General features: G+C 31.8%; 11 protein-coding genes and 3 pseudogenes across 11 annotated transcripts; 6 read left to right on the forward strand and 8 right to left on the reverse strand.

The window, feature by feature from the left end:
• Positions 1–1,694: 1,694 nt before the first annotated feature.
• Positions 1,695–2,821, reverse strand: LOC125846030 (UDP-glucosyltransferase 29-like; annotated as a pseudogene).
• Positions 2,822–7,931: 5,110 nt separating this feature from the next.
• LOC125846031 (UDP-glucosyltransferase 29-like) lies at positions 7,932–13,844 on the forward strand (annotated as a pseudogene).
• An 818-nt stretch (positions 13,845–14,662) lies between these two features.
• Positions 14,663–15,994, reverse strand: LOC125846032 (beta-D-glucosyl crocetin beta-1,6-glucosyltransferase-like). The gene has a single exon (XM_049525496.1). The coding sequence runs from the start codon at positions 15,992–15,994 to the stop codon at positions 14,663–14,665; it is 1,332 nt and encodes a 443-aa protein (XP_049381453.1).
• Positions 15,995–22,462: 6,468 nt separating this feature from the next.
• LOC125844337 (beta-D-glucosyl crocetin beta-1,6-glucosyltransferase-like) lies at positions 22,463–24,611 on the forward strand. Its single transcript, XM_049523650.1, has one exon. It carries the CDS (start codon positions 22,520–22,522, stop codon positions 23,852–23,854), a length of 1,335 nt encoding a protein of 444 aa, XP_049379607.1. The 5' UTR covers positions 22,463–22,519; the 3' UTR covers positions 23,855–24,611.
• Positions 24,175–24,915, reverse strand: LOC125846033 (PR5-like receptor kinase). The gene has a single exon (XM_049525497.1). It carries the CDS (start codon positions 24,913–24,915, stop codon positions 24,175–24,177), a length of 741 nt encoding a protein of 246 aa, XP_049381454.1.
• An 8,588-nt stretch (positions 24,916–33,503) lies between these two features.
• Positions 33,504–34,865, forward strand: LOC125846034 (beta-D-glucosyl crocetin beta-1,6-glucosyltransferase-like). Its single transcript, XM_049525499.1, has one exon. It carries the CDS (start codon positions 33,504–33,506, stop codon positions 34,863–34,865), a length of 1,362 nt encoding a protein of 453 aa, XP_049381456.1.
• A 1,703-nt stretch (positions 34,866–36,568) lies between these two features.
• LOC125844356 (beta-D-glucosyl crocetin beta-1,6-glucosyltransferase-like) lies at positions 36,569–37,900 on the forward strand. Its single transcript, XM_049523662.1, has one exon. It carries the CDS (start codon positions 36,569–36,571, stop codon positions 37,877–37,879), a length of 1,311 nt encoding a protein of 436 aa, XP_049379619.1. The 3' UTR covers positions 37,880–37,900.
• Positions 37,901–40,139: 2,239 nt separating this feature from the next.
• LOC125844350 (beta-D-glucosyl crocetin beta-1,6-glucosyltransferase-like) lies at positions 40,140–41,605 on the forward strand. The gene has a single exon (XM_049523658.1). The coding sequence runs from the start codon at positions 40,140–40,142 to the stop codon at positions 41,466–41,468; it is 1,329 nt and encodes a 442-aa protein (XP_049379615.1). The 3' UTR covers positions 41,469–41,605.
• Positions 41,606–44,363: 2,758 nt separating this feature from the next.
• LOC125846035 (beta-D-glucosyl crocetin beta-1,6-glucosyltransferase-like) lies at positions 44,364–45,709 on the reverse strand. Its single transcript, XM_049525500.1, has 2 exons — positions 45,412–45,709; positions 44,364–45,265 (listed from the first exon to the last, which is right to left on the reverse strand). Exons 1-2 carry the CDS (start codon positions 45,707–45,709, stop codon positions 44,364–44,366), a joined length of 1,200 nt encoding a protein of 399 aa, XP_049381457.1.
• Positions 45,710–51,449: 5,740 nt separating this feature from the next.
• Positions 51,450–52,912, reverse strand: LOC125844342 (UDP-glucosyltransferase 29-like). Its single transcript, XM_049523655.1, has one exon. It carries the CDS (start codon positions 52,872–52,874, stop codon positions 51,543–51,545), a length of 1,332 nt encoding a protein of 443 aa, XP_049379612.1. The 5' UTR covers positions 52,875–52,912; the 3' UTR covers positions 51,450–51,542.
• A 911-nt stretch (positions 52,913–53,823) lies between these two features.
• LOC125844358 (UDP-glucosyltransferase 29-like) lies at positions 53,824–55,122 on the reverse strand (annotated as a pseudogene).
• A 5,102-nt stretch (positions 55,123–60,224) lies between these two features.
• On the forward strand, positions 60,225–61,550 carry LOC125844353 (UDP-glucosyltransferase 29-like). The gene has a single exon (XM_049523660.1). It carries the CDS (start codon positions 60,225–60,227, stop codon positions 61,548–61,550), a length of 1,326 nt encoding a protein of 441 aa, XP_049379617.1.
• An 810-nt stretch (positions 61,551–62,360) lies between these two features.
• Positions 62,361–64,053, reverse strand: LOC125844360 (beta-D-glucosyl crocetin beta-1,6-glucosyltransferase-like). The gene is made up of 2 exons (XM_049523665.1): positions 63,076–64,053; positions 62,361–62,693 (listed from the first exon to the last, which is right to left on the reverse strand). The coding sequence occupies exons 1-2, from the start codon at positions 64,051–64,053 to the stop codon at positions 62,361–62,363; spliced, it is 1,311 nt and encodes a 436-aa protein (XP_049379622.1).
• Positions 64,054–69,359: 5,306 nt separating this feature from the next.
• Positions 69,360–70,715, reverse strand: LOC125844335 (beta-D-glucosyl crocetin beta-1,6-glucosyltransferase-like). Its single transcript, XM_049523649.1, has one exon. It carries the CDS (start codon positions 70,713–70,715, stop codon positions 69,360–69,362), a length of 1,356 nt encoding a protein of 451 aa, XP_049379606.1.
• Positions 70,716–72,089: the final 1,374 nt, after the last annotated feature.

Below are 72,089 nucleotides of genomic sequence, written 5' to 3' on the forward strand. Positions count from 1 at the left end.
AGAGAGTGATGAAATCACAACTGCTATATCTAAAGGTAGCTAATAAATAGTAAATGAGACAACAATAAAAAGAACACCAGGAATTAATGAGGTTCGGCAAATATTTGTTTTCTTTTGCCTACTCCTCGGACACAACCAACCAATATTTATTTCACTCCAAAAGAGTATAAGTGAAATACTACAAGAGAGAAAGAAGATCAAATGCCTTTGAAGATGAGAAGGCAAGTGAGAGGTGTTTTACAAATGAATTAGGAACTACCTATTTATAGGAGTGAATTCTTCCTATTGATGTCATCCATGACATCACAATATTTGTCAAAATGTCAAGATTTACCTTGTGAAACCATTTTATGGTTCACCTAAATTTCACCTACAAAAGATGTTATCTTGACTTTTGTACCAATGAAGAATTATCTTCCTAACTACCAAATCTTCACATTAATTCATCTTTGAATCTTGTCAAATTTAACAAACTGCACTGCAGGAATGTTCATAGAGGAAGCCGAACAGTAACCCATGGCTGATTCTAGTCATGAATGACCAAATTCAGATGCAGAGTTTGTAATATTTTGGAAAAATTCGGAGAGGCGAGTTCAAAAGCTTTTTTGAGGGTGTTCATGAGATGAGGTGGGAGGCCATTTGTGGTGTGGTAATGAGGAGGAAGATCTGGTAAAGACGGAAGATGAAGCTCGATTAGTTCTATCGACTGAGAATACTTCTCACTGACTCTTTTCTTGATGGAGTTCAGGTTTACCGGAGTAGAACACAGGCAAATGTGGAAGCTCTTACTTGCAAGCTTTTTCGCTAACTCTAGAAATGGATTTATGTGACCATGAGCTAGCCAAGGTAACATAAGTACACTAATGGTGTGCTTCTTTGCCTCCATAGGGATGAATCTAGTCTAGTATAGAAAATATGAATTCGACAGAATTCAGTAACTTTGGTTCAAACTTAGTATATCGAGAAATCTACAGAATTTGTACCTTATATTGTTGTATTGAGGTTGCTGCCCTATCTTATATAGAAGTTTCCTAGTGATTTGATAACAAAGAAAAAAGGCGTTTAGATTTGTACCGGCAGCCTTATATTGACTGTTGAATATTGTGTTGGACTGATTGATATGGACAGTCACTTCAACTCAAGAGTTTAAGTTATATGCACTATCACGGTAAATGATCTTTATACCATTAGATTGTATTTATCTGTTGTAGTAGATAATTTGTCTTATTTTCGATGTTACATTGCCTATTTTGTTTTGTTCCACTCAAAATATTGATTACTTTTTTTTTCTTTCAGATTTTGGAATTTCCAGTAACCTCAACTTTCTTTCCTCTTCGCGCCAAAGAGCATTTTGACTCAAAAGTTTGGCAACAATGGAAATCAAGATACTGAAAATCATTGTTAGATAAAAAATCGACAGGAAAGAGCACACAAAGAGGGGGAAATAGAGAGCAAGACGCGGAGCTTTACATTTGCAGGTTCTTCTTTATCCATTTTCGACTTTTTAGAATCAAAGACTTGTCATTTAGAATCAAGTGGATATATTCTTATGCTGAGAAAGACATATACAAGCAAAAAAAAATTACTACGTGTTATAGAAAAAGGTTATAGAGGAAAAGACAGTAAGATGAGACGATTAAAAATAACTAGGACGGATTGTTTAGCTCATATGGTCACAACTCACAAGTCGTCAATCAAATGGAAAATTTTCTGTCATTTCATTCGAAGAGAAACACAGTCATCCTCTTGTTCCTCCGGCTCTAGCTCAATCACATGTTACCATCACAAAAAAATATTAAACTCTCTCAAGCATATGAAATTAACTTACTAGATAGATATAACTTAAATCTTAATTATTTGTTGCTACAAAGAGACACCAGCTCTTCCACCACTCCATCTATCTCTTCATCCCCTTTCGCGTTCATCTTCTCACTTAGTTCCTTAGCTTTGTTCCTCACATCCTCCCCACTTTCCTCAACTAACACCTTCCTTATCGTGTTTGCAATCTCTTCACTCTGTAGTTTACCATCCTCGTCCCTTGCTGCTTCCACTCCCATCCTAATATACTCCACAAGCCTAGCATTCATTGGTTGATCAATGTGCATTGGCATGGCAATTATAGGCACACCAAACTTCATACTTTCCATGAATGAACTCCATCCACAGTGACTAACGAATCCACCTATTGATGGACGTTGAAGAATTGTTGCTTGAGGAGCCCATCCTTCGATAACCATTCCTCTTTCTCCTACCCTTTCAAGATACCCTTCTGGTAATGCATCTCGAATGCTTATTCTTTCACCTTGTGGAAACCTGATAACCCAAATGAAGTTCACTTTGCTACGTTCTAGCCCTCGAGCTACTGCAAATATGTCTTCCTTGGATAGAAAATACTCGCTCCCAAATGAAACAAACACAGTTGAACATTTCTCTTTCTTGTCAAGCCATTGAATGATCTCCTCATCATGATCATCTCGCGCAATGGATTCTTGAACTAGTGAACCAACGGGGACTATTTTCTTGGAAACCAAATTTGAAAGATAATCTATATATTTCCCTTCAAAATATCTACAAGTTTTCACCAGAATAATGTCACGCGATAGCCTAATAGCCTCATCAAATGAGTACTTATTACCCGGTGCTTTTTTAACGGCTTCCTTCAATGAAAGCATTTCGTACTCATGAAAGTAAATTTCAGGAAACGGGAACTTATCCTCCGTATCATCAGACATATGGATGGCTAAAGAAACAACAGCCGCGCCAAAAGTGAGTTTCGCACAGCAGGAATGTTAACGGAGAGTATGAAATTTGGTGTGCCCATAATTGCAATGCCAATGTACCATGACCAACCAATCAATGCTAGGATTGTGGAACATATTGGTATGGGAGTTGAAACATTGAGGGATGAAAATGGGAAGTTACAAAGTGAAGAAATCGCAAAAGTGATAAGGGAGGTGGTAATTGAAGAAAGTAGTGAGGGTGTGAGGAAGAAAGCTAGAGAATTGAGTGAGAAAATGAATATGAAAGGGGATGAAGATATAGATGGAGTGGTGGTTGAGTTGGTTGCACTTTGCAACAAGCCAACAACAAATGATTACCAACAAGATTTAATCTGTCCCATTTATTGTTTATTTTTTTGGGGGGATTTTTATTGTTTGTTTGATGTTTGTATTGAAAATATTTATTGAATTGTTTTCGCAATTTGTATGGTCTTTTAAGAAAAATGGTTGTGTGATTGATATTTGTAGTGAAAATATTCATTGATATATATTCGCACTCTATAAGGTCTTTTAAGAAAAAATATATTTGACTCATCCTTTAGATAGTTAATTTTTTTTTTTAACCTCATTAGCAAATATCTCTTTGATCGTTATTTTTTCATAGATATCTAATTTAGCTTGTATCGTTTATTCTTTTTGTCTTTTAGCGTGAGTAGATAATTAACCTTATTAGCTCAAAGATCTATATATACCTAAAAGTCGATCATGTGCTCCATGATGTATCTTTTCCACTATCTGCAAATTCAGTGACAAATGTGGATGGGAAATGGTTCAGGCGAGTGGTTTTGTGCCGATGAGAAATGGTTCTGTCAAGTGTTTGAATATTGTGAATTGTTGAACTTGATACTTGTGATTGAGATACTTGATACTTGTGATTGACATACTCGATATTTGTGATTGATCGACTTGATACTTGTTGATTGTTGAATTGTGACTATTGGAATGTGATTGTTAAATCTTATGAGTTGTGTATTGTAAATTGTTAGGGTGAGATTCTTTCTATGTAGGTTGTAGTTGAGGCGGTTTAGTTGGAACGAAAAGAGCACTCGTATTCTAGCTTAGTTTTACCTTCTTTTAGTGGGTTACCTTGTTGAGTACCTTTTTGTTTGGTAATCACTATTTGCTGCTACACTTGTGTAGGTTTTGAGCCCGGACCTGTGTGATCATTCTCTTCATCTTTTCCGAGGCTTTCTAGAGATACATTAAGAGATATCTGCTTATCATACACCGCTCTTGTTCCTTACATTATGTTTTTTTTTCTATTCTAGAACCATAGACATTGAGACTTGTATTTATCTTTCAATTCTATTTTTATACATTAGATGTTTGTAGACGTGACAACCAGATTTTGGGGTATTTATGAAATTGGCTAAGTTTCCGCACTTATATTATTATTATTATTAGTTTGTTTCCACATTTGTTTCGTATTGTTCGATTTGAGACTGACTTGTCGTGGTGTAATAAGACAAGTGTCATCACGTTTATTTTTGAGTTGTGCTACAAAGCTCCCATAAAATGAAAACAAAAAGTTACATTTTGTCAAACTAAGAAACGTGAAATAATTTATAAATCAAATCTCTTTTAAAATAAAATTCCTTTTAAAAGAGAAAGTTGTCATGATCCTTTTTGTATATTTCTCATATATAGATATATGTATACATACATATTTCCTGAGTAATTATGTCACGACCCAATCCACCGGCCGTGTGGGCATCCACTCTAACACCTAAGTAGGAGAACCCTCATATCCCAATAGTTAAAACATGCGGAAATTTGGAAGAAAACAAAAATAAACATAACACTACAATTTTATAAAAATAATGCTTGTAGGCACACTTTTAGTCAACTTGAAAAGTAATTTAACAACTCCGATGGATTTAGTCTAAACAGGTACAAGAGCTACTAAAAGTCATAACTGGACAATAAAATAAAAGACACATCTCCCACCATGCGGAAGGAAGAACAGAAGCTGCTGGAGATTTTCTTCGTCTTCACCTAATGAAACGTCACCAATCCTGCATCCAGACTATGTCAAAAGACATAGCAAGAGTAGTATCAGTACAAACACACATACTGGTAGGCATCTTCGGTCAACCCGACACCCACCACATAACATAAGAAACCAACTAGTAAGATCATGAAATAACCACTCGCTTCTCCACCTTTACCCTCTCTTGGAAACACCTCTAATATACACTAGCACCTTGATTACTAACCCCCTTTTGACTCAACCCACTTACCAAATTCCTGATCATAGCTTAACCATTCTAAAAACACGTAGAAAATACCCAAGTACAACCACCGCTAATGCAACTACCCGCTCACGTCATACCCTTGCTTCCTCGCCGCATTACCCAACCATAGTCACATAATACATTAATTCAACTTTCTTCACACTAACCCAAACTCTTGTTCCCCAAGGTGAAATCCATCCAACAATTTCCTTCACATACACTATCTCTACCCTCGCCATTACAACCCACGAACAACCAACTATAAATTGTCATAGCACGGGTCCACCAAGTACAACATAAACAAACCAATACAACACTTTACTCACAAACATATATCAAGCATCTACAATATTGTCAACAAGTACACGGTCAACGAATAACTCACACTTATATCACATCATTGGTCCTCTCGTGGAACCCAAACCCAAATAGTTAGCATGTCGGAACGTGGCAATCTGATCCCATAATTATGCCGAAACATGGCAACTGATCCCATATTTATGCCGGAATGTGTCAATTCGATCCAAGTTAGTTATGCCGGAATGTGGCAATCGATCTCATATTTATGTCGGAACGTGGCAATTTGATCCAAGTTAGTTATGCCGAACGTGACAACCGATCTCATTCACACACCACAATCACAATCACAAGTATATCATCAATATCATACATTTAAGTCATGATTTCAAGGAAATCATCATTCATTATCTCAATTACAACAAATATGATCAACATTACAACATTCATATACATACAAGTATCATAATGAAGCAAGAACAAGCATACATCACACCATCATAGAATCACAACCATCACCTACAAATTACTCCTCAGTCCCCATCATATATATAATAATTGACCATACTCAGCCCTAGTTCATTAGTAGGATTTCCTATTAGAGTTTAATCACAATTCATCATAATTCCTCAATTTCATCACTTCAATTATCGGAAGTAGCATACATACATAAATCTAGTTCCACTCTTGATTTCATGTCCTTATTCTTGACCCCATTCTATCCATGATAGCAATTCTAGGTTTTTCTAACAACTCATCAATTTCTCCTCACAAGGCATAAACCCACATACTTTGGATTCTAAGGATTATTCATGTAATTTATTCGGTGCCATGAAGGTCTACACACAACCCTACCATTGATTTACATATATTACGTAGTAAGCACAGATTTAAAACTACTCAATTGTGAAAAAACCTAGCCTACCTGGGCGCCAAGCAGTTGTACAGAGTTTGACTTTGATTCGAGTTTTCCGGGTTCGTGACAGCGAATTTGTCCAATAATCTACAAGATTTCACCATCCTCAAGCTAGAATTCTCCTTCTCCTTCCTTCCCAAGCTTAGAGCAACTTTTCTGAGGTTTCTAGGGTGTTTTACGACTTATTTAGGTATTTTACGAAGATGGAGAAACTAGGATTTCTCGTAATTTACATTTTTTCTCGCCTCACCCGCTCTAGCGGCAACTTACCTGATGTGGCGCCGCCGCCCCAGCAGCATCTGTCCCGCTAGACAGTGGCCCAGACTTTTTCACAGATTTTTGCCCTTCCTAAATAACGACGATTCGGATCGTTACAAATCAATAACGATTTACAACATACTCGAATAAAAAGAGAAGTCATGAAATAAAAATAATATACACCACGTTATATGCTCACAACTAAGAATAAGCAATAATATACTTAAATTGTAAGTTGACTTATCGTGTGTGTGTGTGTGCTTTTTTAATTCAGTTTTAATAAAGGATATCATATGTTTATATTTGTTGAATTTTGATTTGAATATTTGCATACTATCCTAAGGATTGACGACTTCTCTTACGAGAATGACATGGAAAATACTTTATATAAGTGGTTTTTTTTCATTCTCTAATTTAATTGCTTTATAAGAAATTTTTTAAGAGCATTTATGTATTATATGGAAAATACTATAATATTACTAAATCCAAAAAAATATTATAATTAGAAATTGGCATCGACTAAGTCGTACCTTGTATCGAAGTCATCGTTAAAAGTGTGTTAGGGTTGGGAATCGAGTTCGAGAGTCAGATATCAAGTCACTTCAAGAAAAACTATTGGCACAATTATATATTTCCTAAGTAATCAATTATAATTTACAACTCAGTTGTATAAAGGACGAGTCATAAAATAAAAATAATATACACCATATTAATCATGCTCACAACTTAGAATGAGCAATAATATGTAATTTGCCCTGTATTTAAATGTTATTTTTTAAATTGATAAAAGGGAACCGGTCACATGGGCGCACATAAAATATTTGATAACTAAATGACACAATATTATTTCAACAACGTTCGTATATTATTTTTACAAATAAGTATATTATTGTGCCACTTGGGAGAATTATAAATATTTTGTTCCAATCAAATATGAAAAAATTAAAAAATTAAATATTTTACTCTAAGACCAAATATATACCGGACATGTTTAAAATTATAATATTCAAATGGTATTCAATCTTTTTAGTATGTTAATTGTTACACATGTATATATTTATTTTAAGCATAAGTTTAAAATTTCTCTTTATATTTTCAAATTTCTTGTAAAATCAAACCAAAACATGAAAATGAAAAATTTAAAATAAAAAGAACTTTGCAATCTGTCAAACTAAGATACGTATATTAGTTTAGAAACTAAATCTTTTAAAATAAAAGCCATTCCACGAGAGAATAATGCTTGCACCATTGCACGATCCTTTTTGTGTTTCTTATATACATATTTCTTGAATAATCAATTACGACACCATGTTATAATATACACCATGTTAGTCATGCTCACAATTAAAAATAAGCAATAATATACTATAAATAGATTATCATCATATAGATATTTTCACTCACCCATAAAACCATATATATCATAGAAACATAAATTGATAATATATGGAGGAGAAGAAAAACACCATTAATGTAGTTATGTTACCATGGTCACATAAGTCCATTTTTAGAACTAGCCAAAAAACTCACAAATAAAAATTTCCATATTTACTTATGTTCCACTCCAATAAACCTAAGTTCCATCAAGAAAAATGTCACAAAAGAATCTATTTATATATAATAGTCTATCTATATATAATAGGAGAAGAAAAAATGACAAATGTCAGCGCCACAAATTTTCAGAATTTTAAATAATAAATAATTAAATATTATAAATTCAAAATTTCAAATAAAAATAGACATGCCAATACACAAATACTGAAAACTGTCAACATTTTTTAAAACACATTTTATATTTTTTAAATCCAATCTATAAATAGTAAAATAATAATTTATTTTTCAAAAAAATTTGAAAATTTACTTTCATGATAAATATTTAAGATAATGCTAAAAAAGTTTATATTTTAAATAAATAAATTATTTTAAAAAATTATTTTAAATTTTAAATTTTAAATCAATTCTAAAAATTAGGGAATAATTGTATTTATTATTAAAATTTAAAAAGGTTAAAAAAATTTGGAGTCTGATTATTTTATTTTTTTTTAAATCTAGGATTTACAAAGTTTTCACTATCTATTTATTTTGTTTTAAGAACACAAAACATTTTTAATATTTTATATATAATAAGATGAATAATTCAGTTATATATAAAATCCTCGATGAGAAAACTAATATATAAAGTCCTAAATTAAATATAACTGGTCACTTTAAAATTTCATTAACTTTAAACTTCTCTCTTGCAATTGTTGAAAGGAATTTACTCTCCATTAGACAAAGAACTCCTAAACTTCATTTTGTCAAGATAAGTTGTCATATATCTTTAGATTATTTTTTGTTCATCAAAACTGGATAGTAACTAGCCTTATTTGTTTATGGTTTTACTTTTGTAAAATGAATTGTATATAAGTACGTGCATATTACAGCGGACTGATGATAATAAGTGCTCAGACAATTGTGAAGAAACGAAGAAAGACATACGCGAGTAAAAAATAAAGAATTACGTGTGAAGAATGTCATAATGAAAACCTTGATGAATATTGTTGTGCATTGCGAGAACGAGATGGTCTACGACACTCAGATACGTTTTTTCTTTTCTTATTTCCTCTAAACACAATAAATAATAATTTTCTATTTCTTTGTATCTATATTTCTACGATTAATATTTCTTTTGTTTTTTTGCATGTGTTTTTTTAAAAATAATTGCTTACAGAGAATTTTATTGCTTAATTTATTTTTTTTGAAATAAACCTATATTCTATAAAGTGCACAGAGAGTTTTTATTGCTTTAAAGAGGAATTAAAAGGGATCTATAATCTAAATTATTATAAAGATAAGAAAAAATATGTTAGTAATCCTCATAAAATAGATTTTTTTAAAAAAAAAAAAACAAGTGTTTGCCTTTTTTTTTTTTTTGTTCTTTTTTTTTTAATGTTCCTAAAATATAGGAACTATAAATTTATGTTTAGAGTTACATAGATTTAAAACACAAATAAATTTAGCTTGTTATTTTTTAATAATATTTTAACAAAATATCTGGCAGGGAAAACATATTTTGAATTTTTTTTTAATTTTGAATAAAACATATACAAAAAATATATCAACATGCCATATAATCTCATGATATCAAATATTTTATATGAATGTTAGAATTAATAAATTATCAACATAATTACTTTTATTCAAACGACATAAAAAGAATAAAATACAAACACATAAAAACATTTGAAAAGAATTTCATATTTGATCAAGAAAAAATAATTCTAAAATTAATAGTATCCTAGAAAATAGACACATGCCAATGCACAACTAATGAAAACTATCAACACTTTTTAAAACATATTTTATATTTTTGAAATTCAATTTATAGATTAGTAAAAAAAAATTAGTTTTAAAAAATAGTTAAAAATTTACTTTCATGATAAACATTTAAGATAATGCTAAAAAAATTGATTTTTTAAATAAATAAAATTATTTTTAAAAATAATTTTAAATCAATTCTAAAAATTAGGGAATAAATTTATTTATTACTAAAATTAAAAAGCTTAAAAAATATTGGAGTTCGATTTTTATTTTTTTTAAAAGCTATGATTTACAAAGTTTTCACTATCTATTTATTTTGTTTTAGAACACTATACATTTTTAATGCGAAATATATTAACTATCTTTCCAAAACTTCTAAATTCAACATTTTAAAAATAATAATTCACTATTCACTATTATTTTAAATAAATAGATTACTGCATTTATATATAAAATGTTTAATATTTTATATATTAAACTAATAAAATTCATATGTATTTTTCACCAAAGAAATATATTAGTAATTAATATAATCTAAGCGGTAGTCTCTATGTTTATAGATATCTATCTAATTTTTAAATTTTAAAAATGCCAAAAGACAAAATTTCAAAGTTGCAAACACTAAAAAAAAGTATGGATATAAAATTTGCAAACAGTAAAAAAAAAACAATAAATTTTACGGTTGCAAAATTACTATTTCAAAACCAAATTATTAATCTTTATTTTAAAAAGAATATTTATCCAATTAAATAGGGAGTTTTAAAACTTCTTTGCCACGTTGCTAAAAATTAGAATTGGATAACTATTAACCAATACATTTTGAATTTTAAATTTTAGGCCGTCAACTAAATAAATAAGTTAAAGATGTATTGATTATTTAAAAATTATATAAAGTCCTAAATTAAATATAATTAGTCACTTTAAAATTTCATTATTTAAACTTCTCCCTTGCAATTGTTGAAAGGAATTTACTCTCCATTAGGCAAAGAACTCCTAAACTTCATTTTGTCAAAGGTAAGTTGCAGGGCCGGCTCTTGCCTATAAAATTTTAGGCATTGGCCTTTTGGGGGCCTCAAATTTTTATAAATAAAAAATTATGTATCTTAACCCCATTCAAATAGAAGAAATTAAGGAAACATTGTTTTGGATTCTTACATTTTCTTCGTTAACACTCGCATTATTTATCCTTTGTAACTCTTTTTGCACTTTATTTCTTCAAATCTTTGATAGTTAGAGTAATACACTCTCAAAAATATGAATCAATAGTCGCAAAGTGTTGAACAAAGTGCATTACAAATTCTTTTTTTTAATTTATTTGTTAATTTTCATATTAAAGTAGGTATACCAAGTTATCAACTTTTTGAATCAAATTCTATGATTCTAACTCTTATCTTTAAAGTTTATCAACTTATTACTTAAAAAATTGTGTTAATAATTCATATAATAATTGTCTCAATAAAAGGATGTTTTTCAATGTTGAATTGATAAAATCTTACTTAAACTAATAATTAAAAAAAAAAAGTGTTTGAAAAATCATTTATATAAAAGATATTAAGTAGTAATTTACGTCTAGAAATTTAGAAAAATAAATAGATATAGATAAAATTTATATAGATTTTAGGCCTCTAATAAAAATTTCGCTTTAGGCCACAAATTATGTTGAGCCGCCCCTGGTAAGTTGTCATGTATTTTTAGATTATTTTTTTGTTCTTCAAATCTGAATAGTAACTAGCCTTATTTGTTTGTGGTTTTACTTTTGTAAAATGAATTGTATATAGGTAACTGCATATTACAGCGGAATGATGATAATAAGTGCTTTGACAGTTGTGAAGAAACGAAGAAAGACATACGCGACTGAAAAATAAAAAATTACGTGGGAAGAATGTCACAATTGAAACCTTGATGAATATTGTTGTGCATTGCGAGAACGATATGGTCTACGACACTCAGATATTTTTTCTTTTTTCATTTCCTCTAAACACAATAAAAAATATTTTTTTGTTTCTTTGTATCTATATTTCTAAGATTAATAATTCTTTTATTTTTTTGCATGTGTATTTTTTAAATAATTGCTTACAGAGAATTTTTATTGCTTAAATATTTTTTTAAATAAACCTATAATCTATAAAGTGCATAGAGAGTTTTTATTGCTTTATAAAAAAATTAGAAGGGATCTATAATGTAATTAGAAAGATAAGAAAAAACATGTTAGTAAATCTCATCAAATAGATTTTTTTTTAAAAAAAAATAATTTTTTGCCTTTTTTATTTTTATTTTTGTTAATGTTGCTATAGGAACTACAAATTTATGTTTAGAGTTACATAGATTTAAAACACAAATAAATTTAGCTTATTTTTTTGTAAAAATAATTTAATGAAATATCTGACAGATAATTGTATGTATAAATGATGACCCTATAATATAGGGTTGTATAGCGAGAGAAACAAGGAATATTGGAATATTGCTATTTTTGTTTTTTCTAATTATATTATAATTTTACATAAATTTAATTGGAAAAAATATTTTGATTTTTTTTTTGGATTTTAAATAAAACATATACAAAAAATATATCAACATGCCATTTAATCTCATGATATCAAATATTTTATATGAAATGTTAGAATTATTAAATTATTAACATAATTTTTTACTCAAACGACATAAAAAGAATAAAGTACAAACACATAAAAATATTTAAAAAGTATTTCATATTTGATAAGAAACAATAATTATAAAATTAATAGTATCCTTAGAAAAATTTCAACATAATATATTATAAATGAATTATGTATTAATAATATTAATTTAATGTGCTCAAATAAATCAGTTAATGATTTGTATATTATTATTATTACCATTATAAAGAAATATATTATTATGTGCATAATAAATTTTATTAGTTATTTTAATTATGAAATTAATACATTTTAAATCATCTGCGCAACACGTGAGCACGTATACTAGTATTCTCAATCAATAGAATTTGTTGAACTTAATCTTCCTCCTCATTACCACACCACCAATAGCCTCCCACACCATCTCACAAGCACTCTAATCGAAGCATTTCAAAACGCCACTCCAGAATTTTCAAAAATATTACAAACTCTTAATCTAGACTTAGTCATTTATGACTTAAATATGACGTGGGCTGCTGAGTTCGCGTCCTCTATAAACATTCCTGCCGTGCAATTCCTCACTTTTAGCATTGCTATGATTGTTTTATTCTTCCACTAAGCCCGGAGTTGAATTTCCATTTCCTGAAATTTACATGAGATGCTTCAAATGCAAAAGCTTGCAATGGAAAACTCAAAAGTTAATATGAAAGACGCATTCATGGAGGCCATTAGGCAATCGCGTGACATTATACTAGTGAAGGATTTTGAAGTGAAATATATGGATTATCTCTCTGAATTAATTTCCAAGAAAATCGTCCCGATAGGTTTTCTAGTTCCTGATTCCATTGAACAAAATGATGAGCATGATGTGGGCATCATGCAATGGCATGACAAGAAAGAAAAAGGTTCAAGTGTGTTTGTGTCATTTGGGAGTGAGTGGTTTCTATCAAAGGAAGAAATCCATGAAGTAGCACAAGGGCTAGAGCTTAGTAAAGTGAACTTCATTTGGGTTATTAGGTGTCCACAAGATGAAAAAATAAGTATTCAAGATGTATTACCACAAGGATTTTTTGAAAGGGTAGGGGAAAGAGGAATGGTTTTGGAAAAATGGGATCCACAAGCCACAATTCTACAACACACGAGTATCGGTGGATTTGTGAGTCATTGTGGATGGGGTTCATTAACGGAGAGTATGAAATTTGGTGTGCCCATCATTGCAATGCCAATGTACCATGACCAACCAATCAATTGTGGAACATATTGGCATGGGAGTTGAAGCATTGAAGGATGAAAATGGGAAGTGGTAATTGAAGAAAGTGGTGAAAGTATGAGGAAGAAAACTAAAAAATTGAGTGAGAAGATGAAGATGAAAGGGGATGAAGAGATAGATGGAGTGGTGGAGGAGTTGGTTGCACTTTGCAACAACAACATGAATTCATTTTGATTTATTTTAATTCATGTACCTTTTTTTTTTATTTGTTGGTCATATGCTTGTGATATTGTCTACTTTATTGTTTTTCTTTGGGTTTTCATTGTGTGTTTGATATTTGTATTGAAAATATTTGATTTGTATTTTCATTATGTGTTTGATATTTATATTGAAAATATCCATTGATTTGTATTTGCGCTCTATAAGGTCTTTTAAGAAAAGAAGTGTTTGAGTCATCATGGTTATTGTGTGTGTGCGCGCGTGCATGTGTTATTAAAGAAAGATTGTTACTAAATATCGAAAGATATTTCTTAGTTTGTCTGGACAAGAAATTTAAGAAAGTAATTTATTTTTTTTTGGATTTGTGGTTTTATATTAAAGATGTGTATAATGTATCAAAATATCATATAATTTTATAGTTTTAAACATGTCACGTAGAATATTTACAACTTCAATCTAATATAATATACGTATACGTTTATTGTCTATTTTAATTTGTTCTTAGGTAAACAATTATTTATGTTAATTTCTCAATGCAGAGTTGGCTAAATATTTTTTCTCAATCGATAACAAGTACGTGTAAGTAAACTCAATGTCGATACCAACAAGAGTTGTGGTGGAGTGGTAAGTACTCCTCCATCCTTAACCAAGAGGTCTCGGGTTCGAATACCCTTGGGTATGGAGTCGCCTTTGTTAGGAATCCAAATTTAATCGGGATCCGATGATCTGACACTGGATGGAAAACCGAAAAAAAAACTCAATGTCGATGTGTGTTTGAATACATAATAAGTGATAAAAATAAACAATTCTACCACATCAATCACATCTTATTACTACATCTTACAAAGTTGAATTAGCTCTTTAGCAGCTCCATCTATCTCTTCATTTCCTATAGATTTCAAATTTTTGCTGACATCTCTAACTTTTGCCCTCAAATTCCCCCTTGTTACGACACCTTTAAGAGTTTCCGCGATTTCTTCTCTATAAATTTTCCCATCATCATCTCTAACAATCTCCACCGCGACTCCCAATTCTACCATCAACTTAGCATTCATAGGTTGATCAAGATGTATAGGCATTGCTATTATAGGAACCCCAAAATCTAAACATTCAATTACATTATGCCAACCACAAGGACTTATAAATCCACCAATACTTGAATGATTCAAAATTCTTGATTGTAACACACATTTGTCCAAAACTCTTCCCCTTTCTCCAATTCTTTCAAGAAAACCTTTTGGCAATACATCTTCAACATTTCGCTTTTCCCTTTCTGGAAATCTTACAACCCATATGAAATTAACATTACTTAACTCCAACCCAAAAGCTAATTCCTCCATTTCTTCTTTTGACAAGAAATACTCATTCCCAAATGACACAAAAATAGTTGAATTCTCATCTCTTGTTCCTAGCCAATCAATAACCTCCACGTTATCCACGTCATTAGTTACGCGATTTTTTATTGGTAGACCAACAGGAATAACTTTCCAATTACTCAATTTAGTGAAATAATCAATATATTTACCCTCTATAGTTCTAGAGGTACTCATCAACATAATTTGTATATTTCCTTCAGCAAAAGGATCATCAACATCATCATGTTCTTCCTCTCTAGAAAATTTCGCAATCAATTCATTCAGTTTCATCAGCTCATTTTTTCCAGGATAAATATCCTGAAAAGGGAATTCAACCTCGGGTTTTCTTATCGAATTATAAAAGTATGAAAACACCGCTGCACCCATAACTACGAATTTCATTGCTGGAATCCCCTGTTCATTCGCTACGCCTTCAGCCCATTGCAATAATAAGTCGTAAATAACCAAATCAGGTTTCAGATTTTTCAAGATTTTCGCGAAGTTGGATTTGGACAATTTGAGTGTTTTTAGAACAATGTGATCCATATCGACTGGGATTTCATTCGTCGTAAGTTTAGGTAATTTTGGTAAACAAAGCTCAACCATCTTAATTGAAGCAGAGTATTTTTCAGGGATTTGTTTATTTATAGTTTCTCGACTTATAATTGTAGAACAAACGTGGACAGAGAATCCTCTGTCCGCGAGTTTCTTAGCTAAGTCGAGGAATGGAGAGATGTGTCCATAAGCTAACCACGGAAACATAAGTACCCTCAAAGCATTACGATGCTTTGGTGGTACTTGTGTAGCCATGGAAACTTTTTCCTAAAACAAAAATTCATGTTTTTTTTTTTTTGAGAGTGAAAGAAGGAAGAAAAATGAGAGGCTTTATTAGAAATAATTAAGAGAAAACAATATTAAGGACAAAAATAAGTTTCCTGAGATTTCAATGTATATATGTTGCTGATTTTTACAATAAGAGAAACAAGAAATGCTTTGTAAAACACATCAATATTATTAATGGAACTACATATTGTAAAACACAAAGTTTCACAACTAGTCCTTTCGGGATTACTCAGTTGGTTTAGAGGGTGGTCATTTACAAATTACACCACATAGATGACCAGAGATTATCCTGCTCAATGTCTTTTGTGTCGAGCCTATTGCATAGGACTTGTCTACGGCGGTTTACAATGCTATGTAGTACATAGACGGTCGTGGGCATAAAGTGTTTAGATCTTATTTTAGATACACTTATATATCTATAGAATAATTTAGTACATTTAAAAAATATTGATTTTCATTTTTCCAAGAACAAATCAAGGAGAAAATCAACAGCAATACCTAATTTCACTTTGAAAGTAGGATTTTAATACAGAAATAATATTCTCAGAACAGTAATTAATACAGAAAAAATATTTTCAGTGTCCAAAATTAAATTAAAAAAACATAAATTTAATTTAGAGCGAAAAAAATTAAAATTCATCGAAATCCGATCCGAAGGTGGGTCCCTATTAAGGGTGTGCCCTTCCCTGCCCTACCCCAACTGCCATCCCTACAGTAAAAATATATATATAGCAAACGAGGTATAAATGTTATTGTTGATCTATAACTTCAATTATTTCAAATTTAAATCAGTATGAATCTGGTTTATAATTATGTATATGATACATAACTTATATATCTGATACATAACTTATGTATCGTTTGTTATGTATCGGGCGAAAAAGCAATGTATACGTGAATTTTAAAAAAATCCAAAATTATTATAACTTAAAAAATTTTGAGATAAAATTAATTAGCGTCTAAACTGTTGCAAATTTTATCCTTTTATACTTGTTAAAATGTTACACTAACAATCACTCTCACAAACATGTGGATATTATCAAATCTGGCCTTACACCAACCTTTTTTCTTTTTTTGGAGTTATTCAGCCAAACCAAGAGGTTAGGAACTTATTAATATCACCATAATTATTAATTAATATTAGTATCAGAATTATGGCAAAAGAAGGACCACACTTGCTTGGCAATTAAAATTTTGCCAAAATAGTGCAAGGGCTATTACATCTCTTGTTAATAGTTGCTACAACCTAAACATCTTAACTTTGCATTTCTGATACAATTTGGCAAGAAATTTTAAAAATCTATAATATTTTTTTATTTTAAAATATATTGATTTTTTTTTCTATCTTTTAATTAAAAGATATTAAAGTTAAAAGGGTATTCAAAAAGGTAAAATAACATAGGTAAAATACCATTCTGATCAAATTCTGACCAAATTTTCTGGCCAAAAGGATTTTTCCTAATTATATTTACTTTCTTCAAGAAAGAGCAAGAAAAACACAAATAAAAGTTGAAAAAGTATTGTATTATAAATAGGGCATATCACAGTATTGTTGAGATATTCGGGTCATGAATTTCAGAAACTGAATACAAAAATACAGCGTAAAACGATCTAGTTTTCAATTTTTTTTATATTAAAGGTAGAATCATAAGATTCGAAATAATATATAAGATAATAAATTTTCAATTATATCTTTTACTATCTACCAAACTAGACCAAAAAAAATAATTTACATACTCGAAGTTTTTATTTCTAGAAAGATCCCTAATCCCCATGCTAAGGAGTGGACCTCGCCAAATGATCTCATTGATCACGCATCCCATTTTTTAATCTTCTGAAAATAAAAGTCATTCCCCAGAGATAAGGTTGACACAACCTTTTTGTCTTTTTCTTAATAATAAAGTATTTTATGACTAATTTAATATGTGTGCGTAATCAATTACGACACGTTAATACTTAATATATTCGTTATACATATATATAAAAAGTAAATTTTAGGAATAACAAACGTAAAAATTATATTAGCACTTTATAGCTACAATTTTGATATTTCCACTTATATTTGTTATGGAGCATCTAATTTGTATAGATCGCAGACATCTAATTTGTATAAAATCGCGGCGATTTGTATAAATCAGGCATCTATGTCTATGAAAATTGTGTTTTTATATGAATATGCTCTTTGTGATAGGTTAGAGTGGCGAGCGAGATTAGGAGAGAGAGAGATGAGAGAGGCGAGTGAGAGAGAAAAGAGAGTGGAGAGAGGTGAATTGTATATGTATATCGATTAGATAATTGTATATATATATAACTACTATGTATATGTATCAATGATTGTGTTTGTATATCTGCATAATATTTGAATTTGTATACAACAAAATCGAGTTAATATACAATTGAACCGAGTTAAAACATTTGTATTTATTTATCAAACCTCTCTCGTTTTATAAAACACAAATTGTACGTTGTATTTGTATAATTTGTGTTTGCATAAAGCAAGAGAAAGAGAGAGAAAGATAAAAGAGAACTGAGCAGAGGAATATTTGTATTAGTATAATTATAAGTGTATAGGACGGAGAAATTTGTATTTGTGTATACAGTCTCTCTTGCTTTATACAATTGTGTTTGTATAAAAGTGAGGGAGGCAAGGGAGAAAATTGAGAGTGGCTAACGAGATTCAGGGGAGAGGGGCGAGAATGACAAGTGTTTGCTACGAATTATAATTAAATAAAACTATAGTCATATCATTTATTTTGAATTAATAATTTGCTATAATGCACAATTTTCCCTATAATTAAAGCCATGAAATAATATACAACACGTACTCAACTAGCTCACAACCAAGTTGAGCACCTAATAATCTATTTACAATGTACTCTTTACGTACTTTATTCGTATCAGTTTATGTGATATAATTGTATTGACACAATTTATAAAAAAAAAAAAACTAAAAATATACATACAAGATTTTTTTTTACAAATTTACCTAAAAATAGTTCTTTTTAGAGATAATGATCAAAAACACACTTGAACTATCATTTTTTCACAAGTTTTACACCCCTAATATCAACTATTTTCTTTTTCCTGAATATAAACTATCATTATCCATGTACTAAAAAGATACACATCAAATATCCGTTGTTCCTTTTTGCTATTTTAAGGATAATGATTAATCCAAATAGTAAACATGAATAACTTATAGTTAAGGTGCGTTTTAATACATTGATGATAATAGTTAAATAAAAAGAAACATTTGATAACTAAGGTATGATATTGACTTGAAAAACCTCTAATTCAAATATTTTTCGACCATTAACTATTCTTTTAATCTACTTAATTATAGTCTTATAGATTGTCACGACCCAAAAATGGACATGATGACACTCGTCTTAATCCACCAAGACAAATCAGCCTAAAACTCAATCATTACAATAAAATGCGGAAATTTTTATTATAAACTCAAAAATACCCCCAAAATCTGGTTGTCACGTGTACAAGCCTTTAAAGTATTACAATTGAATCAAAAGAAAAATACAAGTCTCATATGACATTGTTTCTAGAGTAGAACAAGATCACAAACAGGAGTAAGAAGGTCTGCTGAGTTGACAAGCAGCTACCTCACAAATCTCCAAGAAGCCTCGGAAAAGAAGAGAATATATCATAAATGTCCGGGCTAGTAACCTACAAAAAATTGTAGAAACAAGGGGTGTGTACCAAACCACACAGTACTCAGCAAGTAAACCTCTAAACACAAGCTAAGGGGATAGAATACGGGTACTCCTTACACCCCAATCGAACCTCCACAACTACAACATGCATAAAACCAGCCCAACCTAACAGCTCATAATTCACATAGCACACAACTCAACAACAACACTCTAACAATTACATATCCTCACCAACAAACTCAATATTCATCAATCGAAATTCCACAGAAAGGCACTCACAAGATCATCAAAACACAATATCAAGTTCACCAATGATAAATATGTGCAATGCAATGTCAAGTATAATGATGCATGTCTGATCTAGTGATACACACCCGCTGTCTCTCAGTTCGGGACCCATGGGGGACATATCTGTCCATGCATCCATCGCGGCGCGTGATACGTCCCTCGATATATAGTATCCATTGCGGCGCGCGATACGTTCCTCGAAATATAGAATCCATCGCGGTGCGCGATACGTCCCTCGAAATGGTACATCCTCTTATCACATAACACTTATCACAACCATGTCTCAGAACCAATGCAAATGACATATTCACACAAATAATGAGGAGATGACCATTTTCATAACAATACACAATTTACAACAATACAACCGTGATACAACATCAACAATGATTCAACATGTCTTTCAACCCAGTCTCAAACATCATACATCAACAATTAAACACATTGCCTTTTATATATTACCCCTTTTTCATCATTAGAAAATAATGAATATGTGCAAGTCAACCCATCACCAAGTCTCATTACCCCCAAACACATATCACAAGGAAATACATGAATTCCATACACTTAACAAGGGTTTAGAAATCCACTTGCCTCAAGTAATCGAACAATCACTCCGGGACTTCAGTCTTTCCCTTTCGCTGAGCTTCCAAATCAATGCAAATCTAATCAAGTACATAATCACAATAAGATTTTGAAACTAGCAACACCCATTTTACTATAGGTTTAGCCTAGACCCAAAATCTCACTCAATTTATAATCAAGTTCCTAAATCTTGATTCCAACCAATAGGTCAAATCTCATATTTCCTAAATTTCAAGTCTAAGGTTAAGTCATAATTTCTCCAAACACTACAACCCTGAGAGTTTTCATATAATATAATATACCCAATATTCAATTTCACATCTTAATATATCAAAACTTGAATCATAATGTGATAACTAGATATTAACTAATGTCAAATATTAGTGATGTGCCTCAAAACAATTTGCAGATTAACATATTTCTAATGTTCAACTATAAACATTAATTCACTAAACTATTAGCTCCACAATCACGTCCAATGATTAGGCATTATAAATCAACCATATTCCTACCCCAACTTCAATACATACGCCACTGACTTTGTTTCAACTTTTCCTATTCAATTTTCTTACTTTCTTTCACAACCAACATTGCAATAATAATCATTAAAATACGACATAAGCCAATAAAAATTTCAAACCTATATTCGTTCATTAATTGGTATCAATATGTAATAACTTGCCACTCACATTTTGTCCCCTTAAGACCCAATTCTAATAGCATACACAATTAAGTGTTCACTATTTTTCCTTTCACCATTAAGAAGATTGTCACACTGACGCCACATGCATGTGATTATTAGTGGGAAATATTAGTTAACTAATGGGACAATTTAGTGTAAACTCTTTCACTAGAAATTATGTATAAAACAACAATCATAAAAGCTCAGCTAAAATACTTACGTGAAGGAAGAGCACTCGCTGCTCATTGATGTCGCTTAGGGTTTCTCCCTATTCTTTTTTTTTTCTTTTCTAAAATAATTAAATAGGTTAAATCTCACTAATTTTATTTATATACACGGGTCAAGTGATAAAGGGTACCAAGTAAATTATGGACTTGACCCATTAACTCCCAACTAAATAAATTAATTATTTAACAAATATCCATCAACTAAATAACCGTAGTTAAACAAATAGTTCAAAATTCCCAACCAACTTCATAAACTGATCAAAAGTAGTGACTCAGGGCAACTATCGAGATGGATAAAACGATAATTTTATAAAAATTTCTAAAAATGACTTTCCGGATCATTACATAGATACTATCTCTACGCACTAGTAAAGGTTTTTATTACCTATAAAGTCACATTCTTTAAATGTGCCTAAATTTTCTACTTCAATATTCTAAATAAAACAATCACACAAGTCGTCACTTTGCATTAAATTTGGCAAGAAGTCTACATTCAAATTTTTTTCTATTAAAGACGGCTACCAATTACTCCCTCTGTCCCATTTTATATGTCATCCCTTTCTATAAATTGTTGGTCCATAATATTTGTCATTTCATAAAATCAATGCATAAATTACCATATTATTCCTTTCTTACCCTTGTGAGTTATTAGCCTTGAAAATATATACATTTGACCAACTTAGAAAAACCAAGTAAATGATTCATGTTCATTGGTTAAATTAATTAATCAAAATAAATTAATTCATATTCATTGATTTAAAACTTGAGTTCCAAAAATATTAAATAAGGGTAGAAGGGTAAAGTTACATCGTTTCTTAATGCAAATACAAAGTAAAAATGTGACATAAAATGAAACAAAGAGAGTACTTACTTTACTTCTGGTAAATATTTCATATTTAAACTTTATTGGTACACATAGTCAACTTTTATCATAAAGTTTATCACACTTTTTCGTTTAATAAATAAAGGTAGCCAATGTCACCAACTCCACAAATAGCTCCTCTCTCATACTTCTTTCCTCTGTAGAATAACAAAGCATACCATGGCTACTTTAAGGGTATTGATGTTCCCATTTTTGGCTTATGGACACATATCTCCATTTCTAAACGTAGCTAAGAAACTCGCGGACAGAGGATTCTTGATTTACTTCATTTCAACTCCGATAAATCTCAAATCCACCATCAAGAAAATCCCTGAAAAGTACGCTGATTCGATTCAGCTTATCGAACTTCACTTACCAGAATTACCCGAACTTCCTCCTCATTACCATACTACCAATGGTCTCCCTCCCAATCTCAATCACATCCTTCAAAAAGCCCTGAAAATGTCCAAACCAAACTTTTCAAAAATCTTGGAAAATCTGAAACCTGATTTGGTGATTTATGACGTATTGCAGCAATGGGCTGAACGTGTCGCAAATGAACAGAACATTCCAGCAGTTAAGCTTATAACTTCGGGTGCATCTGTGTTTTCATATTTTTTCAACATACTGAGGAAACCAGAGGTTGAATTCCCTTTCCCTGCTATTTATCTCAGGAAAATTGAGCAAGTAAGATTGAGTGAAATGGTCGCGAAATCTAATAAATCGAAAGAACCTGATGATGGGGATCTTCTAGTTGATGGAAATATGCAAATCATGTTGATGAGTACTTCTACAACTATAGAAGCCAAATATATTGATTATTGCCTTGAATTGAGCAATTGGAAAGTTGTTCCAGTTGGTCCACCAGTCCAAGATCCAATCACTAATGACGCGGACGATATGGAGCTCATCGATTGGCTAGGAACAAAAGATGAGAATTCAACTGTTTTTGTCTCCTTTGGGAGTGAGTATTTCTTGTCAAAAGAAGATATGGAAGAAGTAGCTTTCGGGTTGGAGTTAAGTAATGTTAATTTCATATGGGTTGCAAGATTTCCGAAAGGGGAAGACCAAATTCTTGAAGATGCATTACCAAAAGGTTTTCTTGAAAGAATTGGAGAAAGGGGAAGAGTTTTGGACAAATTTGCACCACAACCAAGAATTCTAAATCATCCGAGTACGGGAGGATTTATAAGTCATTGTGGTTGGAATTCAGCAATGGAAAGTATAGATTTTGGGGTTCCTATAATCGCCATGCCTATGCATCTTGATCAACCAATGGTTGCTAGGTTGATCGTAGAATTGGGAGTTGCGGTGGAGATTGTTAGAGATGATGATGGCAAAATTCACAGAGGAGAAATCGCGGAAACTCTTAAAGATGTCATAACAGGGAAAACAGGGGAAAATTTGAGGGCTAAAGTGAGAGATATAAGCAAGAATTTAAAATCTATAAGAGATGAAGAGATGGATGCTGCTGCTCAAGAGCTAATTCAACTTTGTAGGAATAGTAATAAGTGAATCTTATGATTCAATTAACAAAATAATATTGTATGTAAGGTGTTTTTGTTTGTCTTCAAAATATATTGAGGTTGAAATAATGAGAAAAACATAGAATAGCATGTAGGATTCAATTTCCACGTAGGATGTCACGTATGATGCGTATGTCTATTTGTTCAACTTTATACATGTTTAAGTTTCTACGCAGAGGCCAAATTAAAGGGCAATTTTAAGTATTATATCTATAATATAACTAGTACAACAATAACAACACGATTCTTTGTCCCAAACATTGTTGGGTTGGCTATGTTTATTTCACATAATCATTACATCAACTTTAATCAATTAGCATAAATGTCTGCCTCAACGGGATTATCTAACAAAGCTATTGAATCAGATGAAAATGTGGTAGAACTTCCCATGATCTGATGAACAATTGGTTGAGATTGAAGAGGCTGAGGAGGTACTTCTAGCACTTCAACTTCGCCTTCAAGCATTTCAACTACTTTACTCATTGAAGGGCGTTGTATCGGATTTGTTTGTATACACCATAATGCAATCAAACACAGCTTCCTAGCAATCTTCTTTTCTTCATCGTTCGCTCCTTCATCCACCACAATCTCTTTCCCCTTGTTGAACTTATCATAAATATAATAAGGAAAGTATTGGCTGGAATTCTCTTCATTTGCAACTTCATTTCTCTTCAAGTCCAACATTTCCATTAGCAGCATTCCGAAGCTGTAAACATCAGCTTTGTATGAGATTGCTCCAATGCTTCTGCTGATCAACTCTAGAGCAACATATCCAATCGTTCCACGAGCAGCTGTGAGAGTCACAATGCTCTTATCTGTTGGATATAATTTTGCAAGCCCAAAGTCAGAAATCTTTGGAATGAAATTCTCATCCAAAAGAATGTTGTGTGGTTTGATGTCAAAATGCAAAATTCGTACATCACAGCCTTGATGCAAATACCCGATTCCTCGAGCCACTCCTAGAATAATGTTATACTTCCTCTGCCAACTTAACAGAGGACTTCCTTCTTGACTGGTACTGATGTACTTATCAAGTGATCCATTGGGCATGAAGTCGTAAACAAGAGCATGCTTTGTACACCAGAAATGCAATTACTAACGGAAGGCCGATCACAAATTTTGCACGTTTTAGAAGTCATAACGAACCACAGAGATCAATGCATGGAATGTTAATCTGTGTCCACAGAGATCAATGCATGGAATAAATACGAAATGTCCTTATAATGTCATAATATTGATGAAAAAAAATGTAAATACACATTAATTATTAGTAAATATTATCATATTCTATTAAACACTATTCTTATATATTTATGGACAAAAATATAAATACATAATAATAAGAATAATAATAATATTCTAAAATGGAAAACCCCGTAATATTACTTTAAGTTTTCGGAAGTTAAAACACAACTTGTGACATGAATTAATATAAATACAATGAATATTTGTATTATTAAATGATAGAAGAAAATCAAAAGTTTCTCAATATTTAAATCAATCTCTTCAGGTACTCCTAACGCGCAAAACTATAAAAAAAGTTCAATGAATTATATTCATAAATTATCTTAAATGCTAAGTAATAGCTACAATAAACATTGTTGCAAAATTTTTGATTTCCTTACATCATAATTAGCATAAATTAATGTTGAATTTTCTACTTGATAAATTAAATTTATCTTATATAAATGGACATGTAGCGTATAACTAATTCTCACTATTTGGATGAAACAATATAATATATCGTAGGTATAAACTTACCTGGTATGTAACAAAAATTCAGCCTGTCATGTTTAAATATGAGTCATTTAGTTATTATTTCTAAAATAAATTATTGTGTTTTTCACATGAATGAAAGAATAAGATAATATTGTTTGGAATGCTACGAATATTGTTGTCATATATAGTTTCTCAAGATTTTGGTATCTCAGTAGTACTCAATAGTGTAGCAATATTTATCGTCTTCTTATTTAGCTATCTCTAGGAGGTAAGCATAGAAAATTTGGTTCAATTAATTTCTTAAATTGTATTTGTGTTATATATAACTTCTCTTGATATTTTTTTCTACTCATCGTTACATTTTAAAGTACAGTTGTATAGGAATCTAGCAGATATCACTATGTACATATTTCAAAATGATCATGAATGTCGAAGCTTTATGACTTTGTTTTCTTTGATAATATCTCTAATTTGTTGATAATGATCATTTCTTAGAAATGATCTTGCCTCTAGAATTTGCCTTTTGACTTCTCTATGTTGGATACCTTTAAAAGAGGGATTAATTCAATAATATTTAATTTACGATATGCAAATAAGTCATAAAGGAACGAGAAGAATCATCTATTGATTTTGGATCTCTAATAGATAACTATAAGTCCTATTAGACTAAGAACATTCTATCTTCACAAATTTTAACCTCGTCTTCTATCCAATCCAAGATCAAAGGCATGCGACAACTATCACCTCCTTTATAATTGTTCAATAATTTAGTGATATGCCATTATTTTATTTTATTCCAACTACATAATAATTAAGTCTTCACAATTTATGGATAATAAGATTGTCAAAAAATTGACTTATAATTTAATTGTTCTTGAGAAGGATTAGTATTGATTACATGTGCAACACACGTATCCAGAACTAGTAGAAAAAAAATAAGGAACAAAATATAAAATTAATGCACAATCTTATGAGCTCCTTTTTATATCCACTTCCACAAGACGATCATCCTTCTATCTTATTATTTTTAGTCAAACTAAAACATGAATATAATAATCATATAATGTGTATTTTTCGATGAGCTTTCGATGACATACCAAAATAGTATAATGGACAACTATTGTTGGATGGAGGAAGTAAAATTTTAAGAAACTACTCCCTCTGTCCAACAATAGTTGTTCACTATACTATTTTAGGATATCCAACAGTACTTGTCACGACCCAGACCGTCGTGATTGGCACCCACACTAACACTTCGGTGGGAGAACCACTACTACAACCCAACCCAAGCAAATAATCTAAAATCTAAGGCAATTAAGTTACGGAAGTAAGTTAATTAACTAACAAATGCGAAAATTTAATACCTAGAACCTGAAAGTCAATGTACCAAAACATCTAAACAAATGATCTAAGTCTAAACAAGAAGGGATACGTCCCCAAACTAATGAACTAATCAACTAACTAGAACTAATATCTAAGTTCGGAAATGATGGACATAGACGAAAGAGAATCCCATGGCAGCTGTTGACACCCAATTTTGACTCTCCACAATATAAATTAATCATTTCGAGCTTCTCCAATTTCAAACGATTTAAAATTATTAGTTTTATAAAATTTCTAAAAAATAAAATAATAATGAAAATAAATAAATAATAATAATAATATAGTTTGCAAGATATTTAAATAGTTTGTCACTTTTCATAAATCTTAGATGATATATATGTTTTACATAATTATGTATATAATTGGTATATTTTAGGATTATTCGAAAATCGTCTCAAAAAAGATTTTATATTTTAAATATTAGGGATGGTTATAATTTTGAATTAATGAGTTTTATAAATATTTTCAAGCTATGTTTAAAGTAATTTTATCATTTTTTTTAATAAATATGTATATTTTTGCAATCACGTTATTTTATAAATATTTGAAAATCATCGCAAAAGATTTTACATTTTAGTTAAATATTTTATTAATTTACTTTAAGTTATAGTTATAATTTTGAGTTAATTAATTTTGTAATTGAATTAACTAGTTTATAATTAAGTTAATTATTTTTTTTATTTCGTTAAATTTAAGAAGCTCATTAATTAATTTTGTTTAAATTAGTCTTGATTGAGAGTTGGCCGAATTTAACTAAATTCCATTTGGTCACAATTTAAATTCATTTGGTCATTTATTTAACTATCATTTTTGCCAACACCTCAAACCCATCTAAGACTCAAAATTGGGCCTATTTATCAGCCCAATTCCAATTCAATACCCATTTTCCTCATACATTACAGCAGCCCATCTCATTTTTTATTTTTCAAATTCCATTCTTCCAATCCAATTCAAACTAATTCCAGACGACCCAACCCTTTTCCCCTCTAACCCGACCCAATCCAATTCAAAGAAAACCCAGTAAATGTTAACCTTCAGAAAGCAGCGTGCAAAACCAGACGACCCCATCCCTGTTACTCTTCTTCTTCGCAGAACCCGACGCCAGACGAAATCCTAACGGAAATTGCGCTGCAAACCCAAAAAACTCGTCCAACAACCCTGCAAAACCCATACCCTAGTAACCCCAACGTCAAACCTTCATGTCCCCTTTTGCCCTTTTTCGCGGAATTCAGCTTTTTCCCCATCCCCTTCCACTGATTATCTGGAAAAGGGGCAGAGGAGTCCGAAATTCAAAATAAAATAAAATGTGTTGCCCGTTTCCTCCCCCAATTTCTAGTCCTAAATCTTCTTCTATATATTGATCTCATTTAGTCATTGTTGAGGGATATACAACTTAGGGCAGGGTACCACCGAAGCACACAAATCTTTCATTAAGAAATAGGAGTCTTTGGATAGTATAAAGAATTTTCCAGAGGGATACGTCCTCTTCTTTTTTGTTGTTTTCGAGCCATTGGTTCATTGGAGTTCGCCAGAGCTCGTCTCATTTGTGGTCGTAGATAGCTCGCTTCTACTCGTTCGTCTCAGAACGTTGCACTCCAAAAGATTGATGTCTTATGTCCCTTGGTAACAATCCATGATTTATATCTTTAAATGTCAAAATAGCTACCCCTCGGCTGTAAGCGATCTGCTTGTTCCCTCATTTGGTTTCAATTTTATTTCTCGTCATGGTTTAAATGTCCGAAAATGGTTTAAATGTTCGATTTTCGGACGGTTGTTTCTCATGTCACTTCTCTATCGTATATGATATTAGCATTTCCCGACTTACCCATTTAGACTTGTTGTTATTCTTTAAGTTAAATGCTCCATTAAAAAAAAATGGCTTGCTTCCCTGTTTAATGTCCATCCCTATTTCAAAATATAGTCATCGCTTGGTAATCTCTTCTTGATGCCTGTGTTTTTTTTTCTTTTTTTTTTAAAGTTTGGCATGGACTGTTGACATAGTTATTTTTGCTCCTAATGCCCTTGGGTCCTAGCTGTGTACATATATGCTTACTCATTTAGCGACAGTGTTAGCATATTAAGGGATTTGGATATGCATTTAATATATAATTTGTTGTGGACATATTATGGTGTTTATGCATTTAGTTTCAACTAAATTTGTCCCAACTTTCTTAGCCTTAATCGTTGGTGTCATTTGTTAGCATGCACTAGTTTATCAAATAGGTTGGATAGTATATGTATTATTGTGGAAATTAAGTGCTAACAGTAGTTTAAGTAACCATTTGTTTTATCATTAGCATGGCTTGGGTCTTTGGAATTTGTGCTCCTTGCCTAGATCTATATTGTTTAATTCAATCGAGCCAATTGCCATATATTAGTCATAAGAGTTGTTGTGATTTGTCTTAGGTATAATTGTTGCTCTATTATTATTGGATGCTAACTCTTATCATCATTTTTTTGTTGCATGTGAATCCCTTCCGAGTCCATGGTGGACTTCTCTTCCTAGCATCCTCGAGTTGAGCCATAAAGGCTCAATTTTTATTTTTATTTTTTTTCATCATTCGAGTCAGCCAGGCACATAAAACAGAAGCACAGGGCTGGAAAACAGAAAACACAGATATTTAGAGCCGAAAAATGGGTCGTATACTTGTTGTATACACAAGTATACACTGATATACATGCCCAAAATGCGAAAATACAGGGCTGAGGAGAAATATAGGTGTTCGGAAGCAAGAGATACATGAAAGGAGCCTATGCACACGCTGATATACACTGATATACATCAGCTGTATACCAAAAACGGGAATTGGGTTAAGCCCAAAAATTCCGACAAATTTGGCCCAAAAGGAGGCCCAAATTCAATTTCTCTCTTACTCGTTAATTATTTAATTGTGATTATTTATTGTTTGTTATTTAACTCTAACTTTATAATTTTTAATTAACTTAATTAGATTCCCAAAAGATAAGTTATTTCGTTTGTGTTGGTTAACTTTTAATAATTTTTATATTTATTTTATCTATTTTAAATATGTTGGCCAAATTATACAGTTTAAGTGAAATCTTTTATTCTAAAAAATAAAAAATAAAAAATAAAATAACAACATATTCTTTAATGTCTCCCACTCAATCACTTTTTACTTGTTTAAAATTGGTTTAAAGGGTCAAAGTATTTATTCCTCAAGTAAGCTAAAAATAAATAAATAAAAATAAAAAAATAAAAATAAAAAATATATATATATATATATATTCTTTGTTTGGTCATTTTCTCAAAAAAGGATTAGTCAAAACTTTGCTTTCATTCTTCAATTAATGATTTTCATGCTTAATTTTATTGGCTTAAATTATTTATTTCGAAAATGAGTCAAATAAATTATAATTAATCTAGTTTTATTAAAATTCTAATCACTTGTATTTCGAGTCAAATGTATCATTTTGGATCCTTTCCTCTAAAAATAAAACGAAATAAAATGCATCATTTATTTAATTATTTTCTTAATCAAATATATTATAAGTTATTATTATTTTTATGTTAAATCATTTTTTAAAAAAATAAAATAAGTCAAATATATTTTAGTCAAGTCACAGGTCAACCGCACATTAGCGGACACTTCGAATGCTTAAACCCTTCTCGAAGTGTAAATTGAACCCCGAACCCCCTTTGGTATTTTCAAATGATTTTTTCTATTTAAATCTTTGAAAATTATAAGTTTTCTTAATTTCTTTAAAAATTAAGTGGCGACTCTTTTCTAAGTATTTTTTCTCAAATTATATTATACTTAGAACATTTCAAAAAAAAGTGATTTTTCTAGAAATAGTTAAATTACGACACAACAGCAGCCCGGAAGAATTGGCTCACCCTTGAATTCGAAGCGATGATCACTGATCTTCTATGTGAGGTCTGTCAATAGTCGCGTGAAGATGCCCTGTACTCAACAAAAATAAGAGCAAGTGCAGAATCAGTACACAATCAAAGTGTACTGATAGGATCACGCGGCTATCCTACTAGTGCAGCATAAACAAATCAAACAACATTATAATCACATGCATATATATCAACATATACAACATTATCAACATTTATGAACAACTTCACATTTTATAGCACATCATTGGTCCTCTCACGGAACCCAAACTCAAACAGTTAGCATGCCGGAACGTGGCACTCCGATCCCATTCACACACCACATTCACAAACACAAGTACATCATCAAGATCATACATTTAAGTCATGATTTCATGACAATGATATTTCATCTATCTCATTTACAACAAGTGTGATCAACATTGCAACATTCATACATATACAAGTAGCATAATGAAGCAAGAACAAACATACATCACACAATCATAGAATCACAATCATCACCTACCTCAAAACAAGCTTGAAACCTTAAGAAACTTGATCCTTCCCTTTTCGGATTCGTTCCGCTTGTTCTTGGTCTACAAATAATCACAATAACACGGGAATCAACCATCAATCGCTAATTACCCGAAACTATAACAATTCTATGAACCCTAGATCAAACCCATGATCCCAACTAACCAATTTAGAGTTGTTTTAGCCATAGAATTTATAACAAAACCCTTCCCCGTCATTATTCACCCATTCTATTAGGTTCTACGGATCGAAAAATGGATAAAATGGATTCGGGGAGTGAAAAGCTTACATTTAGCCTCAAGAATGGTGGAAAACGAGTAGTAGTTGCCTAGGAGTTGTTCCTTAGCTCAAAAAGTCGAACAGTGCAAAATGAGGTCATTTAGGGGTTTATTAATGACATTAGGTCGCGTCTGGCTCGCCACAGCCCTCACCCTGTTGTAGCGTCGGCGCAAGAGCGATCCAAATCCCCGCTAGAGCGGCATTCTTGAACCAATGAACTATTCCTCTTTCCCCTACGATTTTAAGTCTCGTCGTACCCGCCACAGCGCCCCATACTGTAGCGGCATTTTCAAAACAGAGAGCTATTTTAAAGTATTACAAACCCCCATTCCACAACACACTTCTAACCCACGACGCTTAAAAAATACCCTTCACGCTAAGATCGATTCCCGGAGATCTACTCACCCAAATTCAATTCCGTAAAGTCGTACGGTTTCCTTAACAAGTTATCTAACTACTCATGCAATCAAACTAAAAAATAACTCACTCGATTGTTACCAGATTTCCCCACACCTCAAGGACTCCGATTTCGTCCAAATCTGGACAAGGTTGGGAAAATACAAATACTAAGAAAAAGTTTTTCCGGCCCCAAATGTTTCCCCGTTGGCATTTCTATAACGACGGAACCCGGTCGTTACAGTACTTGTCCACTTTATGAAATCAATGGATAATTTTACACTTAATTCATAATTTACTTTTTTTCATTAATTATACTCATTTTCCTATTTCACTTTTCAAGACATTATATTTATTATATTCAAAGGATAATATATTCCCTCCGTCTCATTTTATATGTCACCTTTTTACTTTGCACTTGCATTAAGAAATGATGTAACTTTACCCTTCTACCCTTATTTAATATTTTATTAAGTCAACTTTATTAATAAATGACAAGATTAATTAACTATTCTATCAAGGGTATAATAGGCAAAATATGGTAATTTATGCATAAATTTTATGAAATGACAAGTATTGTGGTCCAGCTATTTATAGAAAGGAATGATATATAAAATGAGACGGAGAGAGTAGTAAAATTATTCTTTTACTTATAGTTTTTGTTGGACGGTGGGAGTAATGTGATCATTTATAGAAAGTCATAGGTTTTCGTATTTTTCACCTACATTGTGTCATCACTTTTTGGGGAATTGAGTAATGTGTATTTTTCGATGAGCTTTTAATGTAAAAGTTGTAACGTATTTGTGTAGATGATTCCCTTTTGTCCTCATCTCTCTTATGTTTTTAATACTAAAGGAAAAAATTTCAAATGGAAATTTTTTTTTGGTCAAAATGATATTTTATCTATGTTATTTTACTATTTTAAATATTTTTATCCTTCTAACTTTAATATTTTTTAATTAAGAAATGAAAAAAAGATCAGTTTGTTTTAAAATAAAAAAAAATAGTATAGTTTTTTTAAATTTTCTGGCCATTTAGCACTTCCTTTTTTAAAAGCATTATCAAACTTTAAGAGAAAAAGTTCATTTGTGCCATTGATTAAAAGTTTGATTCATTTATGTCATTTTCATTTGAGATAAAACTCATCTATGTCATTATTTGTTAATTGAAAATAAATCTGATGTTGCAAATTTATTCCGCATGCATGGTTTGTTATGATTTGTTTACGTCATTAATTAAATCATTTTAAAAAAGGAAATGACTCAAATATGTCATCGAACTTTGAGAAAAAGGCTCACCTATGTAATTTTAGTTACAAATAATGACATGTATGAGCCTTTTCTCAAACAGAAATGACATAGATGAGCATTTTCTCAAAGTTCGATACATATTTGAGTCTTTTCTCTTTAATAAATAAGCATGCCAACTCCATAGAGAAACCATCTCTCATTTCTCACCCTTCTTTCATTTCAAGATTTTGATCATGGCTAAACAAGTTACAGAGCCTCTTAGTACTTTGAGGGTACTGATGTTCCCATTTTTGGCTTATGGACACATATCTCCATTTCTAAACGTAGCCAAGAAACTTGCGGATAGGGAATTCTTGATTTACCTCTGTTCTACGCCCATCAATCTCAAATATGCCAGCAAGAAAATCCCTGAAAAGTATGCTGATTCGATTCAGCTTGTCGAACTTCAGTTACCAGAATTACCCGAACTTCCTTCTCATTACCATACGACCAATGATCTCCCACCCCATCTCCATAACACCCTTCAAAAAGCCCTGAAAATGTCCAAACCAAACTTCTCAAAAATCATGCAAAATTTGAAACCTGATTTGGTAATTTATGACATATTGCAGCAATGGGCTGAATGTGTCGCGAATGAACAGAACATTCCAGCAGTTAAGCTCCTAACTTCGGGTGCAACTGTGTTTTCGTATTTTACCATATCACTGAATAAACCAGGGGATGTATTCCCATTCCCTGAAATTTATCTCAGGAAAAGTGAACAAGTAAAAATGAATGAAATGCTAAAATTTGCTAAAGAGATAGAACCTGATGATGGGGATCGTCAAGCTGATGGAAATAGGCAAATCATGTTGATGAGTACCTCTAGAATTATAGAGGCCAAATACATAGATTATTGCACTGAATTCCTCAATTTGAAGGTTATTCCAGTTGGTCCACCAGTCCAAGATTCGATCACTAATGACGCGGACGACATGGAGCTCATAGATTGGCTAGGAACAAAAGATGAGAATTCAACTGTTTTTGTCTCCTTTGGGAGTGAGTATTTCTTGTCAAAAGAAGATATGGAAGAAGTAGCTTTCGGGTTGGAGTTAAGTAATGTTAATTTCATATGGGTTGTAAGATTTCCGAAAGGGGAAGAGCGAAATCTTGACGATGCGTTGCCAAAAGGTTTTCTTGAAAGAATTGGAGAAAGAGGAAGAGTTTTGGACAAATTTGCACCACAACCAAGAATTCTAAATCATCCGAGTACTGGAGGATTTATAAGTCATGGTGGTTGGAATTCAGTAATGGAAAGTATAGATTTTGGGGTTCCTATAATTGCCATGCCTATGCATCTTGAACAACCAATGAATGCGAGGTTGATTGCAGAATTAGGAGTCGCAGTGGAGATTGTAAGAGATGATGATGGCAAAATTCACAGAGGAAAAATCGCGGAAATTCTTAAAGGTGTCATAACAGGGGAAACAAGGGAAAAATTGAGGACTAAAGTGAGAGATATCAGCAAGAATTTGAAATCTGTAAGAGGTGAAGAGATGGATGCTGCTGTTCAGGAGCTAATTCAACTTTGTAGGAATAGTAATAAGTGCAAATAATGTGGTATGTTGTAATTCAATTAACAAAATAATATTGTATGTGAGGTGCTTTTGTTTGTCTTCAAAATATATTGAGAAAAATAATAAGATTCTCAAATATGACTTTCTTTAGCTTTGTGAACTATTAGTTGTCTCTCTTCCTATTCGAATTATCAGTATCTATGTATTAAAACGCATTTCAAGTTGATTAAGTCAACTCTCAGTTGTTCTTAATCATCTACTCAACTAGATGTGTTTTAACATATATATGGTGATAATTCAGATAGAAAAATAGAACAGTCGACAATAGTTCAGATAGAAAAATAGAACAGTCGACAATAGTTCAGATAGGATAAGAGAACATGTAATAGTTAGAATGTGAAACTGCGAAGTTCAGTTATATGTTTGACCATTATTTCTTTAGCTTTCGATATAAATTCTCAAGTCCATATCATTTTTCTCTTATAGTGATTAAAATGTAACTCATGTGTCTCATTTTATATGAGTTAGATTGATTTGACTCAAAGTTGAAGAAAGAAAGGAAGATTTTTTAAAATTTATGGTCTAAAATGAGTAATAGATATTTGTGTGACAGTGAATCATTCATTAAGGGTAAAATGTGTATTTTAAAGTTTAATTGTTACTTAATATGAAAATGACATTCTTTTTTGGACTGATTAAAAAGAAAGTAAGTCGTATAAAATTGGAACAAGGAGAGTAGTATTTTCTCTCTCTTCTTACTACCAACTAAAGTTTCTCCTTAAAATTAGAAAATAAAATATGGATGATAATTATTTTCTACTTCCATAGGTTTTGCTTTATTTTTTTGTTGCATCATTGTCTTTTTCTTTCATATTTATTTTAGTCAATTTCATAGAGTCTGACCTTTTCTTCCCCTCTAATACCAAAGTTATAGAATACACTAATTTGCTTTTACAGAATTCATTTTGGTACTTATATGATTTATTTATTAATGACATTTTGGTAAAATATTAAATTTCGTTGATTAAATTTGATAATGAATATTAATTTTGTCTCAATCAAATGTATACAAATTTATTAATGAATACGGACCTATAGATAACAGTGTGAAATTATAAAATTGGTAATGCAAGCAAATGTATATCTATTAGATGAATACATACCAATGAATATGAACCTCAATTTATAAAAATGTATACATATTTGTTAGGTGAATACGAACTAATGGATATCAATTTTGACCTAAAGAAAGCCAAACAAATTTATTAGATGAATATTGGCCAATGAATACCAGTGAATATGTCCAATACAAATCTATTTGACAAATACAAATTAGTATTTGAATACTAATACAAACAGATGTATACAAATTTGTTACGTGGATATTTATTGAGTTTTTCATCATAGCTTCTAGCAAATGCCAAATAGATGGGGAAAATAATCTGTATATAGTGTCAAAATAGTCTTAATTAAATATCTTTCTCTACTTTTAAGGAGAGATATAATTCTTTATTAAATATTTTTTACTATTTTTAAATGTGAGTAATAAGAATTTCCACACTTTGACTCTTAAATGTCAATTCTTTTGACTTTCATTTGCCAAATAATTATTTGGCAAAAACATATTAATTTTCAATCTAATTATGTCAATTCTATCTCTTATAAATAAGGCATCCAATGCCACCTAAGGGCCCATCTCTCATTTAGAATCACAAATTTAGTGTCTTTTCAATACTTTGATCATGGCTACTTTGAAGGTACTCATGTTTCCATGGTTAGCTTATGGACACATTTCTCCATTTCTAAACGTAGCCAAGAAACTCGCGGACAGGGGATTCTTGATTTACCTCTGTTCTACACCGATAAATCTCAAATCCACCATCAACAAAATCCCTGAAAAGTATGCTGATTCGATTCAGCTTATCGAACTTCACTTACCAGAATTACCCGAACTTCCTCCTCATTACCATACGACTAATGGTCTCCCGCCCCATCTTAATCACACCCTTCATAACGCCTTGGAAATGTCCAAACCAAACTTCTCGAAAATCTTGCAAAATCTGAAACCTGATTTGGTGATTTATGACATGTTGCAGCAATGGGCTGAACACGTCGCGAATGAACAGAACATTCCAGCTGTCAAGCTCATAACTTTTGGTGCAGCTGTGTTTTCGTATCTTTTTTACTTAGTAAAGAAACCAGAGGCTGTATTCCCATTCCCTGCTATTAATCTCAGCAAAATTGAACAAGAAAAAATGTATGCTAAAGATATCGAGGATCGTTTAGTGGATGGAAATATTCAAATCATGCTGATAAGTACCTCTAGAACTATAAAGGCAAAATACATAGATCATTGCACTGAATTGATCAATTGGAAGGTTGTTCCAGTTGGTCCACCAGTCCAAGATCCAATCACTAACAACGCGGACGACAAGGAGCTCATGGAATGGCTAGGAACAAAAGATGAGAATTCAACTGTTTTTGTCTCCTTTGGGAGTGAGTATTTCTTGTCAAAAGAAGATATGGAAGAAGTAGCGTTCGGGTTGGAGTTAAGTAATGTTAATTTCATATGGGTTGCAAGATTTCCGAAAGGGGAAGACCAAAATCTTGAAGATGCATTGCCAAAAGGTTTTCTTGAAAGAATTGGAGAAAGGGGAAAAGTTTTGGACAAATTTGCACCACAGCCAAGAATTCTAAATCATCCGAGTACCGGAGGATTTATTAGTCATTGTGGTTGGAATTCAGTAATGGAAACTGTAGATTTTGGGGTTCCTATAATAGCTATGCCTATGCAGTATGATCAACCATCAAATGCTAGGTTGATAGTAGAATTGGGAGTCGCCGTAGAGATTGTTAGAGATGATAATGGGAAAATTCACAGAGGAGAAATCGCGAAAACTCTTAAAGATGTCATAACAGGGAAAACAGGGGAAAATTTGAGGGGCAAAGTTAGAGATATCAGCAAGAATTTGAAATCTATAAGAGGTGAAGAGATGGATACTGCTGCTGAAGTGCTGATTCAACTTTGTAAGAATAGTAATGAGTGCAAATAGTGTGCTCATTTGGGGACTTCATGGATTAGTTGTTTGTCAGACTTTAGTTAGTTTCTTTGTGTATTTGGTTTGAGGTGGATGGGGGTCATGTCCCGGTAAACTTATTTCCTTAAGTTTAGACACTAAAGGCTTGCTCAAATATTAGTTGTTCAGTCATTATGAATTTATTGATGTCCTTATTAAGACTTAATAAGCATATGTTTCAGCTTTCGCATTAGTTCCATATGATATGTTTTGATATGTTAAGCCAAGGATTAGCCTCGAATCACTTGTACCGTGTCTCGATTGGGGTGTAGACTCGGTCGTGCACAATTACCAAAGTTATTGAATACACTAACTTGCTTTTAGAGTATTCATTTTGGTACTTATATGATATATTTATTTATTTATGACAATTTTGTACACTATTAAAATTTTGTTGACTGAATTTGATAAGAGGAATTTTCACATATACACACTCAAAATAACTTAATTATGCTCCATAATTGTAGTTTTCTAATTACGATTCGTTGCTACATGTAAGAGGGAGGAGAGAGGCGAGCGAGGGCACAAAGTGAAGAAAGGAAAATTGTATATGTATATTTGTCAAATAATTATATATATGTAATTGGTATACATATGTATTTGTATATCTGGCCAGCGAGATTGGGAGAGGGATGAGAGAGGGCAAAGAGTGGAGAGAGGCGAATTCTATATGTATATTTGTCAGATAATTGTATATATGTAACTAGTATACATATGTATTTGAATATTTGGCGAGCGAGACTGGGAGAGGGAGGAGAGAGGTGAGCGAGATTGGGATAGGGAGGAGAGAGGGCAGAGAGACTAATTGTATTTGTATATATGTCATAAAATTGTATATGTATAATTTGTATTTGTATCTGTATAAAAGAGGCGAGAGGCGAGAGAGAGGAAGAGAGGAGAGAGGAGATGTAATTACAGCTAAAATTAAGCTCCGAGCCATAATTAATTCAAACTATAGCTATGTTAGCTAATTAACTAGTAAATGTTTGCTTATCCACATATTTTTCCCATTTGATAATGAAAATTAATTTTGTCTTAATCAAATGTATACAAATTTGTTAATGAATACAAATCGATATATAACAATGTAAAATTATAAAAATAGTAATGCAAGCAAATGTATACCTATTTATTAGATGAATACGGAGATGAATATCAATCTTGATGTAAATAAATGTATACACATTTTTTAGGTGAATACAGACTAATGTATACCAATTTTGGTTGGAACATATGCATACAAATTTGTTAGATGAATATGGACCAATGTATAGCTATGTAAAATAAGAAAGATACTAATACAAATAAATGTATACCAAATTTATTAAGGAATATGGACGAATGTATACCAATCTATATACAAATGTATACCAATCTATTTGATGCATACATATCAATGAATACCAAATGCGTATACAAATTTGTTAAGTGAATATGAATTGAGTTTTTCATCATAACTTCTAGCAAATAGTTGGGACTCTAGGAATATCCATAGTCTTAATTAAATATTTTTTGCTAAGTTTAAGGAGAGAGATAACTCTAAATATTTTTTTGCTAATTTCAAGGGGAAATAATTGGAGGTTAGAAGAGCTAGATATCGTACTCCCTTAGCCAACTTTTAATTGTCATGTTATCCTTTTCAAAAGTCAATTTGACTAATTTTCAAGGGGAAATAATTGGAGGTTAGAAGAGCTAGATATCATACTCCCTCGGTCAACTTTTAATTGTCATATTGTCCTTTTCAAAAGTCAATTTAACTAATTTTCAAAGTTAAATTAGATTACATTAATTTGATATTTTAAACAAATTTTTTAAATATTCAAAAACTATTAGAAAAGTATTATAAATTGCAATATTTTGCATATCAATATGATGATGAAAAGTTACATGTAAAATGTTAGTCAAAGTTTTTATAGTTTGATTTTAAAAAAGTAAACCATGACAACTAAAAGTGGACCAAGACAATATTAAATATCTTTTACTCAAAAATAATTTGAAGAGAGATGTGAGTTAATAAGAATTTCCTCCCAAAATATACTTTGACTAATAACTATAAATTATTTTTGACTTCTATTTGCTAAATAATTATTTGGCAAAGATGTATCAATCCAATCTATGGATTGCATATACAAGTCAAATCCTTGTTAAATGCTTTTAGACTTGTGTTTTGTCCTCTATCTCTCACTTCACTCTATATATAGAGAATCACAAATCAACTTCTTTCAAGATTTTGATCATGGCTACTAATTTGAGGGTACTGATGTTTCCATGGTTGGCTTATGGACACATTTCTCCATTTCTAAGCATAGCCAAGCAACTCGCGGACAGGGGATTCTTGATTTACCTCTGTTCTACGCTAATCAATCTCGAATCCATCATCAAGAAAATCCCTGAAAAATACTCTGAATCAATTCGTTTTGTCGAACTTCACTTACCTGAATTGCCTGAACTTCCTCCTCATTACCATACTACCAATGGTCTCCCACCCCATCTCAATCACACCCTTCATAAGGCCCTGAAAATGTCCAAACCAAACTTTTCCAAAATCTTGGAAAATCTGAAACCTGATTTGGTGATTTACGACATATTGCAGCCGTGGGCTGAACATGTCGTAAATGAACACAACATTCCAGCAGTCAAGATCCTAACTTCGGGTGCAGCTCTGTTTTCGTATTTTTTCAACTTTCTAAAGAATCCAGGGGTTGAATTCCCTTTCCCTGCTATTTATCTTCCGAAAGTTGAGCAAGTAAAGATGAGAGAAATGTTCGAGAAAGAACCTAATGAAGAGGATCGTCTAGCTGAGGGAAATATGCAAATCCTGTTGATGTGTACGTCTAGAACTATCGAGGCCAAATACTTAGATTATTGCACTGAATTGAGCAATTGGAAAGTTGTTCCAGTTGGTCCACCATTCCAAGATTCGATCACTAATGATGCTGACGACATGGAGCTCATGGATTGGTTAGGAACAAAAGATGAGAATTCAACTGTTTTTGTCTGCTTTGGAAGTGAGTATTTCTTGTCAAGAGAAGATATGGAGGAAGTAGCTTTCGCGTTGGAGTTAAGTAATGTTAATTTCATATGGGTTGCAAGATTTCCAAAAGGTGAAGAGCAAAATCTTGAAGATGTATTGCCAAAAGGTTTTCTTGAAAGCATTGGAGAAAGGGGAAGAGTTTTGGACAAATTTGCACCACAACCAAGAATTCTAAATCATCCGAGTACCGGAGGATTTATAAGTCATTGTGGATGGAATTCAGTAATGGAAAGTTTAGATTTTGGGGTTCCTATAATAGCAATGCCTATGCATAACGATCAACCAATAAATGCTAAGTTGATAGTTGAATTGGGAGTCGCGATGGAAATCGTTAGAGATGATGATGGGAATATTCACAGAGGAGAAATCGCGGAAACTCTTAAAGATGTCATAACAGGGGAAACAGGGGAAATTTTGAGGGGCAAAGTAAGAGATATCAGCAAGAATTTGAAATCTATAAGAGAGGAAGAGATGAATGCTGCTGCTGAAGAGCTAATTCAACTTTGTAGGAATAGTAATAAGTACAAATAATGTGGTATGTTGTGATTCAATTAACAAAATAATATTGTATGTGAGGTGCTTTGTTTGTCTTCAAAATATATGGAGGTTGAAATAATGAAAAAAATAAAATGAATAGGATGCAACTTATAAATTGATCCTACAATTCTACATTCTCAAAATATGACTTTGTTTAATTTTTACATGAATTATCACCATTTATATATTAAAACACATCTGAAGTTGATTAGGCCAACTATCAGTTTTTTCGTGATTGAACTATCACTATCTACTCAACTAGGTGTGTTTTTAACACACATATGATAATAGTTTTGGTAGAAAAATGAAAAAGGGAACATTTGGTAGTTGGTGTGCTAAACCTACGTAAAAATGATGATTCAAATGTGTTTTTGATCATTATCTCTATAGCTTTCAATATGAATTCTCAAGTCCCGTGTCATCTTATACAGAGGCGGACCCACCTTTGAGGGTGTGGGTGCATGTGCACCCGTTCACTTCGGAATTATTTTGTGTATATACGTGTATATTCTTAAATAAGGATTATATAATTAAATGTGTACGGTAAAACATATAAGTTGAGTTGGTGTAGTGGTCCAACACCTTGTCGTTGTGCTTCTTAGCAACTCGTGTTTCCCGAGTTCGAGATTCGAACTAGCAATCTTAAAGTATACACTAAGGGTATTAAAAAAGCTCAAGTGAGATTCGAACAAGCAATATCAAAGTATACACTCGATTATGTTAGATATTTTTAAATTTATATTCATACATTTTCGTTGAAGTGTCGGTGCTTCGACTAACCCACATCAGCCTTTAGTAGTGCCTCTGTCGTCTTCTAATCCTAGATTCGTCTCTAATCTTATAGTGGTTAATCATTATACATCTAAAAGTAGCTACACCGTACGCATTGAATTATGAATTAAAAATTAAAATACGATCAATAAGTTAGTATTGTGGTACATCCTTAATATAACTTAAAGAACAAAACTATGATATTGTATTTAGTCAAACGTTATGCATTGATCTTCTCTTCTCTCTAATGTTGGTTTACACTATATTTATGAATTGTCATTGTAGTTGTCAAAGAAAATATGTTGCATTTGCCATTATAAATCAAATAATTTACCAAGCTCTCACGCACCAAGAAATGAACACAATACCTATCCTTCAAAAATAAAATAAAATACTGTGAATTAAATAGGAGAAATTGAACAACTGAGTATCAATATATATATATAAAATTATTGTGTACATGTTATATTATTAAGTGCGAAACTTTTAAAAATAACATAATCTTTTTAAGATTAAAAGTGTACTTAAAAGAGGAACATGATTACTCACCATCACACTAACAATTGAGGAGCAAAATTAAATGTAGTGAACAAAATCCCGTCATTGATATCAAATGTCAAAATTATCTTTGTATTGATACATGAAAACACACTCTAGATAATAAGGTAAAGAACAAACGAGCATAATAATAATATAACACAACTAATTTTAACAAATTAAAAATATTGAAAAGGATTATAGTAAAGCAGTATCACAATGTCAATAAATATTTATTTTAGAATTTGTTTTCATATAAATAATTATTATACTGGTAAAATATGTAATAATGTTTGCACCTAATTAATATTACAAAGTTAAAGTTAATTAGGATTATATTGCCGTTATAAAGATTTATGAGTAGTTTGGTGTGAGGTATAAGGTATAATAATTCATGGATAACATACATGATTATTTTATTCTGTATTTTGGTTTGAGGTATTAGGTAGTCCATAAAATATTTATCCCACAATTTATATCATAGTGATTAGATAAATTATCTCACATACATGATGGAATAACTTATCTTGAATAATTATCTCGAAATAACTTATTCTCAACCAAAAGGCCCTCTCTCAATTAACTAAAAGACCTATGAGCTATAAAAAAAGTTATCACATACAAAATTTTGACTCTATAATCTTTCTTGAGCAATTACATGGCAAACATACTCGAACTCTATCAAAGAGAAACAAATTGTGTTGACTCAGAAAATAAATAATATAATTTTAAAATTAATTTTAAAGTAAGAAATTAGAATTTCTCACCTAGTACAAATAAAGAAACACCTAAATAAAAGTAAAATAATTTTCAAACCTTTCTAATGATCATTTCTTAAGAAACGTGTAAAAGAATCCGAGTTATAAATTAAGACGGACCTAGTAGTAGAAGTTGTCTTAGAATTGTTATCCGTCTCTTTCATGCTTCTTTTTCTCCTTGAAGTCTTGAACCTTCACCTCATAAAGAGAAAAAAATTAATTAATATTTGTTAAGAGACGTATAAAAAAAAGGACAATAATTTAAGACAAATAGAGTATTAGGAATTGTCTAACAATTCTTATCTATCTCTTTCATGCTTCTAATTCTACTTAAACCTTCACCTCATAAAGAGAAAAAAAAAACAAGAAAAAATATTGATAAAGAAGAATTAAACTTCATTGCACTTACATCCGAGTTAATATCTTAAAAAGTCATTAAACTATGACAAATTATCTAACAAAGTCACTAAACTTTATTTTATATCAATGACTTTTCTAGATAATTTTTCATAGTTCACTAACCTTATAAGATATTAACTCCTGCATCTGGATGACATTAGAAATATTCAAATAAAAAAATACGTTAATAAGAGTAGAATGATTTTAAAATCTTTTTAATCAATATTTCTTAAAAGATGTGTAAAATAAGTGATTGAATATACTATATATTTTCTTCTCATTATTTCAACGTCATCATATTTCGAAGATCAACTAGAACAAGAAACAACTCACACACAATATAATTGAATTATAACATATGACATTAATTCAACTTAGCACTGTTCTTAAGAAAATTGATGAGCTCTTCAGCAGCAACATCCATCTACAATCTCCACCGCAACTCCCATTTTAAATTCTTGCTAATATCTCTCATTTTGCCCCTCAATTTTTCCCCTGTTTTCTCTATTATGACATTTTTAATAGTTTCCGCGATTTCTCCTTTGTGAATTTTGCCATCATCATCTCTAACAATCTCCACCGCAACTCCCAATTCTACAATCAACCTAGCATTCATTGGTTGATCAAGATGCATAGGCATGGCAATTATAGGAACCCCGAAATCTATACTTTCCATTACTGAATTCCAACCACAATGACTTATAAATCCTCCCGTACTTGTATGATTTAGAATTCGTAGTTGTGGTGCGAATTTGTCCAAAACTTTTCCCCTTTCTCCAATTCTTTCAAGAAAACCTTTTGGTAAAGCATCTTCGAGATTTTGCTCTTTCCCTTTTGGAAATCTTACAACCCATATGAAATTAACATTACTTAACTCCAACCCGAAAGCTACCTCTTCCATATCTTCTTTTGACAAGAAATACTCACTCCCAAAGGAGACAAAAACAGTTGAATTCTCATCTTTTGTTCCTAGCCAATCCATGAGCTCCATGTCGTCCGCGTCATTAGTGATCAAATCTTGGACTGGTGGACCAACTGGAACAATTTTCATATTGCTCAATTCAGAAAGAAAATCTATGTATTTGGCCTCTATAGTTCTAGAGGTACATATAAGCGCGATTTGTATATATCCATCCACTAAACGTTCTTCATCATCAGGTTCTTGATCTTTAGCAGATTTTTCCAACATTTCACCCAATTTTACTTGTTCAATTTTCCTGAGATAAATATCAGGGACAGGGAATTTAACTCCTGGTTTCTTTACTAAGTTGACAAAATACGAAGTCACAGCTGCACTGAAAGTTAGTAGCCCACTGCTGGAATGTTCTGTTCATTTGCAACACGTTCAGCCCATTGCTGCATTATGTCATAAATCACCAAATCAGGTTTCAGATTTTGCAAGATTTTTGAAAAGTTTGGTTTGGACATTTTCAGGGCCTTTTTAAGGGTGTGATTGAGATGGGGCGGGAGACCATTAGTCGTATGGTAATGAGGAGGAAGTTTGGGTAATTCTGGTAAGTGAAGTTCGATAAGGTGAATCAAATCAACATACTTTTCAGAGATTTTGTTGATGGTGGATTTGAGATTAATCGGAGTAGAACATAGGTAAATCAAGAATCCCCTGTCCGCGAGTTTCTTGGCTACGTTTAGAAATGGCGAAATGTGTCCATAAGCTAACCATGGGAACATAAGTAACCTCAAAGTAGTAGAACCATGCTCTGTTACTTGTGATCCCATGATCAAGTTCTTGTTTGTGGAGTTTGGTGTCATTGGCTACCTTATTTATATTGAAGGGACAAAAGACAAATATACCCAGAACTATCGTAAATGGTATGTAGATACCCTCCGTCATACTTTTGAGATATTGGTGCCCCTGCCGTCCAAAAACTAGAGCATATATATCCTTCACTCTAACGGAAGACTAAATAGGGACACGTGCTGCAATTTTATTCATCGGGTCGATGGATAAGATTATGACACGTGTATGTCTGTTAGTATAAAGGGTATATATGATTTATTTTTTGGACGGCAAGGTCACCTATATCCCAAAAGTATGACGGAGGGTATCTGCATACCATTTACAATAGTTCGGAATTACATTTGTCTTTTTTCCATTTATTGAAAATACAAGAGAGTTGAAGACATAATGTGATAGTTAAAACTCTACCTAACAAACGTGACACCTGTATCAGAGCTTAAATCGAAAATCCCTTATTAAGGATGAAAGAATATTACCATTTCATCATGCGTCTTGTTTAATGTGATTGGTTGTTGAGTTTTTTATTTTATTTTATAGACTTCTAGCCAAATTTTATGCAAAGTGACCTGTTGTGTGATTGTAATTGGTTTGAAATTTTAAGGTACAAAATTTAGGCAAGTTTTATGAAAGGGACTTGTTGTGTGACTTTTGTAGGTAATTAGAGATTTTCTGTGTATCCCTTCAAACTATATCATATAATTTGATACTGAAATAACATGCTATGTGATTATTGTGCTCAAAATTTTTCTAGTGAATATGTTTAAAAATCTCCCAACTCTCACCATTTTACGAAGTATCGAGTATTCACATGCACACACCCAACATCCAACCCGCAACCCCAAACTACTACGACCACATCATGTCAGGTGATTCATTTTTACGACTTTTTTTTTTAATTTCTCACCGCTTTCAATAAATTATCAAAAATATTTTGTTATATATTCAATTTAAAAAGAAGTACAATTCAAGAAAGTAATAGAAACACCCAATAAATTAAATATGAAAATCAGGTTTTTACTTTAAAAAAGATTGTTTGTAAACTATTTTACGAGTTCTAGTTTGACCCATCATAATCTTTTAAATTAATGTATGCGAGTTTGATTTCGCATAAAGTTTAAATATATTAAAAAATAAGTTTAAAATTAATTATTCAAAATATAATTTCATTTTTTTATTTGAAGGGGTTGGTTATGTTAAGCCTAAGTAGGTGAATTCAGGGGTGTTCACGGGTTGGTTTGGATCGGTTATTGGTCAAAATAAAAACCAAACCAACTTAATCGGTTTTAAAATTATCAAAACCAAACCAAACCAAATATAATATACATTTATCGGTTTGGTGGTTATCGGTTTCAATTTGGTTTGGTTCAGTTATTCGGTTATTAACCATACACAAAAATAAAAGAAACAATTTATTCAAAATGTGAAAAAAGTGACAACAATCCATTCAAAACAAAAAATAGTTAGAATGACTTAAATTACCGAACTTTCGATCACTGAATTAACTATCAATAAAGCTTTAAAATTTACTATATTGGCCTAGAAGGAAGAGACAATAACATTTTCAGTCCCACCAAGAATTGTCATAGACACTCATATACATGAGAAAAATGTTTTCACTTTAGGCATTCTTGCTTTCAATAAGTAAAGTTTAAAGAAATTTTAATGGAAACATATATAAGAGCTTTAAAATTGTTTATAAAAACAATATATTAAGTATGTATATTACTAAAATATATGTATATAATTCATCGGTTCGGTTCGGTTATTTCTTCGGTTTTTTCGAATAAAATCATAACCAAACCAAATCCTACCGGTTTTTAAAATTTTAAAACCAAACCCAAATAAAATCGGGTTTCTTTTATCGATTTGGTTTAGTTTTTTGGTTTGAATCGGTTTTTATCCAAACCGTGAACACCCCTATAGGTGATTATCAGTGATGGACTCAAAATTTTGTTCAAATTTCATAATGAATCACAATAATAATCGATAGTAATAATAATCATATTTTTTTGTATTCTCAAATATTACCTATATATATTTTTTGAATATATCATTTTAAGATGATGTTCAATTTAATTAAAATATCCTTTCCTAACAAAAATAGGAGGTAGGACAATAATGGCTACATAACTATATCTATTAATTAATTAATGTCTAGACCCAAGTCCTTCATTCAATTGAACACCTATTATCACTACGTCAAAGACATAACTTTTGTCAAATGTGTCCGACTTTAAATATATATTTTAAATGTAAAATTTGACATATATATACGACATAATTTTTCAACGAATATATATATATATATATATATATATATATATATATATATATATCAAAGTCCGTTTATTCTTTTGTCCATTTTTCAATCGATAAACAGTAAAAACCACAAGATATATGTACATTTATAATACCTCAAAATTCTTAGAGTTTTCAACTTTTATTTGTGTTTTTTTCTGCTCTTTCTATAAGAAAATGTACATTACTATGAATTTTATGCTTTGGGCGGCTGATGGGATAAAAGATTAATGAATTAATAAATATTTAATTGGAAAAAATTAAGAGGATTGAAATAAAAGAAAACTACATTAATATTTATTGACATTATTAATAGGGAAAATTGTATATAATAGCAAACTATTAATTCAAATTAAATGTTATAAATATAGTTTGATTTAATTGTACCTCCTAGCAAATTGTTGCTATTTCACCTCTCTCCTGGTGAATCTCGCTCGCCACTCTCGTTCTCTCCCTCGCCTCTCTCGTTTTTTATACAAACGCAAGTGTATAAAGTGTGTTTGTGTTTGTATAAAGCGAGAGAAAATTGTATATATACATATATTTTCGTTCCCCTCTCTCCCCTCTCCCAGATCTCGCTCTCTCACTCGCCTCGCTCACTTTATACAAAAAACGCAAATTGTATAAAATGCGTTTTTGTTTGTATAAAGCGAGAGAAAATTGTATATATACATATGTTTTCGTTCCCCTCTCTCCCCTCTCCTAGATCTCGCTCGCTACTCTCCCAGATCTCTCTCTCTCACTCGCCTCTCTCACTTTATACAAAAACGCAAATGTATAAAATGCGTGAAAATTGTCTATATACATATATTTTCGTTTCCCTCTCTCCCCTCTCCCAGATCTCGCTCGCTCACTCGCCTCTCTCACTTTATACAAATGATTTTTTGGTATATGTATACCAAAACAGATTATACAACTGTTTTCTTTTGTATATGTATAGCGAAATATACATATTTATGTTTGCTATGGAGCGCAATTATGCAAACTTTGTTATAGCATACAAATATGAATTTTGTGTTTGTTATATGTGAAAGTTGCTCTTATTAATATGCCACATCAATATTTAAATTAAACTCTGATCCCCCCCCCCCCCNCCCCCCCCCCCCCCCCTCCCCTAGAGGGTGAGAAAGTCCAATTTCCTACGTAATAATTTTTTATTAGCTTAGGTATGGTATAATATCGAAAAAAAGGATTTCGAGTTATTTTTGGAAAAATATTTTCCTTAAAAAAAAACAAGTTCTACGACATTCCACGTTGATTCTCTCATCCCCGTCCTTCAATATATTTGCATCCCATCCCCACTCCTACCTCGACTTCCAACTTCTATAATATTTATCTAAATTATGTACATATATTTTCTAAATTTATATATGAAACAACAAAACAAATAATATAAATTTAACTTATTTTCAGAAAAAAATATATTTTTATTCTTGCCTAACTCACTCATATTAAAGTTATATTACATTTTCTTTTGCCGAAATTATTCTCAAATCAAACGAATCAGTTTCTAACACTACCTCTAGCACCAGCCGTCCGCCTAATAATTAATAATAAAAGCTATTTTCTTTATTTCAATTTATTACTTTCGTCGTCTTAATTTTTTTGTTATGTTTTCAAAAATACTTATCAATTCATGATTTTAGTTAGGAAGTTGTGAAGTACATGAATAAGGATAGTAATTATCACCTACTAATCATTTTATTTAATTTTAAAGTACTAAATATATATATTAGAAGTTCTTATATATTATAAATAAGTAAAAGATTTAATAGTTATAATTTTAATTAATTTCAATGTTTTGAATATTAGAATAAATTTAATAGATAGTTTAGTATATGTATGGCAGACTTATTGAAATAACAGCCGAAATAAATCCCAAAATTTGGAGTATTATTGATTTTACTAACATATTCGAACATACTAGTAGTGAATAAAGCAAATAAGAAAAAAGAATGATCATTTATATATAATTAAATTATGAGCATGAGAATAGACAAATTTTAATACACAGTAACAAAAATTATTAGGTCTTGAATGAATTTTTTACTTGTAACAATTTCATAAAATATTTGAGCTATTAGATACCAGAAAATAAAATGTGGGCAGTTCTATGTCAAATATTAGTCCGCGTTATATTGCCATCACAAAATCTCCCCACCTACCTCCCCCCTCTTAAAGAAAGGGAGAATTATCTTATTAAACATAATTCATATCATATATACTAATTTTATATATACTTTCAAATAATTACGTATATTACCACTAATTAAGAGTTGCATATCTTATATTAAAGAAGATACACTTAGATACATGTATTTTTGCTACCAGATATACTAAAACAGTGAGAGCGGCTAGCGAGATGGGGAGGGAGATAGTCATGTATCCTAGATATATGTGAATCACACTAGACACATGTATATGTGTATATCTGGTGTGATTCGCATGTATATGGGATACCAACTACATAGGAGAGTGGCGAGCGAGATGGAAGGGGAACGATAGAGGCAAGCGAGATTTTTCTATATATTCCAGATAAATGTGAATCTACTTGATATAGATCCAGAACAAATTACACTTAATTTTGATCCCGTGTATTTCGAGATACATGTATCTAAAATTATCTACATGCACTAAAATTTGGTAAAATTCGTAATATTATAAACTAGAACGTATCTAACTAATTAACTTCTAAACTAGTGGAATTTCAACAAGTTTCTCAAAAAATGTATTTGAGCTATTAGATACCAAAAAATTATAATATGGGCTTTTCATGCCAAATTTTAGGCCATAACGGGGAAATTCCAAATTTTGCCTAACGTGATTTTATTTTGGATATAATACACTAATTTGCCATTTAACTTGGCTTCATTTCATATTTACGTCCTTCAATTTTTGGTGTGCATAAGTAGACAATTAAACTTTTATAAATTTTAGCAAGTACACAAATTGTCATGTAGGACGTGTGTACCTATTTGTTCAACTTTATATAAATTTAAGTGTTTGGTTGTGCACACCCAAAGTTGAATCGCATAAATGTCACCTGAAGCCCAATTAAAAAGTATATATATGTATTATGCCAATTGATTGGTTTAGTAATGTATTCTTTATGCCAACAAGGTGTTTGATGTAATGCTTCACTGAGTTTTTTTCTGTTATGTACACCTCTGCTAGAGTTTTCAAGACAGTAATTCCCTTGTCCTAAATGCTTTGAAAATGAGTTTGCTTGTTGATTTTTATTACTTAATGGTTTGGTTTTGCATCTTCACTAGTTTCCCTTGTTTGACATCATGTCTTAATGCACGAAATTGCGCGTATTTCTCTGTGGAATGTGTGTCCTGTGATGTTAACACTCTGTTCTGATTCAAGCATAATGCAAGCTCGGAATTACGTCTTAATGCATGTTTTTCTTGGATACAACTTACATTCTGCTGAATCATTTTAAAGGTTGTAACTTGTAGTGATTATTGGTAATAAGATGATCAGTACTCCCAACTTACTGTAACAGTTGAGTTACACTAGACTGACATTTACTCTTATTGCTAATCATTTGTTGCTACAAAGTGCCAGCAGTTCTTCCGCCACGCCATCTATCTCTTCATCCTCTTTCGCGTTCATCTTTTCACTCAGTTCCTTAGCTTTCTTCCTCACAGCCTCCCCGCTTTCCTCCACTAACACTTCCCTTATTGCCTTTGCAATCTCTTCGCTTTGTAACTTCCCATCCTCGTCCTTCGCTGCTTCCACTCCCACACCGATATATTCCACAAGCCTAGCATTCATTGGTTGATCAATGTGCATTGGCATAGCAATTATAGGCACACCAAACTTCATACTTTCCATGAATGAACTCCATCCACAGTGACTCACGAATCCACCTATCGATGGATGTTGAAGAATCAATGCTTGTGGAGCCCATCCTTCCATAATCATTCCTCTTTCTCCTACCCTTTCAAGATACCCTTCCGGTAATGCATCTCGAATGTTAAGTCTTTCACCTTGTGGAAACCTGATGACCCAAATGAAGTTCACTTTGCTAAGTTCTAGCCCTTGAGCTACTGCAAGTATTTCCTCCTTGGATAGAAAATACTCGCTCCCAAATGAAACGAACACAGTTGAACTTTTCTCTTTCTTGTCAAGCCATTGCGCGATTTCCTCATAATCATCTTGATCCATGGATTCTTGAACTAGCGAACCAACGGGGACAATTTTCTTGGAAGTCAAATTTGAAAGATAATCTATATATTTCCCTTCAAAATCTCTGCAAGTTTTCACTAGAATAATGTCATGTGATCGCCTAATAGCCTCGTCGTATGGGAACTTCTTACTTGGTACTTCATCAATATCTTTCTTCATTGAAATCATTTCGTGTTCCCGCAGGTAAATTTCAGGAAACAGGAACTTCTCCTCTGTGTTTTCAGACATGTGGATGGCCAAAGCAACAACAGTTGCACTAAAAGTAGGGAACTGCACTGCAGGAATGTTCATAGAGGAAGCCGAATCAGTAACCCATGGCTGATTGTAGTCATGAATGACCAAATTCGGATGCAGAGTTTGTAATATTTTGGAAAAATTCGGAGAGGCGAGTTCAAAAGCTGTTTTGAGGGTGTTCATGAGATGAGGTGGGAGGCCATTTGTGGTGTGGTAATGAGGAGGAAGATCTGGTAAAGACGGAAGATGAAGCTCGATTAATTCGATCGACTGAGAATACTTCTCACTGACTCTTTTCTTGATGGAGTTCAGGTTTACCGGAGTAGAACACAGGTAAATGTGGAAGTTCTTACTTGCAAGCTTTTTCGCTAACTCTAGAAATGGATTTATGTGACCATGAGCTAGCCAAGGTAACATAAGTACACTGATGGTGTGCTTCTTTGCCTCCATAGGGATGAATCTAGTATAGAAAATATGAATTTGACAGAATTCAGTAACTTCGGTTCAAACTCTGTGTATCAAGAAATCTACTGAATTTGTATCTTATATTGTTGTGTTGAGGTTGCTGCCTTATCTTATATAGAAAAAAAGTGTTTTAATTTGTATCAGCAGCCTTGTGTTGACTGTTGAATATAGTGTTGGACTGATTGTTATTGGCAGTCACTTGAACTCAATTTAGATTTGACTACCATTTAATCACAAGGTTTTTCTTTGTATTTTTCTCGAAGAGTTTAAGTTATATGCACTGCCACGGTAAATAATCTTTATACATTAGATTTATTTGTTGTAGTAGATAATTTGTCTTATTTTCGATGTTACATTGCCTATTTTGTTTTGTTACGCTCAAAATATTGATTACTTTTTTTTTTCTTTCAGATTTTGGAATTTCCAGTAACCTCAACGTTCTTCCCTCTTCATGCCAAAGAGCATTTTGACTCAAATCATTGTTAGATAAAAAATCGACAGGAAAGAACACACGAAGAGGGGGAAATAGAGAGCAAGACGCGGAGCTTCGCATTTGCAGGTTCTTCTTTATCCATTTTCGATTTTTTAGAATCAAAGACTAGTTATTTAGAATCAAGTGAATATTTTCTTATGCTAAGAAATAAATATACGAACAAAAAAAATTACTATGTGTTATAGAAAAAGGTTATAGAGAAAAAGGAAAGTAAGATGAGACGATTAAAAATAACTAGGACAGATTCTTTAGCTCATATCGTCACAACTCGCAAGTCGTCAATCAAATGGAAAGTTTTCTGTCATTTCATTGAAGAGAAACACAGTCATCCTCTTGTTTCTCCGTCTCTAGCTTGATCACATGTTAACATCACAAAAAAATTATTAAACTCTCTCAAGCATACAAAATTAACTTATTACATAGATATAACTCAAATCTTAATTATTCGTTGCTGCAAAGAAACACCAGCTCTTCCACCACTCCATCTATCTCTTCATCCCCTTTCGCACTCATCTTCTCACTTAGTTCCTTAGCTTTGTTCCTCACATCCACCCCACTTTCCTCAACTAACACCTTCCTTATCGTGTTTGCAATCTCTTCACTCTGTAGTTTACCATCCTCATCCCTCGCTGCTTCCACTCCCATCCTAATATACTCCACAAGCCTAGCATTCATTGGTTGATCAATGTGCAATGGCATGGCAATTATAGGCACACCAAACTTCATACTTTCCATGAATGAACTCCATCCACAGTGACTCACAAATCCACCTATCGATGGATGTTGAAGAATCATTGCTTGAGGAGCCCATCCTTCGATAACCATTCCTCTTTCTCCTACCCTTTCAAAATATCCTTCTGGTAATGCATCTCGAATGCTAATTCTTTCACCTTGTGGAAACCTGATAGCCCAAATGAAGTTCACTTTGCTACATTCTAGCCCTCGAGCTACTGCAAATATGTCTTCCTTGGATAAACATTTCTCTTTCTTGTCAAGCCATCGCATGATCTCCTCATCATGATCATCTCGCGCAATGGATTCTTGAACTAGTGAACCAACGGGGACTATTTTCTTGGAAACCAAATTTGAAAGATAATCTATATACTTCCCTTCAAAATCTCTACATGTTTTCACCAGAATAATGTCACGCGATAGCCTAATAGCCTCATCAAATGAGTACTTATTACCCGGTGCTTCTTTAACAGCTTCCTTCAGTGAAAGCATTTCGTACTCATGCAGCTAAATTTCTGGAAACGGGAACTTATCCTCCGTATCATCAGACATATGGATGGCTAAAGAAACAACTGCCGAGCCAAAAGTGAGGAACTGCACAGCAGGAATGTTAACAGAGGAAGCAGAGTCAGCAGCCCATGGCTGATTATAGTCATAAACAACCAAATCCGGCTTTAGAGTTTGTAATATTTTGGAAAAATTTGGAGAGGTGTTTTCAAAAGCTGTTTTGAGTGTGTTCATGAGATGAGGTGGGAGACCATTGGTGGTGTGGTAATGAGGAGGAAGATTTGGTAAAGATGGAAGCTTAAGCTCAACTAATTCTATTGATTGAGAATATTTTTTTGTGACATTTTTCTTGATGGAACTTAGGTTTATTGGAGTGGAACACGTGTAAATGTGAAAATTTATATTTGTGAGTTTTTTGGCTAGCTCTAGAAATGGACTTATGTGACCATGAGCTAGCCATGGTAACATAAGTACACTAATGTTGTTTTTCTTGGCTTCCATTAATGACTATAGTTTTTATTTTTGATGTTTATAATAAGTATGATGATAGTCTATTTATAGCTAGTATTTTTTGGTGATATTGTATTATTGATACTTTATAATATAATGAATCTCATGCATATTCATGTATGACGTATTATATATGTACGTAATTGATTACGTAGGTCATATAGAAATTGCTCACTTTTAGCACTGCTATGATTGCTTCAACATGAGATGAGATGCTTCAGATGCAAAAGCTTGCAATGGAAAACTAAACATTAATATGAAAAACTCATTAATGGAGGCCATTAGGCAATCGCGTGACATTATACTATTGAAGGATTTTGAAGTGAAATATATGGATTATCTCTCTGAATTAGTTTCCAAGAAAATCGTCCCGATTGGTTCTCTAGTTCATGATTCCATTGATCAAAATGATGTGGGCATAATGCAATATGGCCTGACAAGAAAGAAAAAGGTTCAAGTGTGTTTGTGTCATTTGGGAGTGAGTGGTTTCTATCAAAGGAAGAAATCCATGAAGTAGCACAAGGGCTAGAGCTTAGTAAAGTGAACTTCATTTGGGTTATTAGGTTTCCACAAGATGAAAAAATAAGTATTCATGATGTATTACCAAAAGGGTTTTAGAAAGGGTAGGAGAAAGAGGAATGGTTTTGGAAAAATGGGCTCCACAAGCCACAATTTTACAACACACGAGTATCGGTGGATTTGTGAGTCATTGTGGATGGGGTTCATTAACGGAGAGTATGAAATTTGGTGTGCCCATAATTGCAATGCCAATGTACCATGACCAACCAATCAATGCTAGGATTGTGGAACATATTGGTATGGGAGTTGAAGCATTGAGGGATGAAAATGGGAAGTTACAAAGTGAAGAAATCGCATAGTTTACTGTCTTAAAGAGAAATTTTAAACTTATGATTAAAATAAATATATACATGTGTAACAATTAGCTTGGTAGATTTTGTAATCGCATAGTTTACTGTCTTACTTTTGTCTTGTAATGTCTGCTTCTTTGCATTCAAGGCTAGGTATTATTATCAACTCGTTAGTTGCTTATTCTTCATTACTCGTCATGTCTAGTTACACGTGGTGAGTTCGATTTGTTTAAAGCGAGCAAATTTGAGTAGGCAAACTGATTTGTTTAAAGCGAGTAAATTTGTTTCCGCGCTGCCTGGAATAACCTCTCCTTTATTTCTGCCCTCTCTGGCTAAATAATTGATATTCAAATGGTTTGTTGCTTATAAGTTGGGTCAGTATAAAGTCTGGATTTTTGTTTCATCTTTCATGCCTTAGTTCGTGTCTTTAAAGTCATTTGAGTATGAAGTCATGGGCATTAACTGTTGCGTGTATAGCATGTCTGATCATTAGTTATTTATTTATCTTGCTGTTCTCTTTAGCATAAAATTAATCGTCATTAGTTTGGTCACATGCAATAGGGTCTTTATTTTGGTCCACTTTTGGGGGAAAAGCAAGTCTTCAGTCTTAATCTCGGTAATAAATAGCAATCTTTATTAGTTTCAGTAGGACATCTCTTTAATCATTTGATTCATATATTCTCTCTCGGAAATTTGATTATTAGCCTTAAACTTACCGTAGGTTGACTCGTGTTTACTTAAAATGATGCTTTAGCTTTTTACCCGATTCTGTTTATTCCTCTTATTCAATTCTTGAACGAAATCAGCATGGATTTAATATTCGTTTGCCCATTAGTTATTGTCTGGTCTATCAAAAGGGATAAATTTTATTATGATATGATTAATTTGCATGATAATGTGGGCAATAAGTAGTGGTGATTTAGTATTTTCATTTACTGCTTCAGTACTTTTATGTTTCACCATAACTTGAACTGGTTCTTACAATATTTACACTTTTTATGCATGTGAAATTCATCTGAGTTCGCCATGAACTCCTATTTCCTTCCCCTCGCATATCGAGAGAGCCATAAAGGCTCAAATTCCACCTTTATTGAGTCAACCGGCCATTAAAATCGACGAACAGGTCTCGAAGATGAAAAAATGCGAAGGTGGAGGAGAATTGAAAGATTGGGCCAAAGGCACACTCTTTATATAAAGGGATTGTATTTTGTTATTTATTGGGCATAAACCCATTTAGTCATCATTATTTTGTTAGAGTTTAGGACAGGTAGAGGGACATTGGGCCTAATGCCCAAAAGAAAAGTGTCTTAAATTTATTAGACTAGGACAGGTGCAGGTGACTCAGATGGGCCAAATGCCCCAAAGCAAAAATGGGCCCAAATACTGGTCCAGACGGACAGGAAAACCAGATTTGGGCCCAAGTCTCTTTCCCTATTTGTTTTATTATGTTTGTTTACTCTTTATTATTTGCTATCGATTTTAAGGTTTAAAAAAAAATTCAAATTCCCAAACGATACCCATTTTGAATTAATCACTTAACTAAATTATTCATCTTTTACTTGACTTGAAAAAGAAATAAATAAACAAATAAGTTTACTAAATAATTCACTTAGATAATATTTGAATATTTCCTTTTTTCTCCCCTAAAATGGTCTTAACTATAAAATAATTCATTTCAAATTAAGTCAAATGATTAATTGCTGGATAATCGCATATTAGCGGGCATTTCGGGTGCTGTCAAACCCTTCCTGAAATGTTAATAAGAACCCCCAAACCCCTTTTAAGATTTTCACTAGATTCCTGTTTTAATCTGTTGAAAATAAATAGTTTTCTTAATTTTCCTTTAAAAATTAAGTGGCGACTCTTAAAACCAGCCTAAAATATATTTCTAAATAAAACAACAATTACAAGTATATCATCAAGATCATACATTTAAGTCATGATTTCAAGGCAATCATCATTCATTATCTCAATTACAACAAGTGTGATCAACATTACATTCATATACATACAAGTATCATAATGAAGCAAGAACACGCATACATCACACCATCATAGAATCACAACCATCACCTACAAATTACTCCTCAGTCCCCATCACATATATAATAATTGACCATACTCAGCCCTAGTTCATTAGTAGGATTTCATATTAGAGTTTAATCACAATTCTTCATAATTCCTCAATTTCATCACTTCAATTATCGGAAGTAGCATACATACATAAATCTAGTTCCACTCTTGATTTCATGTCCTCATTCTTGACCCCATTCTATCCATAATAGCAATTCTAGGTTTTTCTAACAACTCATCAATTTCTCCTCACAAGGCATAAACCCACATACTTTGGATTCTAAGGATTATTCATGTGGTGCATGAAGGTCTACACACAACCCTACCATTGATTTACATATATTACGTAGTAAGCACAAATTTAAAACTACTCAATTGTAAAAAACCTAGCCTACCTGGGTGCCAAGCAGTTGTAGGAGTTTGACTTTGATTCGAGTTTTCCGGGTTCGTGACGGCGAATTTGTCCAATAATCTGCAAGATTTCACCATCCTCACGCTAGAATTCTCCTTCTCCTTCCTTCCTAAGCTTAGAGCAGCTTTTCTAAGGTTTCTAGGGTGTTTTACGACTTATTTAGGTATTTTAGGAAGATGGAGAAACTATGATTTCTCGTAATTTACATTCTGTCTCGCCTCACCCGCTCTAGCGGCAATTTACCTGATGTGGCGCCGCCGCCCCAGCAGCATCTGTCCCGCTAGACAGTGGCCCAGACTTTTTCACAGATTTTTGCCCTTCCTAAATAACGACGATTCGGATCGTTACAAATCAATAACGATTTACAACATACTCGAATAAAAAAAAAAGTCATGAAATAAAAAATAATATACACCACGTTATATGCTCACAACTAAGAATAAGCAATAATATACTTAAATTGTAAGTTGACTTATCGTGTGTGTGTGTGCTTTTTTTTAATTCAGTTTTAATAAAGGATATCATATGTTTATATTTGTTGGATTTTGATTTGAATATTTGCATATATAAAAATAATATACACCATATTAACATGCTCACAACTAAGAATGAGCAATATTATGTAATTTGCCCTATATTTAAATGTTATTTTTTAAATTGATAAAAGGGAGCCGGTCACATGGGCCCACATAAAATATTGGACAAATTACTTAACTACACTCCTTTACTTACCTTAATATCCATTTATCCCTACTTATTTCAAAATTTTCAAAAATCTCTTATTTACCTATGTATCCCGCATGTATCCCGTGCACAATGCTATGTATCCCGTTGTGTGGAATGTATCAAACGTTATGTATCCCGTGCACAACGCTATGTATCCCGCATGTATCCCGTGTACAACGTTATGTATCCCGCTATGTGGAATGTATCAAACCTAATGTATCCCGTGCACAATGATATGTATCCCGCTATGTGGAATGTATCAAACCTAATGTATCCCGTGCACAACGCTATGTATCCCGCAAACATCATTTTTAAGGGATTTTTGGTAAATAGAAAACTAGAAGGGATAGGATGTTATTTAGTACTTATAATATGTGGTTCCTATAATTTATACTAAAATATTTGATAACTAAATGAAACAATACTATTTCAACAACGTTCGTATATTATTTTTGCAAGTTAGTATATTATTGTGCCACTTGGGAGAATTATAAATATTTTGTTCCAATCAAATATGAAAAAGTAAATATTTTACTCTAAGACCAAATATATACGGACATGTTTAAAATTATAATATTCAAATGGTATTCGATCTTTTTAGTATGTTAATTGTTACACATGTATATATTTATTTTAATCATAAGTTTAAAATTTCTCTTTATATTTTTAAATTTCTTGTAAAATCAAACCAAAACATGAAAATGAAAAATGAAAAACAAAAAGAACTTTGCAATCTGTCGAACTAAGATACGTATATTAGTTTAGAAACAAAATCTTTTAAAATAAAAGCCATTCCACGAGAGAGTAATGCTTGCACGATCCTTTTTGTGTTTCTTATATACATATTTCTTGAATAATCAATTAGGACACCATGTTATAATATACACCATGTTAGTCATGCTCACAATTAAGAATAAGCAATAATATACTATAAATAGATTATCATCATATAGATATTTTCACTCACCAATCCATAAAACCATATATATCATAGAAACATAAATTGATAATATATGGAGGAGAAGAGAAACACCATTAATGTAGTTATGTTACCATGGCTAGCCCATGGTCACATAAGTCCATTTTTAGAACTAGCCAAAAAACTCACAAATAAAAATTTCCATATTTACATATGTTCCACTCCAATAAACCTAAGTTCCATCAAGAAAAATGTGACAAAAGAATATTGTGAATCAATAGAATTAGTTGAGCTTCATCTTCCATCTTTACCAAATCTTCCTCCTCATTACCACACCACCAATGGCCTCCCACACCATCTCACAAACACTCTAATTGAAGCATTTCAAAACGCCACTCCAGAATTTTCAAAAATATTACAAACTCTTAATCCAGACTTAGTCATTTATGACTTAAATATGACGTGGGCTGCTGAGTTCGCGTCCTCTATAAACATTCCTGCCGTGCAATTCCTCACTTTTAGCATTGCTATGATTGTTTTACTCCTCCACATGTTTAATAAGCCCGGAGTTGAATTTCCATTTCCTGAAATTTACATGCGTCAACATGAGATGCTTCAAATGCAAAAGCTTGCAATGGAAAACTCAAAAGTTAATATGAAAGACTCATTCATGGAGGCCATTAGACAATCGCGTGACATTATACTAGTGAAGGATTTTGAAGTGAAATATATGGATTATCTCTCTGAATTAGTATCCAAGAAAATCGTCCCAATTGGTTCTCTAGTTCATGATTCCATTGATCAAAGTGATGTGGGCATAATGCAATGGCTTGACAAGAAAGAAAAAGGTTCAAGTGTGTTTGTGTCATTTGGGAGTGAGTGGTTTCTATCACAGGAAGAAATCCATGAAGTAGCTCAAGGGCTAGAGCTTAGTAAAGTGAACTTCATTTGGGTTATTAGGTTTCCACAAGATGAAAAAATAAGTATTCATGATGTATTACCACAAGGGTTTTTAGAAAGGGTAGGAGAAAGAGGAATGGTTTTGGAAAAATGGGCTCCACAAGCCACAATTTTACAACACACGAGTATCGGTGGATTTGTGAGTCATTGTGGATGGGGTTCATTAACGGAGAGTATGAAATTTGGTGTGCCCATAATTGCAATGCCAATGTGTCTTGACCAACCAATCAATGCTAGGATTGTGGAACATATTGGCATGGGAGTTGAAGCATTGAGGGATGAAAATGGGAAGTTACAAAGTGAAGAAATTGCAAAAGTGATAAGGGAAGTGGTAATTGAAGAAAGTGGTGAGGGTGTGAGGAAGAAAGCTAGAGAATTGAGTGAGAAGATGAAGATGAAAGGGGATGAAGAGATAGATGGAGTGGTGGAGGAGTTGGTTGCACTTTGCAACAACAAATGACTTCCAACAAGATTTATTCATTTTGATTTATTTTTATTCATGTACCTTTTTCTTTTGTTGGACATATGCTTGTGATATTGTCTACTTTATTGTTTTTCTTTGGTTTTCATTGTGTGTTTGATATTTGTATTGAAATTATTCATTGATTTGTATTTTTATTATGTGTTTCATATTTATATTGAAATATCCATTGAATTGTATTTGCATTATATAAGGTCTTTTAAGAAAAGAAGTGTTTGAGTCATCCTCTACCTGGTTATTGTGTGTGCACGCGTGCGTGTGTTATTAAAGAAAGTTAGATTGTTACTAAATATCAAAAGATATTTCTTAGTTTGTCTGGACAAGAAATTTAAGAAAGTTTTTTTTTTTTTTTTTTGGATTTGTGATTTTATATTAAAGATGTGTATAATGTATCAAAATATCATATAATTTGTGGTTTTAAACATGTCAGGTAGAATATTTATAGCTTCAATCTAAAATAATATACATATACATTTATCATCTTTGTTCTTAGGTAAACAATTATTTATGTTAATTTCTCAATGCGGAGTTGGCTAAATATTTTTTCTGAATCAATAACAAGTGCGTGTAAGTAAACTTAATGTTGATACCAACAAGGGTTGTGGTGGAGTGGTAAGTACTCCTTCATCCTTAACCAAGAGGTCTTTGAATTTAATCGAGCACCAATGTGGGTACCTAACACCGGATGGAAAACTGAAAAAAAAACTCAATGTCGATGTGTGTTTGAATACATCATAAGTGATAAAAATAAAAAATTCTACCACATCAATCTCATCTTATTACTACTTCTTACAAAGTTGAATTAGCTCCATCTATCTCTTCATTTCCTATAGATTTCAAATTTTTGCTAACATCTCTAACTTTTGCCCTCATATTCCCCCATGTTATAACGCCTTTAAGAGTTTCCGCGATTTCTTCTCTGTGAATTTTCTCATCATCATCTCTAACTATCTCCACCGCGACTCCCAATTCTACCATCAACTTAGCATTCACTGGTTGATCAAGATGTATAGGCATTGCTATTATAGGAACCCTAAAATCTAAACATTCAATTACATTATGCCAACCACAAGGACTTATAAATCCACCAATACTTGAATGATTCAAAATCCTTGATTGTAACTGTAACATCCGGCAATTTGAAATAACTATGAAGAGGCTTAGAATCGGAAATTGTCATTTGGTTTGGGTTTATTAGGATGTTGCGGGGTCTATCCCAACATCCATCTCAGTAATTTTAGAGGCTTCATAGACAGTCAGTCGGTTAGTATTGAGTCTCTCATCTATGTATATATGTAAACATTCTATTTTGAGGCTCGAGTTGCCTGTTGGCCAGATTTTTATCAGTTGAGTTGTTTTATGACCTTTCATTGTATTGAGTTATTCTGTTGAGTTAGGTTTCTGCTAAGTTAAGAAAGTCAGGCCAATGGTTCGCTTGGGGCCAACAATGGTCTCCGAGTGCCGGTCCCGCTCAGGGTGTAGGCTCGGGGCGTGACAATAACACACATTTGTCCAAAACTCTTCCCCTTTCTCCAATTCTTTCAAAAAATCCTTTTGGCAATACATCTTCAAGATTTCGCTTTTCCCTTTCTAGAAATCTTACAACCCATATGAAATTAACATTACTTAACTCCAACCCGAAAGCTATTTCCTCCATTTCTTCTTTCGACAAAAAACACTCATTCCCAAATGACACAAAAATAGTTGAATTCTCATCTTTTGTTCCTAGCCAATCAATAACCTCTGCGTTATCCACGTCATTAGTTACGCGATTTTCAATTGGTAGACCAACAGGAATAACTTTCCAATTACTCAATTTAGTGAAATAATCAATATATTTACCCTCTATAATTCTAGAGGTACTCATCAACATAATTTGTATATTTCCTTCAGCAAAAGGATCATCAACATCATCATGTTCTTCCTCTCTAGAAGATTTCGCAATCAATTCATTCAGTTTCATCAGCTCATTTTTTCCAGGATAAATATCCTGAAAAGGGAATTCAACCTCGGGTTTTCTTATCGAATTATAAAAGTATGAAAACACTGCTGCACCAATAACTACGAATTTCATTGCTGGAATCCCCTGTTCATTCGCTACGCCTTCAGCCCATTGCAATAATAAGTCGTAAATCACCAAATCAGGTTTCAGATTTTTCAAGATTTTCGCGAAGTTGGATTTTGACAATTTGAGTGTTTTTAGAACAATGTGATCCATATTGACTGGGAGATCATTCGTCGTAAGTTTAGGTAATTTTGGTAAACAAAGCTCAACCATCTTAATTGAAGCAGAGTATTTTTCAGGGATTTGTTTATTTATAGTTTCTCGACTTATAATTGTAGAACAAATGCGGACAGAGAATCCCCTGTCCGCGAGTTTCTTAGCTAAGTCGAGGAATGGAGAGATATGTCCATAAGCTAACCACGGAAACATAAGTACCCTCAAAGCATTACGATGCTTTGGTGGTACTTGTGTAGCCATGGAAACTTTTTTCCTAAAACAAAAATTCATGTTTTTTTTTAGAGTGAAAGAAGGAAGAAAAATGAGAGTCTTTATTAGAAATAATTAAGAGAAAACAATAGTAAGGACAAAAATAAGTTTCCTGAGATTTCAATGTATATACGTTGTTGATTTTTACAATAAGAGAAACAAGAAGTGCTTTACAAAGCACATCAATATTATTTATGGGAACCACATATTCGTAAAACACTAAGTTTCACAACTAGTCCTTTCGGGATGACTCAGTTGGTTTAGAGGGTGGTCATCTACAGACTACACCACATGGATGACTTGGGATTATCCTGCTCAATGTCTTTTGTGTCGAGCCTATTGCATAGGGCTTGTCTACTGCGGTTTACATGCTATGTAGTACATAGAGGGGATTTACCCGTCGTGTGCATAAAGTGTTTAGATCTTATTTTAGATACACTTATATATCTATAGAATAATTTAGTACATTTAAAAAATATTGATTATCATTTTTCCAAGAACAAATCAAGGAGAAAATCAACATCAATACCTAATTTCACTTTGAAAGTAGGATTTTAATACAAAAATAATATTCTCATAACAGTAATTAATACAGAAAAAATATTTTCAGTCCAAAATTAAATTAAAAAAGAAAAGAAAAATCATAAATTTAATTTAGAGCGAAAAAAATAAAAAATTATCGAAATCCAATCCGGAGGTGGGTCCCACTCCTCGAAAAATATATATATAGCAAACGAGGTTAAATTTGTACGTTGTGTGCACACCAAGTTTAAAGTTGAAAAAGAAATAATATTATTGGCTGTTCCTATCTTATAATAGGAAGCCTAATTTTATTTGTGTACAATGTATGTGGTATAAATGATATTGCTGACACATAACTTCAATTATTTCAATTTAAATCAGTATAAATCTAGTTTATAATTATGTATATGATACATAACTTATGTATTTGATACATAATTTATGTATCATTTGTTATATATCGGCCGAAAAAGTAATGTATACGTGAATTTTTAAAAATCCAAAATTATTATAACTTAAAATTTTTTGAGATAAAATTAATTAGCGTCCAAACTGTTGCAAATTTTATACTTTATACTTATTAAAATGTTACACTAACAATCACTCTCACAAACATGTGGATATTATCAAATCTGGCCTTACACCAACCCTTTTTCTTTTTTTGGAGTTATTCAGCCAAACCAAGAGGTTAGGAACTTATTAATATCACCATAATTATTAATTAATATTAGTATCAAAATTATGGCAAAAGAAGGACCACACTTGCTTGGCAATTAAAATTTTGCCAAAATAGTGCAAGGGCTATTATATCTCTTGTTAATAGTTGCTACAACCTAAACATCTTAACTTTGCATTTCTGTTAAGGGCAACATCATTAATTAAGTGTCAATATGTGAGTCTTCAATCAAGAATTTTTAGCTTTTAAATATTAAGCCACTTTTAATTGACTACTAAGTTCCTCTTCCTAATAATTATATTTACTTTCTTATAGAAAGAACAAGAAAAACACAAATAAAAGTTGAAAAAGTATTGTATTATAAATAGGGCATATCATAGTATTGTTGAGATATTCAGATTCATGGATTTCAGAAATTGAATACGAAAATGCAGTGTAAAACGATTTAATTTTCAATTTTTTTTTATTAAAGGTAAAATCATAAGATTCGAAATACTAAAATATAAGATAATATATTTTCAATATTTTTTTTATTATCTACTAAACTAGACCAAGAAAATAATAATCTACATACTCGAAGTTTTTATTTCTAGAAAGATCCCTAATCCCCATGTTGAGGAGTGAACCTGGCCAAATGATCTCATGGATCACTTTTTAATCTTCTGAAAATAAAAGTCATTCCCCAGAGATAAGGTTGACACAACCTATTTGTCTTTTTCTTAATAATAAAGTATTTTATGACTAATTTAATATGTGTGCGTAATCAATGACGACACGTTAATACTAAATAGATTCGTTATATATATGAGTAAATTTTAGGAATAATAAACATAAAAATTATATTAGCGCTTTATAGCTACAGTTTTGATATTTGCGCTTATATTTGCTATGGAGCATCTGATTGTATAGATCCCAGATATCTGATTTGTATAAAATCATGGCAATTTGTATAAATCGGATGTCTATGTCTAAGAAAATTTTGTTTTTATATGAATATGCTTTGCGTGTTAGGTTAGAGTGGCGAGCGAGATTAGGAGAGATGCGAGTGAGAGAGGTGAATTGTATATGTATATCGGTTAGATAATTATATATATGTAACTACTATGTATATGTAGCAATTATTGTGTTTGTATATCTGCATAAAATTTGAATTTGTATAGAATAAAATCAAGTTAATATACAATTGAATCGAGTTAAAACATTTATATTTGTCTATCAAATCTCTCTCTCTCTCGCTTTATACAACACAAATTGTACATTGTATTTGTATAATTTATGTTTGTATAAAGCGAGAGAGAGAGAGAGAAAGACAATAGAGAACTGAGCAGGGGATGATTTGTATTATAGTATAATTATAAGTGTATAGGAAGGAGAGATTTGTATTTGTATATACAGTCTCTCTTGCTTTATACAGTTGTGTTTGTATAAAAATGAGAGAGACAAGGGAGAAAATTGAGAGTGGCGAGCGAGATTCAGGGGAGAGAGGTGAGAATGACAAAGTGTTTACTACGAATTAGAATTAAATAAAAATGTAGCTATATCATTTATTTTGAATTAATAATTTGCTATAATGCACAATTTTCCCTATAAATAAAGCCATGAAATAATATACAACACGTGCTCAACTTGGTTGTCAACTAGCTCACAATCAAGTTGAGCACCCAATAATCTATTTACAATGTACTCTTTACGTACTTTATTTGTATCATGTGATATAATTTGTATTGACACAAAAAAATTAAAAATATACATACGAGATTTTTTTTACAAATTTACCTAAAAATAGTTCTTTTTAGAGATAATGATAAAAAAACACACTTGAACTATCACTTTTTTCGCAAGTTTTACATCCCTAATATCAGCTATTTTCTTTTTCCTAAATATAAACTATCATTATCCATGTACTAAAAAGATACACATCAACTATCCGTTGTTCCCTTTTGCTATTCAAAAGATAGTGATTAATCCAAATAGTAAAAATGAATAACTAATAGTACTTAAGATGTGTTTTAATACATTGATGATGATAGTTAAGATTAAAAAAAAATAAAACATTTGATAACTAAGGTATGATATTGACTTAAAAAACCTCTAATTCAAATATTTTTCGACCATTAACTATTCTTTTAATCTACTTAATTATAGTCTTATAGATACCCTCTCTACGCACTCGTAAAAGTTTTTATTACCTATAAAGTCATCTTCTTTAAATGTGCCTAAATTTTCTAAAACAAACAATCACACACGTCGTCACTTTGCATTAAATTTGGCTAGAAGTCTACATCCAATTATTCTATAAATAAAAGATGGCTACCAATTACTTACTACTTTACTTCGGGTAACTATTCTTTCGTCTTTAATTAAATATCTTAGATTTAAACTTTATTGGTACATGTAGTCAACTTTTTATCACATTTTCGTTTAATAAATAAAGGTTGCCAATGTCACCAACTCCACAAAGAGCTTCTCTTTCATCCTTCTTTCCCTCTATAGAAAAACAAGAATTAAGAATACAATGGCTACTTTAAAGGTATTGATGTTCCCATTTTTGGCTTATGGACACATATCTCCATTTCTAAACGTAGCTAAGAAACTCGCGGACAGAGGATTCTTGATTTACTTCATTTCAACTCCGGTAAATCTCAAATCCACCATCAAGAAAATCCCCGAAAAGTATGCTGATTCAATTCAGCTTATCAAACTTCACTTACCAGAATTACCCGAACTTCCTCCTCATTACCATACGACTAATGGTCTCCCACCCAATCTCAAGGATTATAGTAAAGCAGTATCACAATGTCAATAAATATTTATTTTAGAATTTGTTTTCATATAAAAAATTATTATACTGGTAAAATATGTAATAATGTTTGCACCTAATTAATATTACAAAGTTAAAGTTTATTAGGATTATATTTCCGTTATAAAGATTTATGAGTCGTTTGGTGTGAGGTATAAGGTATAATAACTCATGGAAGCATACATGATTATTTTATTTTGTATTTTGGTTTGAGGTATTAGGTAGTCCATAAAATATTTATCCCACAATTTATATCATAGTGATTAGATAAATTATCTCACATACATGATGGAATAACTTATCTTGAATAATTATCTCAAAATAACTTATTCTCAACCAAAAGGCACTCTCTCAATTAACTAAAAGACCTATGAGCTATAAAAAAAAGTTATCACATACAAAATTTTGACTCTATAATCTTTCTTGAGCAAATTACATGGCAAACATACTCGAACTCTATCAAAGAGAAACAAATTGTGTTGACTCAGAAAATAAATAAGATAATTTTAAAATTAATTTTAAAGTAAGAAATTAGAATTTCTCACCTAGTTCAAATAAGAAACACCTAAATAAAAGTAAAATAATTTTCAAACCTTTCTAATGATCATTTCTTAAGAAACGTGTAAAAGAATCCGAGTTATAATTTAAGACGGACCTAGTAGTAGAAGTTGTCTTAGAATTGTTATCCGTCTCTTTCATGCTTCTTTTTCTCCTTGAAGTCTTGAACCTTCACCTCATAAAGAGAAAATTTAATTAATATTTGTTAAGAGACGTATAAAAAAAAGGACAAATAATTTAAGACAAATAGAGTATTAGGAATTGTCTAACAATTCTTATCTATCTCTTTCATGCTTCTAATTCTACTTAAACCTTCACCTCATAAAGAGAAAAAAAAAAACAAGAAAAAATATTGATAAACAAGAATTAAACTTCATTGCACTTACATCCGAGTTAATATCTTAAAAAGTCATTAAACTATGACAAATTATCTAACAAAGTCACTAAACTTTATTTTGTATCAACGACTTTTCTAGATAATTTTTCATAGTTCACTAACCTTATAAAATATTAACTCCTTGCATCTGGATGACATTAGAAATATTCAAATAAAAAAATACGTGAATAAGAGTAGAATGATTTTAAAATCCTTTTAATTAATATTTCTTAAAAGATGTGTAAAATAAGTGATTGAATATACTATATTTTTTTTTCTCATTATTTCAACGTCATCATATTTCTAAGATCAACTAGAACAAGAAATAACTCACACACAATGAAATTGAATTATAACATATGACATTATTTCAACTTAGCACTATTCTTAAAAAAATTGATTATCTCTTTAGCAACAACATTCATCTCTTCACCTCTAGTAGATTTTAAATTCTTGCTAATATCTCTCATTTTGCCCCTCAAATTTTCCCCTGTTTTCTCTGCTATGACACCTTTAATAATTTCCGCGATTTCTCCTTTGTGAATTTTTCCATCATCATCTCTAACAATCTCAACTGCGACTCCCAATTCTACAATCAACCTAGCATTCATTGGTTGATCAAGATGCATAGGCATGGCAATTATAGGAACCCCGAAATCTATACTTTCCATTACTGAATTCCAACCACAATGACTTATAAATCCTCCCGTACTCGTATGATTTAGAATTCTTAGTTGTGGTGCGAATTTGTCCAAAACTATTCCTATTTCTCCAATTCTTTCAAGAAAACCTTTTGGCAACACATCTTCAAGATTTTGCTCTTCCCCTTTTGGAAATCTTGCGACCCATATGAAATTAACATTACTTAACTCCAACCCGAGAGCTACTTCTTCCATATCTTCTTTTGACAAGAAATACTCACTCCCAAAGGAGACGAAAACAGTTGAATTCTCATCTTTTGTTCCTAGCCAATCGATGAGCTCCATGTCGTCTGCGTCATTAGTGATCAAATCTTGGACTGGTGGACCAACTGGAACAATTTTCATATTGCTCAATTCAGAAAGAAAATCTATGTATTTGGCCTCTATAGTTCTAGAGGTACATATAAGCGCGATTTGTATATATCCATCCACTAAACGTTCTTCATCATCGGGTTCTTGATCTTTAGCAGATTTTTCCAACATTTCACCCAATTTTACTTGTTCAATTTTCCTGAGATAAATATCAGGGAAAGGGAATTCAACTCCTGGTTTCTTTACTAGGTTGACAAAATACGAAGTCACAGCTGCACTGAAAGTTAGTAGCCTCACTGCTGGAATGTTCTGTTCATTCGCGACGTGTTCAGCCCATTGCTGCATTATGTCATAAATCACCAAATCAGGTTTCAGATTTTGCAAGATTTTTGACAAGTTTGGTTTGGACATTTTCAGGGCCTTTTTAAGGGTGTGATTGAGATGGGGCGGGAGACCATTAGTCGTATGGTAATGAGGAGGAAGTTCGGGTAATTCTGGTAAGTGAAGTTCGATAAGGTGAATCAAATCAGCATACTTTTCAGGGACTTTGTTGATGGTGGATTTGAGATTAATCGGCGTAGAACAGAGGTAAATCAAGATTCCCCTGTCCGTGAGTTTCTTAGATACGTTTAGAAATGGCAAAATGTGTCCATAAGCTAACCATGGAAACATAAGTAACCTCAAAGTAGTAGTAACTTGTGTTCCCATGATCAAGTTCTTGTTTGTGGAGTTTGGTGTCATTGACAACCTTATTTATTGAAAATACAAGAGAGACGAGGACAAAATGGGATTGTTAGACGTGTAAAAAAGAAACATGATGAATGACTTAAAGACAGATAGAGTAATAAAAGTTATTTTACAATTCCTATCCATCTTTTTCATGCTTCTTTGTCTACTCGAATTGTCACCTCATAAAGAGAAAAATGAAACAAAATGAAAAATTACAAGAATTATATATACTTCATTGGACTTGCATCTTGACGACATTAGAAAAATCCAAAAAAGAAATACATAAACAAGAGTGAAATAATTGTAAAAACTCTTTTAATTAATATTTCTTAAGAGATGTATAAAAAAGAAATACGACGAATAAAGAGAAATAAAGTAGGAGACGTTGTCTTACAATTATTATCCATCTCTTTCCACTCGAACCTTAACCTCATAAAGAGAAAAAAAGTAGGAGACGTTGTCTTACAATTATTATTCATCTGTTGTAGAGTCTTTTAATAATGGGTAAAAAGTTCAATCAACACTTCTAGGAATATTCATATCTTTTCAAAATACTTTAGATATGATTAAATACGCCTATTTCTTTTTCTATACACTAAATGACCACTCAATATTAAATCTCATCATCCATTTGATTCCATAAATGGATCTTAATCAACTATCGCCGAGCAAGCTATCTGAAACATTTAGATTTCCTTTTTAGCTAAAGTCTAAAAATTAAATATTAATAGGTGTTGGTCCACTTAGGTTTTGCTATTGGGGTGTGCAAAAATTGAATCGACCGATAAATCGAATTGAAAAAAGTGTTGGTTTATTGTTATTGGGTTACGACTATTTAATGGTTTTATAAAAAAAATATTGGGTTACCAGCATCGGTTCAATATTGGTTTTTTAATATTGGGTTACTGGATTAACCGATAACCCATTAAAAATATAATAATTTACTATTTTAATTTATAGTCATACATAAATATCAAACAAAAATAATAATATAATCACTATATATTAGACTATAACTATAAAGATCCTACACGATTAAAACTACCTCTGGTTTCGCATTTACCCTTTCGGTTTTAATATTACTTTACACTTTGTTTGGATACGATGGTTGTTACATTTTGTTTCATAATGTATCGCATTGTATCGTATCGTATTGTATCGTACTGTGTTGTATTAATGAATACAATGTTTGGATAGAATGAATCGTTCTCCGTCATTACATAATGTCACACATGCATCCATAATTTGAGTGATAAACCAATAATAAAAGTAAGGTACAAAGTAGAGCTAGTATGAAAAGGTAAGATAAAAGATGAAATATGATTTGAAATAATAGATAAAAATAAAATGGGA

The sequence above is a fragment of the Solanum stenotomum genome, chromosome 11, assembly GCF_019186545.1.
Source record: "Solanum stenotomum isolate F172 chromosome 11, ASM1918654v1, whole genome shotgun sequence".
Lineage (NCBI taxonomy): Eukaryota > Viridiplantae > Streptophyta > Magnoliopsida > Solanales > Solanaceae > Solanum > Solanum stenotomum.

Coding starts and splice junctions, on each gene's coding strand:
- LOC125846034 (XM_049525499.1), top strand. CDS start 33,504: ATGGCTAAACAAGTTACAGAGCCTCTTAGTACTTTGAGGGTACTGATG.
- LOC125844342 (XM_049523655.1), bottom strand. CDS start 52,874: ATGGAGGCAAAGAAGCACACCATCAGTGTACTTATGTTACCTTGGCTA.
- LOC125844356 (XM_049523662.1), top strand. CDS start 36,569: ATGGCTACTTTGAAGGTACTCATGTTTCCATGGTTAGCTTATGGACAC.
- LOC125844353 (XM_049523660.1), top strand. CDS start 60,225: ATGGAGGAGAAGAGAAACACCATTAATGTAGTTATGTTACCATGGCTA.
- LOC125844350 (XM_049523658.1), top strand. CDS start 40,140: ATGGCTACTAATTTGAGGGTACTGATGTTTCCATGGTTGGCTTATGGA.
- LOC125846033 (XM_049525497.1), bottom strand. CDS start 24,915: ATGCCCAATGGATCACTTGATAAGTACATCAGTACCAGTCAAGAAGGA.
- LOC125846035 (XM_049525500.1), bottom strand. CDS start 45,709: ATGACACCAAACTCCACAAACAAGAACTTGATCATGGGATCACAAGTA. Junction 45,266..45,411: donor TCATTACCATACGACTAATG/GTCTCCCGCCCC, acceptor GCAAATGAACAG/AACATTCCAGCAGTGGGCTA.
- LOC125844337 (XM_049523650.1), top strand. CDS start 22,520: ATGGCTACTTTAAGGGTATTGATGTTCCCATTTTTGGCTTATGGACAC.
- LOC125844335 (XM_049523649.1), bottom strand. CDS start 70,715: ATGGGAACACAAGTTACTACTACTTTGAGGTTACTTATGTTTCCATGG.
- LOC125844360 (XM_049523665.1), bottom strand. CDS start 64,053: ATGGCTACACAAGTACCACCAAAGCATCGTAATGCTTTGAGGGTACTT. Junction 62,694..63,075: donor GAAGAGTTTTGGACAAATGT/GTGTTATTGTCA, acceptor CGGATGTTACAG/TTACAATCAAGGATTTTGAA.
- LOC125846032 (XM_049525496.1), bottom strand. CDS start 15,994: ATGGCTACACAAGTACCACCAAAGCATCGTAATGCTTTGAGGGTACTT.